The 72,089-nt window shown below is 49.5% G+C and overlaps 1 long non-coding RNA gene across 1 annotated transcript; it reads left to right on the top strand.

Annotated features, from left to right (window-relative positions):
• The first annotated feature begins 26,287 nt into the window (after positions 1–26,287).
• On the top strand, positions 26,288–35,837 carry LOC140599649 (uncharacterized). Its single transcript, XR_012002534.1, has 2 exons — positions 26,288–32,143; positions 35,611–35,837. It is a non-coding gene; the product is annotated as an uncharacterized lncRNA (long non-coding RNA).
• Positions 35,838–72,089: the final 36,252 nt, after the last annotated feature.

The following is a 72,089-nucleotide window of genomic DNA, read 5'->3' as shown; positions in this document are numbered from 1 at the left end:
GAAACCAAGAAAGGAAAAAGAACTAAAAATTCCAAAAAAAAAAAAAAATAATAATAATAATAATAATCTAGAAGGGCTGGAAATATAGCAAAAAGAGATGATATATACCACAGAAATGTGAAGCTGATGGAAGCCAGAGGAGCAATTTTAAATTTTCATAAAGTATAACTTAATGGGAATTGTAAAAAAAGCACAAAGATGGATGTACTCATAAAAGTCACTTGGCCTTCGCCGGGCCGCAGTGAAGGGCAGGGCGAGACAAAGAGTGTGCTTTGAAGGGTCGGTCCTTAGTCACGGGCACAGAAGGCATGGAGAAAAGACGGTTTTGTCACCAAACACCAAAGGACGGTGTGGGGGAGACGAGGGGTAGGTCCAGCCATAGGCGTCAGATTGCAGGGCGGCCTCTCAGACATAGCTGCATCCAGGAAAGGGGCACAGGGTCATTCAGCCCAACACCTCTGCTGGGAACAAGGGCAGGTCCACACACACCCACATGTCCACCATGTGTACAGACACCACAGACACATACTTGTCTTGGAGCAGTGGGACAGTTCACACATGGGTCCTGGATGGGGACTGAGGGGTGCCTGACAGGTGGTCCCCAAGATGGATGGTTGCTGTCATAGGTGTGCACATGTGTGCTGGGAGCCAGGCTGGCCCGGGAGACCCTAGGACCCACCCCCTGTCTGGGCTCTGGGGAGCCTGCACCTTGGCTGCAATCTAGCAACGACGAATTTATTTCAACTTAATTGTTGGGTATTGGGTGAGGCAAGGTTTGAAGTTTGTTATGATCTTTTTGCACATGATACCTGGCCCTACTTGTTGAAAAGACAATTCTTGCCTCCACTGAGTTATCTTGGAAATTTTGTGTGAAACCAGTGGGCCACGTACGTGTGGGCTAATTTCTGACTCTATGCAGTTCCATTGCTTTATGTGCCTATTCTTAAGCCTGAACTACACTGTGTTGTTCACTGTGATGAGTAGTCTTGGGATCAGCTGGTTAAGTCTCTCACCTTAGTTGTTTTTCAAAATTATTTTGGCTCTTCTAAGTCCTCTGCAGTGCCACACAAATTTTAAAATCAACATGTCAACATGCTGTGTAAAAGCTTGCAGGGATTGTTATTGGGATCCCATTAAATCTATAGATCAGTTTGGGGAGAATGGACATCTCAACAGTTTTGAGTCTTTGGCACAGAAAATGATGTGTCTCCCCATTATTTAGGCTTTAAAAAAATTTCAGCAATATTTTGTACTTCCTAGGGTCCATGTCTTGTATGTACATATGTGTGCACATGTATATCCCTCAGTATTTCATATTTGTAAGCCATTAGAATGGTTTTAAATTTCAATTTCCAGTTGTTCACTAAGTGGGTGATTGTATCTTCATATCATGAAAACTTGCTTAACTCACTTATTCATTTCAGAATCTTTTTTGGGAGGAATGTAAATTCCTCAGGATGTTTTATGTAGACAATCCTGTCATCTTCAGATAGATAGTTTTTCCTATTCTTTTCCAAATTCTATGCCTTTTATTTCTTGCCCTCTTGCTATTGTAAGGTATTCAAACACAATGTTGACTAAAAGCAGCAAAAAATTTTATTTTTACAGGTTTCTAGTCACAGGGGAAAGATTTTCATCTTTTACTAGTAAGATTGATAGTAGCTCTGGGAGTGTTTAATGCTATGCACTTTCCTGAAATTTTTGCTTTAATTTCATCCCACAGATTTTGATATGTTGTGCCTTCATTTTTCAGTTCAAACTATTTCCTAATTTTCCCTGCTAATTCTTTTTTGGCACATACATCATTTAGAATTATGTTGTTTAATTTCCAAATATTTCAGTATACACCCAAATCTTTCTGTTAATATCCTTTTTTTCTGTTAATATTCTAAGTTTAATTCTGTTATAGTCAGAAGAGTTATTCTATTGTAATCCTATTCAATTTGATGAGGTTTGTTTTATGTCCCAGGACCTGTTCTATTCAGTAAATATGCCATGTGCGCTGGAAAAGAATGTTATTATGCTGTTGTTGAGGGGAGCATCCTATAAATGTCAGTTGAGTCAAGATGGTTGGCAAGGCTATTTAAATCTTCTTTATCTAAGTACCATGACATGGGGGTTAGGATTTCAACATACAGATTTATGGGGGATGTAAATATTCAGTCAACTGCGAACTTCAATTAAAAAGCAAAGGTTGAGTAATATTCCATTGTATACATAAACCACATTTTCTTTATCCATTCATCTTTTGATGGACACCGAGGCTCCTTCCACAGTTTGGCTATTGTGGACATTGCTGCTATATTACTCAGCCATTAGAAATGACAAATACCCACCATTTGCTTCAACGTGGATGGAACTGGAGGGTATTATGCTGAGTGAAATAAGTCAATCGGAGAAGGACAAACATTATATGGTCTCATTCATTTGGGGAATATAAATAATAGTGAAAGGGAATATAAGGGAAGGGAGAAGAAATGTGTGGGAAATATCAGAAAAGGAGACAGAACATAAAGACTCCTAACTCTGGGAAACAAACTATGGGTGGTGCAAGGGGAGGAGGGTGGGGGGTGGGGGTGATTGGGTGACGGGCACTAAGGGGGGCACTTGACGGGATGAGCACTGGGTGTTATTCTGTATGTTGGCAAATTGAACACCAATAAAAAATAAATTTATTATTAATAAAATAAAATAAAAAGCAAAGGTTGTCTGAAGGGATTAAAAAATAAAATAACAGCCAACTACATGTTGCTTTCTAGTGACATATTCATACATAAGGAGGAAGAAAGGTTTGAAAGTACAATGATGGAAATGATCTATTTTGCAAGTAGCAACCCTACAATTTCCAAGAGGTGCACTGAGGTAGCCTATAAGTAGGGCAAGCATAGAGGATTGACATGGGCCATTTTAAATTTTTTGAAGAAACAGAGGAAGTCTGTTGGGCCTGCACAAATTACCAGCACAAAGTAGTCTTGGGCTCTGCATTCGATCTGTGTGTTCCTTGTGATGAGGCTGATGGTCTCTACTTACTTGTGATGATGCTGATGGTCTCTACTTACCTGTGATGATGCTGATGGTCTCTACTTACCTGTGATGATGCTGATGGTCTCTACTTACCTGTGATGATGCTGATGGTCTCTATCTTACTTGTGATGTGGCTGATGGTCTCTACTCACCTGTGATGTGGCTGATGGTCTCTACTTACTTGTGATGTGGCTGATGGTTTCTACTTACTTCTGATGTGGCTGATGGTCTCTACCTTATTTGTGATCATGCTGATGTTCTCTGTGTTCCTTATTATGATGCTGATATGATCTACAGTCCCTGATCACATGTCCTGAGTTCTGTGGTGCCAGACAGGTACCAAGTTCCTAGGACATAAATCCTCAACAATTTGTTTGGACCTAACTATTCAATCAGTGGAACAATTGTGTCTTTTTTTTGTCTAAGGGCCATCCTGACACAGTTCCTCAGGGTCTCTGGGGACCATAAGCAGAGAAGTTTGGGAATTTAAACAAAACAAAGTATAGCTATATTATTAATATAAAAGTAAGTATTACTAGAGATACACAGGTTGCTTCATAATAATAAAAAGTTCAAATCATCTGGAAGATATAAACATTTTGACATAGCCCCAATTATATAGTAAGCATGAACTGACAGAATGAAGTCAAAATCTCAACCATTTTGGGATTAAAAAAAATCTTTACTATTACCTGATAAAACAACTCACTAATTATGAAAAATATTTATTTAAGTTGTAATATCAGTGATGATTAAAACATCTAAGTGGCTCGCAAACCTGATCCTATGGATATATCTTAAACACTACACCCTGAAGAGCACATATTATTTTCAGACACATGTGAAAAGAAGAGCTCACCATATCCTGGCCATAAAGCCAGCACGTCTCAACATATTTCAATGAATTAAAATTGCACAGAGTGTATATTTTGATCATAATTAAACCAAAAAACCAGCAATAGCAGATAATAAAAAACACTCCACAAATTCATTTGAAACTTCAGAAATAAAAATTATATAATCTGTGGGTCCAAAGAAAAGTCGTGGTGCAAATGAGAAAATACTCTGAGAGGAATGATAACAAAGATGTAATATGTTAACACCTGTGGGGCTCAGACAATGCCTTGCTTGCAGGGAAAGTTATGGTTTTATAGGTGTTTTTAACAGGAAAAAAAGACTTGAAATCTATCAGTTGAATATCTCTCTTGGGCACTTGGAACATGACAGCAGCTTAAACTCAGAGGAAGTGGAGGGTGGATGAAATTAAAAGTATACATTGATAAACTTTGAGATGTGCAATGGAGATGACCAAAAAGATCACAAGCTGGATCTTTGTAAAGACAAGAAAATCAGTAAACCTCTAGTGAGTTTAGTCAGAGAAGAAAGAGGAAGAATAATTAATGATGTCTAGAATGAAGAATTCTAGAACACATTCCTACATTTGTCCTACATCAAGTACAAAACACCTTTTCCTATTCTATATCGTCCACTTTAGGTGCCAGCTTCCGTGTCTGCAGAGTGATCGGTTATGGAGTGCCACCATCATTCTTCATGGGGAAGCTTCTGGTGTCCAAGTTAATATTCTGTTTCCCTACAAACTGTATATCCTAGAGATATAGATGACAGGCTTGAATGAAAATAGGTCAACAGTACTTAAGATAAGTAATACTTTAATCAATTTTAAGATAATTTCCGATGGCTAGTGCATAATGGTAATATACTACTCCTTAAATTTCCCTTTAAAGCAGTGTAGACATTTAAAAACCCTATTGTATAAATTGCTTTTGAAAGACACAATTACCCATTTTATCTCCCCTCAATAGATATATCTATTAAAATGGGCCATAGTAGAGTTTTTATATTTACTATAATCATTGTTGCTCTGCAGAGGCCTTGTGAATTCATGCATCCTGGGGAATTATAGGTGACTTAGACGGTCTTCATGGATCTCGTGCTACAGAAGTAGACTGGTTTCACGACTGACAGTTCTGAAATTGCCAATTCACTTCTGCCCAGCAAATAGTCTATTTAAATTCACCAACTTTCCAAACAACACCAGCTTTCCTTAAGTTCACATTGTACCATCCCAAAAGGAGGAAGAGGCATGGAACCAAAAAGAAGTAAGTGAAATGAGTCACAGGACTCCAGAGCTGATCTCGAGAGTTAGTTGTGCAGTTGGGCAGCCTGGGGTGCCCAGGTGAGGGCGACAGCCCTGCTGCTCTGGCGCTGAGGCCTGCAGAGAGCTAATGTTCTGGAAGAGCTTCTGCAGAATCATGGGGACCCTGGGGATGTGTGGCCCTGGCCTGGAAAACAGGTTTCATCTCCATGTCACTCGGTGTGGAGTGTGCTGTGGAACTAGGTGCAAGGGCTCAGTTAGCACCTGTCCCCTGCTCCAGGCAAGCCATGGTGCCTCAGAGCAGACACCTCAGTCGAATGCGCACTGTCCATAGAAGAGGAGACAGACCCCAGTGGGTGACTCACTCCAGGCCACGCTGGCTCTTCGTTCAGGCTTCTCCACTGTCGTCATGTGTGTTTCTCCTCATACACTTCTTCTGGAACCCGTGCTCATCATTTTCGTCTGCCATTGCGGGTCGTCTTCCCAAGGAGCTCACCTCCCACTCCCCCTGTCCAAGCCCGCCCTCCTGGCTCTGCCTTCCCAGGCACCTCTCCAACAAGAGAACTGTATCTCTACCAACTCTGCCGCTCTTTTCCCTGAATGTCAAAGACAGTAGTTGGATACCTATCATAAACTGCATGGTATTGCTTTTAAATTTGCGTATCTGTTCTCTCTCATTGGGTCATGGGTTTCCAAAAGTTGTGCATTATTTCTTTTTATTTTTTGTTTCCTGAGAAGCTCCTTGCTTTGCATCATTTACGCACTCGAAAATAAACGAATAAGTGGAAATAAAATTTTATGAATGTGAAAAAACTTCTCGTTTCAATAGCTATAAATGATCATATCAAAACCCTGTCAGTGTTGCTTCCAGGATGTATTTCCTTTTATTGCAATAATGTTTGATAATATTATCAAAGGGAAGGAAATGGAGCCTGCATTCTGGTTATACTTAAGAAGTAGGCTTAGAAATGAATTGGTTAAGTTATTAAAAGCAGATGTGAATGTGACGATCACACTATTGAAACTGAAATACTCATCAAATTGGTTCCTCCTCATGCTGCCTTCAAACACGGAAACCACCGAGTCCTTTCAGGGACTCTGTAGACATGTATGGGCCTGTGTGGCATGTGGAAATGTGTGCATGTTGTACATGTGATGTGTGTGCATGTGTGTGTTTTGTGGTATGTGGACATGTGTGATGTGTGTGCATGTAGATGTGTGTGCCTGCAGATGCATGTGCATGTGTGTGTGTGTTGCATTGGACATGTGTGATGTGTGTGCATGCATGTGCCTGTGTGCCTGTGTGGCATGTGGACATGTGTGCGTGTGATGTGTGTGCATGTATGTATGTGCCTGCGTGGTGTGTGGATATGTGTGCATGTGTGATGTGTGTATGCATGTGTGTGCATGTAGATGTGTGTGCACACAGATTCACGTGCACACATGTGTCTGTTTGGCATGTGGACATGTGGACATGCATTTGTCTGTGTGCCTGTGTGGCATATGGACATGTATGCGTGTGGTGTGTGTGCATGTGTGTCTGTGTGCCTGTGTGGTGTGTGGATATGTGTGCATGTGTGATGTGTATGCATTTATGTGTGTGTGCACAGAGGCATGTGCATGTGTGTGGTGTGTGTGCATGGGTATATATGTGATGTGTGTGCATGCACGTGCCTGTGTGGTGTGTGGACATGTGTGTGTGTGATGTGTGTGCATGTATGTGTGTGTGCACACAGATGCATGTGCATGCACGTGTTTGTGTGGCATGTGGATGTGTATGCATGTATGATGTGTGTGCATGCATGTCTGTGTGTCCATGTGAGCGTGAGTGTGGTAATCTTGTACATTCATTTTGATTGCCATGTAACCTCAGTACAATGAATTAGTCTATAATAATCGTAAAGAATTTGTGACCGACAAAGCTGTCGAGTATGAAACTAAAGATATCCTGGGAGCAGCATTAGTTTGAATGTGGTCGACACAGTATCCGTGGTGGATTTCATATTAACTGTGATGATTGAAGACTTAAATTGAGTATCAAGACAGAATAACCTAAAAGATCATGATCTTCACGTTTCCTAATACGTAGATTAATTACAGTTTTCATTCAAGTGTTCAAGTTCTGATAATGGAAGGCAGATTATTTCCCAGTGAATGAGGGTGCATTATATGATGCCAGCAGATTTGGTCAGTGTTTCCAACACGTAGCCCCACCAGATCAAACGGCTTTAGGGACAGTCACGTGACCCGCTGTTTGTGTGTGTCTCTGTGTGTTTTTCAGTTGAGTGTGAATGTGGCTGAAGGACAACGCAGGGTCTTAGAGAATCTTTAATTTCATATTCTAACTAGTTAGCCCCATTTGTTTGCTTTGAATCCCTCGTTTCAATAAGGTGAAAACTTGTGTTAATCCTCCATTGAGCAGTTGCCTGGATGCGTGTGAAATGGATCATGTGGACAAAATAAAGCCCCACCAGACGCAATCTGCATTGTCTCCTAAGCTTCTTCGAGGGGACTCTTCACAGGTACCAAGAAACCACTCTAGCCACTTCACATAGTTCTGAAGACCCTCTCCTTTTCTTGTACACAGTGTAGTGCTCAGCACAGAAGAAAGGCCACAACCAGGCATCAGATGAAGGGAAAAGCTGAAGGCGCCGAGCCCGCTCTCCGCACACACAGAGATAATTGGCACGGCAGTAATTTTGGACAGCTGAATGAAATGAATAAATTGTGGCATGGGAAAACTGAAAAGGACAACAGTTTCCTGGCTCACACGGGATCATTACCTTAGGCTGGCATTTTTCTTGAAGACCAATTGATAAAATGGGACAAAAATGTTTTTCCCCATTAATTGCTTTCAAACACTGTCCCGTTAAACACCCAATTAAAAGGTAGAAGTGTGGTCCTCTGTTTGCCTCTAACAACCATATCGGGGGGAGGGAGGGCGGATGGCGAGAAGAGACGAGGGAGGGACGGCAGGAAGAATGGAGGAGTCTGGACTTTCTTTCATGGCTTGTAGAATAAAGACATCAATGGAGAAGGTTCATCACGTCCTTGGCCTACAGCAGCTTTGCTGAAAGGCCGGAGCCTCGGGAGCACCGCACAGGCCGCAGAAGCCTCTGAAAGGGGGTTCTTCCCTGGGCCTCGGGCAGAACCGGCCCCACAGCCTGGCAGCGGTGCCTGGGCCGCTCGGAACCTCGTCGACCCGCCGCTTATGTCAAACGTGATATAGGAAGCACAGCTGCTTGTGCTGTGAGCACAGTGGGGGGACCGGTGCTTCCCTGCGGTTGCTGTGGCTCGTCGGGGGGCACAGGAGTGAGGGAGGGGAGTCGGGAGGCCCCATGTTGAGAGCACTGACTCTGCTCTCTCTCTCTCTCTCTCTCTCTCTCTCTCTCTCTCTCTCTCGCCCATTTCTCACTTTCTCCTCTTCTCGCCCCCCCTCCCCGGGCCCGATTCCCACCCCACCTTCTAGCCTGTGGAGGTTAGTGAGTGAAGGCAGTAAAAAGCTTTGTGCGGCGTCAGGCACATGGGGGCAGGAAACACAGAGACGACTCTTAGAACACATCAGCCTCTGTTGATGAGGATGCCTTTCGGTCCGCATTCAAAAGTTTGATCAGAGCACAAGTTATACCGTCTGGGGCATCTAGGGGGCTCAGCTGGGGAAGCGTCCATCGCTTAGTTTCGGCTCAGGTCGTGATCTCAGGGTTGTGGGACTGAGCCCTGCATTGCTCGTGATTCTCTCCTCCCCACCCCCTGCCCTGCTCTCTCTCTAATATCAATCAATCAATCAATCTTTTAAAGAAACAAAGTTACCGTTTGCAGCTCGCACACAGCGTCCTGGTGAGGCAAGTCCCTGAGTCGGCGGGAACTGGCTGGGCCCGAGTGCCAGGGGCCTACTAGGTTCTTTTGACGTTGTCGCCGTTGGAATGCAGTACTGCCCGGAGGCTTTGTATCTTCATTTAGCCGGTAAATAACAACTACAATAACCAACATTTCCGGAGCACCTACTACGAGCGAGGATTCATCGATAAGCGCATTGATCTATGAGAAATTCGGGTGCAAATATTATTCTGGAACCTGAGAAACCAGAATGCAGAGCATGCTCACGTATGTGCAGGTGAGAGCACTGGGTCAGAAGATGAGCACATTCGCTTCTATTTCCTTTGGAAACCCTCACCCCCTGCCAAGAGTTCCTGTGAGGCAATTACCAGCTCAGCAGTTTACTCCTTGGGGAACTGACCCACGAGGCTGCCCGCCAAAATGATGTTACAAGGGAGCACAGAGGGCCAGTCAGTTTGGGGTTTCGCGGTGCTGGACGTACAGGGGTGACCCCCTCCCCTTACAGGTAGGATGGCTTTTCCTCAACAAAAGCCCTGAGCCCCTTATGAGTTCTTGCAGCCTAGGTGAGGCTGGTTGTACTTCCTGCTCAGATTCACCTAATTCAGGGTGTCGTAGTAGTAATCGGACAGTTGACAGCAGCATCCGTAGAATGGGACGAACTGGCACTGGTCTTGGTTGTACCCACTGATTTTCCCAAGAACAAGATCCGTGAGCCAGGGCCATGTAGTCAGCTGTGAGTGAAGTTTAATCACGAGGGCACAACTTCCCGCTCATGCCCTAGATCCTCGGCCAGAACCTACCTGCAGAAATACACCTCGAAGTACTGAGGTGAGCATGATCCACCCCCAGCCTTGGGAAGAGAATGTGGCCCAGGGAGCTGCTCTCCTACGGACCGCTTCCTGCTGTGGGGCCCCCTCCTGTCCCGCCACCTTGGCTTCCTTTGGAGTTCCCTTCCAAGTGTGCTTTTAAGGTCCCCCCTTTTGCCTTTTCTTTTACAAAATGGGATGACAAGATAAGCAAAATTCTGCTCAGAAGACAGATGTGCAGGTGGCCTCTGTGCCAGCCATGGTGGGGAGACAGGTGGCCCATGTGTAAGGATGCAGGAAGGGCAGGGAAGGCAGCATTCAGGTTTCTACATGCTCACCTGTCGGTCTGGGGTGAGGGTGGCTGAGTCTCTGGGATGTTGGTAAGCGAGGTGGGAAGGGGAGCAAGCGGCTCTGGCTGCCACCCGCCCCCAGCCGGTCAGCACTTGTGGAAATCTGCTGTGTTGGGTTGCTGAGGTCGGAGCTGAGGTTGCCACAAGGGCTCCCCCAGGAGAACCCTGCCTGCCAAGACTTCCCAGGAGGGCGGTTCAGGGGGCTGGGAAGCCCGCTGGACCCTCCTGTCCCCTCTCAGCTGTAACCCTAGCAGAGGCCATGTGACTGATGGTTGCTACCTGCTGATGACATTTTGGTACCCCTGGCTGCTCCCATCTCACCCAACATTTTCATCGCGGGCCCCTGGAAGTTCCCGGTGCACCTCGGATGAAAGTCACCTCACTCTTTAAGGTTATGACTGGGGGCAAAGTCAGGATTCATCCCTCTGGACAGATAATTTAGTTTCTAACAAAGAGTGGTAAAAACGTGCTGGCTCTGGATTTACTATTGAAACTGGGACAGTCCTCAAAAGACAAGTGTGCCGTCGAAGGACAAGTGTGAAATGAGGCACCCATGGAAGCAAGTCTGTGGCTGTAAATAAGACGTGGGCTCCCAGGGGAGGGTGACACTTCCTGGAATGTGGCGGGCACTGCATTTCCCCTCTTTGTGCAAAGCGCCATGGCTGATTCCTGTGGTCAGCAAGGCCCCACGGAGTCTGAGAAGTGAGAAGAACATGAGTCGGCATGAAAGCCTACAGCCCATGGATCCGCGGCTCCCCTGGGTGGGGTGGGGCAAGGAAGGAAGGCTGTGCCGGGGGCCCCTAGCTGCAGAGATATTCTCCATCTTGACAGAACATGAGAGACTCCTAACTCTGGGAAACGAACTGGGGGGGGTGGTGGTGGAAGGGGAGGTGTGCAGGGGGTGGGGGTGACTGGGTGACGGGCACTGAGGGGGGCACTTGATGGGATGACCACTGGGTGTTATTCTATATGTTGTCAAATTGAACACCAATAAAAAAATAAATTTATATATAAAAAAAGTTAAATCACACACACTCACACACACACACACACACATACACACACACACACAAAGAAATATTCTCCATCTCGACCTGGATGGCAGGGGCTGGGGTGTTGACAGAGGGAGGATCCACTGAGCTGGACACATCAGATGTATCCCGGCATGCAGCATGGAGCTGACGTCCAGAGAGGGGATGGCCTGCTGACGATTCCACCGAGGGCTAGGGCCCTGGGCCCTTCATGTGGGCTTGCTCCTTCCAGAGGGATGAGGGGCTCTCTTCCCAAGGAGGGGGACATGGTAGACGTAACCTAGAAGGGTTGAGGGAATGCGGTGACATTCTGCACGGGATGCTGGACATGCAGACGGAGCCTAAAGGCAAAGCAGCCATCGGATTGGCTGATGGACTTGGTCAGCAAGGGGCACATCCTTGAGCCTCTCAACCTGCATGACAGGGAGAGAGATGGGTGCTAGCCAGCATGCTCCGTCGTCGGCTCCGAGTATACATCAGACATCGAGATGTGTTTTCAATGTTTGATTTCTTCTGGGAAATGGAAATTACAGATTCAAAATAGTGTCCCCCTTGGGGCTCCTGGGGGGCTCAGTGGTTGAGCTCTTGGGCTCAGGGTGTGAACCCCGGGATCCCGGGATCGAGTCCCACATCAGACTCCCCACAAGGAGCCTGCTTCTCCCTCTGCTTGTGTCTCTGCCTCTCTCTGTGTCTCTCATGAATAAATAAATAAAATCTTTACAAAAGAACAAAAAAGACCCCCAAAACCCCAAAATAGTGTCCCCTTATTTCTTCTAAATTAAGATGTCCTTCTGTTTTGTTCTATATATAAACACACACACATCCTGGTCTATAGAATCCTGTGGAAACTCCTGCCGGGGGACAAGAGCCATTTGAGTTGTGGGCTGATGGTGCTCTGGTGTGAGCGAGGGTGAGGTCCTCTCCTGGGGCGCAGTGTGGCCAGAGGGGGATGTGAGACCAGGATGCCGAGTCCCTGGAGAAGGTCTGTGTGCTTCAGGGGCAGCACCACCACAGAATGAAGTTCCCTGACGTCCCTAACTGGTCTTGGGGTCATTCCTGTCCTGTGCTGAGCTCAGGACAATGTGCATTTCAGACTCATAAAGCAGGGGTGCCTGGGCAGCTCTGTGGATTCAGCGTCCCACTCTTGGTTTTGGCTCAGGTTGTGATCTCGGGGTCGTGGGGTCCAGCCCCATGTTGGGCTCTGCGTGCATGTGGGTCTGCTTCAGATTCCCCTTCCCTCTCAACCACACTCTTGCTGTGTCTCTGCCAAATAAATAAATAAGATCTCATTTTTTAAAAAGATTTTATTTATTCATGAGAGACGTACAGAGAGAGGCAGAGACACAGGCAGAGGGAAAAGCAGGCTCCATGCGGGGACCCCAATGTGGGACTCGATCCTAGTACCCTGGGATCACACCCTAGCCAAAGGCAGACACTCAAACCCTGAGCACCCAGGTGTCCCAACAAATACGATCTTAAAAAAAAAAAAAAAAGCTCTCACAAGGCATTTGGATCATAGCTGGGGGATCAGACTCAGGGCAAGACCGAAATCAAATCAGGTAAGATCACAGTGGTGGAGAAACCAGTATGTAGAGGAAATTTGCTGAGGTGTGGATGGCTTCTAAACTACGCACACCAGTTCCATTTCTTCCACAATTATTGACCAAGAAATGCGGGCATTCCTTTAAATCACCTTTAAATTACCTGAAATCTATGTCACGTTCGAAATGAATCTTGAGAGCAAGCTTATCAACAACACATGCATTTTTAAAGACCTCATTAAAATAACTATCTATTAAAGTCCATAGTTCAGAAATAAATTTAGGAACTAAATTAACAGGAAAAGCAGACAGAGGGGATGGGAGATAATTATCATGACGTGTCACAGAGAGTGTTATTTAATTAACCATAATAATAAGAATTATGTGCTGTTCCACATTTGCAATTTCTTAGCTATTTAGTTTGCTGCCAAAACACTAAAAAGGAAATAGAAGAGTAACAAAAAGAATAACAGAGCATAGAGCTTTCTAACAAATGAATGTGTTGGTGCTTTATCCCCACAACCAGGCCAGTTGATCCTGGAGTTTATCGTTCTGGTGGTTGCTTTATGTGCCGTGACAGTGTCCTAGTGCTCTTGGCTTGGAAATCTCGGAAGACTGCCTGCTGGGGGGGCACGGGGGCCTGCACGCCCTGGCCAGTTGGGTCCCCACCACTCCCTGTGTCCACTCGTAGGTACGACATGGTAAGTGGCAGACACATGGACGTGAGTTCCCGGTCCTTCCTGCCTCATAGACTGGCTGGTGGGGCTGAGCTGGACCCCTCTGTCGGCCCCGCAGCTCCCAGGGACTGGTCCCCGACTATCCGATGGAATATTTACATGTCAGTGTCATTTAGAAGCCACTGGCCAAAAAGTCTCCAAATGCTCTTTATTGAACAAGAAGGTGCTCAAATAAACATGAAATCCCTGAGAATGGTTTTTGTCTTCACACTTTCTGTGTAATTCGATTGCTTTAATTTATGTGCACCTTTCCCAACAGCATCACAGGTGGTGCAGAGGCCCCTAGACAAGCCCACGAGGCCGTAATCAGACACCCCAGTCACTGGGACGAATCCAGAAATTGGGGCAAGAGAATCACCATTACTTTTTCAAAGTCCCCTGAAAGTTGAGACTCAGACACTCACTGTTTCTTCTACCACGGCCTAGAAAGAGATGCGTTCCTGGAAGGAGGGGGAGGCTGAGGACTCAAGGTACAGAATTTCTGAAACCCAAGTTCCTTTAGAGATGAGAAGCTCTCCACGTTTGCTCCCTACAACATCCTTAAAATGTGTGGCTCCCTTTCGCCTCCATCTGGTTGCATGACCATGCGCGGGGAGCTCTGTGCGGCAAGAATCTCCCATCAGTCCCCCGCTCTCTGCCCTGCAGATGGGTCCCCTCGGGTACAGCACCTGCTCCCACCCTTTCTGTCGGGCTCTGCTCTGCCCAGCACGTGTCATGTGCCCTCGAGTGGCCTGGCTTCGGCCACCTTCCCGAGGATGCCTCCTTGCCCCAGATCTGCCTCGACCAGAGCACCCCGCCAGCGTCTGGCGCCAGGCTCCCCGGACCCACCCACCCACCCAGCCAGGACCCCGGAACCTTCCATGGAGATTTTTGTTCGTTTGTCGAATCATATTTCTAATTCGTCACATATTTGCTAAGTGGTTTTTCCTATCAGCCGCCCTATTTGTATGCGCGGAGCGTCCTCTGCAATCCCTCTGAATGTGTTCGCTGTCCGTGTTTTGTTTCACTTTCTTCCATTTCTCATAAAAGCACTTTTTCCTTAAAGAGATATTTCTGTTTCCGTATTGAACTTGGCACCTTCCCTCCTTCCCACTGTTGGTTTTCCCAGACACAGCGTGGTCCTGCCCTTGAGGCGAGGAGGCTCTCTGCACTAGGGTGCAGATCCAGAGGATGGAGAGTGGGGGTGCGTTTCTGCAACAGGGCAGGGATCCGTGTTCCTGCGGAGAGTGAGGGGCTCTGGCCTTTCAGGGAGCAGCAGTGGGACTGAGCATTGTCCCACGGAGAGTGGATTCCTCTCGGACTCCCGTCCCCACCATGGCTGTGGCTTTCCCCCAGGCACAGCTCACTTCTCTGGGCCCAGCACCTGCTGGATGGGGGTCCTGGCTGTCAGAGCACCTGCTGAGTGGGGGTCCTGGCTGCCCAAGCACCTGCTGGGTAGGAGTCCTGGCTGCTGGAGCACCTGCTAGGTGGGGGTCTTGGCTGTTAGAGCACCAGCTGGGTGGGGGGCCTGGCTGCTGGAGTGCCTGCTGGGGATCCTGGCTGCTGGAACACCTGCTGGGTGGGGCTCCTGGCTGCCAGAGCCCACCCTCTGCACACTGTGTGTCACATGGTGCTCCCCGCTTTTCCATGGCTCACCCCGTCTTCTCCCAGCCTCCAGGTCTGTGGCTTTTCTGAGCCCTGCTAGGAATCCTACCTTTCAAACCATCCTCTCTTTCCCTGCACGGGATCACTGATTCTAGCTGATTTACTTTTTTTTTTTTTTTATTGAAGTTCGATTTGCCAACATATAGCATAACACCCAGTGCTCATCCCATCAAGTGCCCCCCTCAGTGCCCGTCACCCAGTCACCCCATCCCCCTGCCCACCTCCCCTTCCACTACCCTTTGTTCCTTTCCCAGAGTACGTGTCTCTCATATTTTGTCACCCTCACTGATATTTCCCACTCATTTTCTCTCCTTTCCCCTATAATCCCTTTCACTATTTCTTATATTCCACATATGAGTGAAACCATATAATGTTTGTCCTTCCCTGATTGACTTATTTCACTCAGCATAATAACCTCCAGTTCCATCCACGTTGAAGCAAGTGGTTTCTAATGGCTGAGTAATATTCCATTGTATACATAAACCACATCTTCTTTATCCATCATCTTCTGATGGACACCGAGGCTCCTTCCACAGTTTGGCTATTGTGGACATTGCTGCTAGAAACATCGGGGTGCGGGTGTCCTGGCATTTCACTGCATCTGTGTCTTTGGGGTAAATCCCCAGCAGTGCAATTGCTGGGTCGTAGGGCAGGTCTACTTTTAACTCTTTGAGGAACCTCCACACAGTTTTCCAGAGTGGCTGCACCAGTTCACATTCCCACCAACAGTGTAAGAGGGTTCCCTTTTCTCCACATCCTCTCCAACATTTGTTGTTTCCTGCCTTGTTAATTTTCCCCATTCTCACTGGTGTGAGGTGGTATCTCATTGTGGTTTTGATGTGTATTTCCCTGATGGCAAGTGATGCGGAGCATTTTCTCATGTGCATGTTGGCCATGTCTATGTCTTCCTCTGTGAAATTTCTGTTCATGTCTTTTGCCCATTTCATGATTGGATTGTTTGGTTTTTTTGCTGTTGAGTTTAATAAGTTCTTTATAGAACTTTATAGAACTTGGATATTAGCTAGCCCTTTATCTGATACGTCATTTGCAAATATCCTCTCCCATTCTGTAGGTTGTCTTTGAGTTTTGTTGACTCCTTCTTTTGCTGTGCAGAAGCTTTTTATCTTGAAGTCCCAATAGTTCATTTTTGCTTTTATTTCCCTTGCCTTCATAGATGTAATTTGCAAGAAGTTGCTATGGCCAAATTCAAAAAGGGTGTTGCCTGTGTTCTCCTCTAGGATTTTGATGGAATCTTGTCTCACAATTAGATCTTTCATCCATTTTGAATTTATCTTTGTGTATAATTTTCATCCTCAATCTGGTTCCATCTGCTAGAAACCCCCTAGTTGCTGCCGACTGCTCAGGTCTCCTGGCAGAAACCCTCCTACCCTCTATTTTGTATTTCTGTTGTTGCAGTGGTGCTGGAGGAAGCAGGCAAAGAGCACATGTGCTAAAGCACCCACTTCTAAAAGGGTTTCTCTTTTATTTTCCTTCATATCAACTTGTCTCAGGCCAAATTTGGCTTTAAGACCAACTCCTGGAAAAACATGTCATGTCATACCTGGGGTCATTGCCGCCACCTCCAGCTGGGGCCTGTGTGCGAAGGAGGCTCCCCGCTTGGCTCAAAGAGCCTTTAAACTAACCGCCCACCTCACACACCCTGTGTCTCTGAGGAGTCTGGGCCTGTCCTTGTTTGCTGACATCTGTCGGGAGGGACGGTCTAATGGTTTTCCTTTGCTGGCTTGTGGTCCTCACAGAGGGGGTGAGCGCCATGTGCTGGGACAGGTGTCCCTAAGTTCAGAGAGGCTGTGGGGCCACTCCGGGGGGTGAGTGTAAGAGCCAAGGGTCACCAGCAAGGCCAGGAGCAGAGAGAGGTGAGGAGGGACCCCTCCAGTCTTCAGAGGGAGCCCAGCCCTGTGGACGCCTCGATCTCAGGCTTCCCGCTGCCAGACGGTGAGATGAAGCATTTCTGTTGCATGAGCCCCCATTTGCACCATTTCCAGTTCTGCGTCATGGCAGCCTCCATGCACTGCACTTGTCAAGGCCTCAATCCCAGCTCAGGTGACATATTGTCTACAGGAAGGGGTGTGTGTGCAGAAGTCACCCGGCGCTGGGCTTCCTTCCATCCATGGCTCTGCCGTGTCGAGGGCCCCACTCCCTTTGCTGCTCAGACAGCAGAGAGGAAAGGGGAAAGGGCAGAGGGAGTCTTAGAAGATTTTGGGAGCCAGGCCTGGAACTGGAAGCCATGGCATTCATCCCTCTCTAAGGAAAAGCACATATACAGGAAGTCCATGTGTGGTAGGACACTTGTGGTCTCCAGTCGTCTTTCTGCCCTTCCTGCTCCATGTGTGTAAGGACAGGCTTCCATCCTCATGGAGCAAAGGTGGCTGCCACGTTCCAGCCATCACAGTTGCACTGCAAGCCACAGAGAGGAGCAAAAGCAGAACACCAAACAGGCTGTTCCGCCTGCTGGGTCAGCTCCCTGCATTCATCTTTCTAGAAGTTTCTCTCCACATTTATACTCACCTCCCACTGGACTTACCCAGAGAGCTACCCCGGCGCCAGAGGGGGCTGGGAAAGGTGCTTACCCCAGGTGGCTGCCGGTCTTGGTGAAGTTAGCAGCAGTGGGAAGCAGGGGAGAGGCAACCAGCAACCTGAGCTTCTGCGGCAAGCAGTTCTCACTTTTGTGGGAAATGAGGTGAGTTATTTTTTTGGATATACCAGCGTCTCTTCACTGATTCATTCTGAGGCAGCACATACCTCGGAGTCGGTAGGAGTAACTCATGTGATGATCTTTTAATAAGCTGAAACGACCAGAATGCTCCTGTTATTAGTCAAGGTCGTCAATCAGCCTTGAACCTGTGTGAATTCTTCTCTCAGGGAGCAGATGGTATAGTGTCCAACAGCCACCGATTGCTCCTCTACACCCTGAGCTCACAGAAAAGCCTCAGTTATCAAAAAGGGATTTTTAAAATTCTTTCAAAGTTTATTAAATAAAGTCAATTAATTATAAACATAAAAAAGAAGAAAAACCCAGCATTTGGGGGTTCAAGGTCTAATTTGATTTTATTCCTTTTTCATGTTGCCCTTTACTAGAACTTTTCCAAAATGTCACTAAAGGTTTAGCGCGTGTGGATTTTTTTATGAGTTCTTTTAATACGTAAGTGAATGAATTTTATCTACATAAAAGTAGAAGAATAAGTAAGAACTTAAGGTCCACAGGGCAAGTCCTGGCTTTCTCCCAGCCCTCCTGCTCCTGTTGGCGCGTCTCCGACTGCGTCCTGGGCGTTGTGTGGAGCTAGCCCGTGCCACACTTGCTGTCTTTTCCCCGGGGGTAAGGGCTCCTCTGAAGATTGCTTCCTCTGGTTCGTGAGGCACAACCGCACACAGGTTGCCATCCCTGTCAGATGGGCACAGGACGTGGTGATGCCGGGTGACATCTCGTGGAATGTTCCAACCCTGTGGAGGGAAGACAGGCACTTCCCATATCCGGTGGTGGCGCGGGGCCTCGGCAGCCAGCGTCCCACATGTCTTTGCCTGCTTGCCCGAGTGTATCTGTAGGCTGAATTCTTGGTGATGGAAGTGTTGGGTCAAGTGCTGTGCGCATTTCAGATGTTTAAAAATAATGTGGACATTCCCGCCGGATGCTCTCTGCATATAAACGATTCCTTTCCGCCACAGTGAGTGGGAGTCTACCCCACAGTCTTATCAGGGCTGCGTATGACCAATTTTTAACCTTGGCCTGCCTGACAGGGAGAAATTTTTGGTTTTGTTGAAAGAATATACTTAACTAACTTTAGAAAAATAGACAAAATGGACGTGGATAAACAGCTTTCAAAAAAAAAAATAAATAAACGCAAAAAGCCATGCACCAAAATTCTTAAGGTCAAAAATGGGCTTTAACATGCATCTGGTGCAATTTCTTGTTGCATCAAGTCGTGCCGATAAGTCCCCAACATGGCCCATCCCCTGACACATATGTACAGTCAGGTATGTGTGCCTGCATCTGCAGAGACGAAGAGGTCTCCATCACCAACTAACTCTGACAGTGAATCAAGTTGTTGCTTATATTTTTTACAGCAGAACAAAACAGGGCATCGATATTACACAACATAGAACTATTCCATGGATGTCTTTTAATTTTAAAAGTGGTTTGGCTGACCCTGGGTTCTTCCAGCGAAACGAACACATGTCCCCTGGGAAGAGAAAGCTTTGTTCCTGTTTCTCCTTCAGCTGAGCACCGACCCTGCAGAAGAACTGGGTACCTGGAACCACCCGGGGGTGCCGGCAGGAGTGGCAGTGGGACAGGGAGGGCCCTGGGACTGTGGGCCGGCCGAGGACAGCCCTGCCTCCTCTCCTGTCACCTGCTCTGCCATCGAAGCCACTGCTATCTGGGCATTCCATCGTGGGCAGCCAAGACTATTCCTAGTGGACTCCCAGGGCTTCCTTCGCTGTTATCTTCCAAGTCGGGGTGGGGGCGTGGGGAGGTTGGACCCCTGGGCGCTGGAAACAAGGGCTCTTTGCTTGCTCTCCCGACACAACCTCACAGATAACATCCCTCTGTTGTAGACTGTCGTCCGCAACTGAAAAGTTCTACTTTTAAGAGCAATTTTAGGTCTCCTACGAGGACAGGGAGGCTTCAGTAGCCAAGGTCAATGTCTCCTAAGGCCTGGCAAGGTATCTGTCTTATTCTCCAGGGTGTATGTGAGCACGTGTGGGCGAATGACCCTGCAGCTGAGTTGAAGGCACCTGTCCCCATGCCCACGGGGTACTCACGGAGGCGCCCGCTTTCTTCCTGCCCCAGCCTGTGCGTGAGCTCCCTTCCCTGGGCTTCTCCTGCTGGCCCGCCTAGTTCTCACTGTGGTCGCTGAAGCCACGCTGGAGGGACCCTGTGGCTACCTGAGGCCACACAGCTTCCAGGGGGGAGGGGAGTTATGGGACACACACATGTGCCTTGGTGACTTGCCTATCTCCTATCTGCCCCCATGTCACCCATCCTCGCCAGCGCAGGTCTCTCCATTGGGACATGTGTCCCACATGGTTCATTGGGCGGTGTGTCCCAGTCGCTCTGACTGAGGCAGGGCGGCCTCAGCTCTCAGGGAGTCTGGTTGACAGGCCTGCCCCGTGAAGACCCCCCTGGGATCTCGACCCCTGCGCTCTGGTGGGTGACCACCAGTTCATGGCCCCGGGCGCTCCAGCCTCCCTGAGCGGCTAGATGCACACCGTGGGGGTGGATGGCTCCAGGATGGGCCTCTGGTCAGTGCACTTGTGCCTCTGCGCCCAGAGAGCATGAGCACCTCTGTGGGGTGGCACCAATCCATCAGGGCAGCTGTCTTCCTCTGTCAGCGACGGAGGGTGGGGGGCCTCAATTACTCCGTGGCCGCGGCCCACATGGGGACCCAGCGTGGTGTCTGGGGAGGATTCCTGCTCCACCTCCGCCCTGCCTGCATACGTGGTGAACCGGGCTGCCTGCCCAGCATCTTTACGCTCTGAGCTTATTTCCGGTTTGCAGATAACCTACCTCTTATGGAGACTGCCCAGGAATCCCCCGTCCTGCATCCCCGGTCCTGATACAGACGCACTCGTAATTTCTACATGAATAGAAGCCTAAGTGCTGGTTAGCTTTCACGGAACGCAACGGGAGTGAGACAGAAATTCGCCTGGCAGCACATGAATATCAATCACTTCTATTATGATCCCTGCACTTGTGAAGAATGTCTTGACAAATCAACAAAAGCTGGCTCCTCCGCTCACGGAACTGGCATGGAGCTGGAAACCAGAGCAAGTGGCAAATGCATTTCGTAGCGCACTGAGCACAGAATAGCTTTGTTACCGTGGTTCTAATTTCTGGTGGTTTCTTTTTTTTCAAGTTGTCATGATATGTGTCTTCTTCAGATAAAAAAAAATCACGGTCTTGAAGGAGGTGCCGTGTGTGCTGGGTCCGTTGCTGTCTGGAGGCGCATGGCACTTCTCCGGAGAAGCCCTTCCTCGGTTCCGGTGGCCCTGGGCACCACTGTTTCTACCTCAAGTGGTGGGTTCCCTTTCTTTATCTCGATCGCCAAAATCTCCCTACCCCTTGCTCACAGCCACCGAGGACCCTTCCTGGAGGCTGGGGACCCGCCAATGACTATCAGGCACTTATCACAAACCCATGCCTTACTGGAAGACACGGACTGACAGTCAGACGTGCTTGAGTCAGTCCCTCTTTGGCACTTTCCTAGGGACCGTGGTGGGTAAGTAGCAGAAAGGTCAGATGGCAAGGGCTTTACCAGTTTGGATTTCGGGGGGCAGAGGGAGACAGAGCTGAAAGCAACAGCCACATAGGCAGGCTCTGCTTTCCCGCTTTGGACATTCATGCAACCTCTTGCACTGTATTTGTGATTAGTGGGGCTGCAGTGACGACCTCAGGATGGGCCCCACCCCAGGCTGGTGTCCTTGTCGAGGGGCGTGTGTGAGGACAGGCATGGGTACCAGGAGTGGGAGGAAGGGCGGAGCCTGTCTCTGCGATCAGGGGTCATCAGAGATGCAGTACCTGCAGTCAGGGGACAGGCAGGAGGGAAAGGGCCGCAGATTAACTCCTGGCCCCTCTGCACCTGGGACGGTGGCTGCTGTCGCTTTAAGCCATGCAGGCCATAAGGCTTTGTCACAGCTCCCCTGGGAGACCACGTGGCCCATGTGCTGGGTCATGGATGGTGGGTGCTGGAGTCTTCAGTGGGAGCTGAGTTTCGCCCAGATACCTGCTGCCCAGGCCCCCTCCCCGCCCCCCTGGGCCGTGCTCCAGGGACAGCCCATGACACACAGAGCCCTGAGCAGGACAACCATCGGCTCTGCCACGGTGCCTCCACCCCTGCTCTGACCTAACATGACCGTGTCTGCTACTGAAATGCCCACATTTAGGGCACTTTCCTGCAAATCCTTCACGGCTCTAGCCAAGAGCTCCTACCTCCTTTCCTCATGAGCACGCTGGTCCCTGCTCCAGCAGCTGCAGCACTTGCTCAACTTCCCCTCAGAGCTTCCTCCCTAGGCCTCGTCTCCTCACCAGCGTGTGTCTTTGGGGAGATGGGACCCTTGTGTGCACATCACCATGCTTCCTGGTTGTTGCATTTGCAGGATCCACGCGGCACCTCCTGGCATGCCCAGCACCCCCCCTCTTTGGGGAAATGGTCTGATTCCAGGCTAAGAACATCCCCATTCTTGGGGTGTCTGGGAGGCTCCATCGGTGAAGAATCTGCCCTCAGCTCAGGTCGTGACCCCAGGGTCCTGGGATCGAGCCCCCATGTCGGGCTCCCTGCTCAGTGGGGAACCTGCTTTTCCCTCTCCCACTCCTGTTCCCCCTGCTTGTCCGTGCTCACTTTCTCCCTCTCTCAAAAAAATAAATAAAATTTCAAAAAAAAAAAAAAAATAGAACCATCCCTGCTCTCTGCATCTGGGATGAAGCTGATCTTTGAGGTTGGTGTAAGAGGCCTGGTTGACTCAATCCCCCATGTGTTCAGGGACAGCAGCATTGAGCCAATGACATCCTGCGTCCTCTGCCACAGTGGTGCCGGAATCGGATCTGGGACGCAGCCCCTCAGAGTCCCACACACCCAGACACTAGATACAACAGAGGGGGCGCAGGCCGATGATGAACGAGTGGTACCCAGGGCTTCCCTCCTGGGAGCTGGGGTGGGCAGGTGGCTTGCTGCAGGGGTGGGTGGTCCTGCTGGGCTGGGTGGCTGCAGCAGGGGAGGACGTGGGAGGTCCCTGAGGGCTGTGTGACCCCTCTCCCCCTGACACCACTGACTCACACCCTCGAATGGACGACTCTTTTTTTCAAGGCCCCTCTGGGTGTCCTCTCTATTCAAATATCTGTGTGTTCAAGCTTGGGGCGATGCCAGGTCTCCTCAATTCCAAACTCGAGCTTTTCTTCTGCTGCAGGTGTCAGTGTGAATGACCCACGGCCTCTACAGCGAAGCCTCACTAAGCCTGAATTCGCTGTCCTCTCCCAAATCTCATGGGACCTCCTGGGTCCTTGGCACAGCCAAGGGTGGTGTGTGAAGCACCCAGCAGCCCGTCCTGTCCTGTCCCCCCACGCTCTGGGTCCGAAACTGTTGACTCAGGTGGAGTCCCACTTTGCCCACAACGCTGGTAACAGAGCTGACCCCCAACAGTGAATCAGGTTACGCCACCGTTACACTGGAACCCCCAGGGACCCAGGCGGCCCCCTGCAGGCAGCACCCTCCCGCTCCTGGCCTTTCCCACACTGCCCCTTATTCCCCAAATGCCTCCATTCTTCAACACCCTAAGATCTGCCCTTCTCTGGGTCTCATTCAGGTCCTCCAGCCTCGATGCCAGCCTCTTCTGCTTATCTGAAATCCTCTGGAAAAGACTGGCGTGTGCCCACCTCCTGGAGAAACCAAGGCAGCACCCATCGCACAGAGCACATGGCTAAGGGTCCACAGCAAGTCTTGACCCGCGGAGCCCAGGTGCCATGTTCTTCATGCGCGTCCGCGGAAATGGGCACAGGCCATGCGCTCCGAGGGAGGCCGGTTCGCCAAGCGTGGAATCTTCCCGAGCTCTCCGTGTTCTGAGCATTTAAATCTGCTTCCAGGACCCGTTTCTCATCTCTTCCTGTTAGCCTGTCAGCAGATGATCTGTTATGCGCTCTGCCCGCCGCAGGCACGCCGCCGTCTTTTCGGACTCCCTGTGACCTGTCGCACCGGGGAAATGAGAGAGTAGGACGGGTAACATTTCTCAGTAAAAGGAAGTTACGGAGAAGCTGAATAAAGGCCCAGGGAAACTTCTCTTGACGGCCAAGGGTGGACGCAGAAGGCGCGGCCTCCCGACCTCAGCTCTGCCGCCCCGAAGCCGTCCTCCCTCCCCCGGCGCCCTCCTCCCTGGTGGTAGATAGTCGAGGCTTCTGGCTAACGGTCCTCTCCGTCCATGGGGTGCTAGGACCGAGCGCCTCCTTCAAGCCTCCAAATTAGCACTGGGACCATGCTTGAGTTCCAAGGGAGCCCCGGATGTCCCCAATCTTGGCGAGTGCGAGAAGGTAAATAAAAAGTATTCATCAACCTTCGAGTCAGCAGATCGACGGAAGTGACTGTGAGTGGAAGTCATGGAGTGATTGGCAAAGAATGTTTGGAATCAAATTTAAAGTGCTGCCAGGGAAGTCTAGTCAGTGCATTAATGATTTTAATTAATTTCTTGAATTCGTTTTATTTATTTATTTTTTCAGCAGCGTGGTTCCCCAGGCAGCCACGCCCTCCTCGTGCTGGAGGGGTTTGTATCTCCTGGAGACCTGCAGAGCCCTTCTGCGGGCAGGCCAAAGGCCTCTGCCCCGCTGGGCCCATGGCAGGTGGGTGGGGTTTGCCGGCTTTGGGCTGTCCCGCTCGTGCCCCCGGGGCCTGAGCACCACATGTCCTCAGGGGAGCTCTCCTTCACATCGGATCGCAGAAAGAAAAGACATAGACACAAGGCGCAGCAGCCAACCCAGAAGCCCATGTGACAGATACGTGTTGGGACAAGCCGCTGAGATCTGGGATTGCTTGTTAGTGTGGCAAAGCTGACCAATACAAGAAGTGAAGAATATTTATTTAGCTACTGATCTCACTAGCTTTGGGTTTGGCTTGGCTTCTCAGCTTTGGGATAACTTCTGGTGCATGAATATTACAGGAAGAGTGAGAGCCATACATTTATTTTGAGCTACTCAAGTGAATAAATTATCATCATAACACGCGGCTTGAAAGTATCATAAAACCCGAATTAACCACGACCCTGGAGGTGATGGAGCCCTCCCACTCCCGGGTGGTCCCTCGGCCTGTCTTGACTGTCTTCAGTGACGGGGAGCAGGTCACATGATACTGCAGATAGTTTCACCGATTTGCGGACAGTTCCACCGCGAGGGCAGTTTGTTCTTGGACCTGGGACTTCAGACAGACCACTCTCATCTCCTATGGCAGCACAACTGATTTCCACAAGCACAGTGCATGTCTCTCCTTCTCCAGGGCTCAGGAGGCCACACCCAAGGGTTTGGGGTCCTAGCCCCACCTCACCTAGTTGTTAGCAGAACTCCCTCCCTCCCAGCTGTGGAACTCATGGCAGTTTGCTTCTGGGAGGCCAGTAGGAGAGTCCTTGACTTCTTCAAGCTTTGTCTTTCAGGGAAGGTCTGGCTTCCCCTGCTTAGGTCAGGCCCACCCAGGCTCTCTGGCTTCACAGGAACTCAAGTCAACTGGATAAGGACATTGATTATTCCTGCGAGGTCCCACCACCTTCGCTGCAGAATATAACCCAGCCTTGGGAGTGATACCCTTCAGCTCACAGGCCCTCCCCCCATGTTGGAGGCAAGGGGATCATGGGGGCGTACACCCCAAGGGCAGGGATCTCAAGCCGTCTTACAATTCTCCCTGCACACCTGGGTTTAGGACTAGCTTCTGGACACTCTCTTGTCGCATCAAGTTCGGGTGGTCGGTCTGCCCACCTGCTTCTCTGTGCCCTCACCTCCGAGGTCGTGGGGCTGTCCTGAGGGTGACAGAGCAGCAAAGCCTGTGTGGCTTTGCCAGTGACAAACACGGGGCAGGGTGCAGGGCTGCTCCTGGGAACCCAAGTGGGCATCTGCCTGGGAAGTCCAGGGGTGCCGCCCCGGCTGGGCCTCAGGAACTGCATACCGAGGCCTGCCCTTCCCTCACCGCCTGCCATGTGCCTGATGCCAACCTTCTGTTCTGGGGTCTGCGGGCCCCACACCCAGAGCCTACGGGTGCCCTGGGGACCCCCACAGTGAACCCACTCCACACCCGCTAGGTTGAGTGAGAGATTTGGGCTGGACGCACTCCAGTCACAAGGAGCGGGTCTGGCCCTGCCGGGTGTGGGTTGATGTACGGCCCACCAGGCTCTGCACTTGGCTGTTGTCCACGGGGGCTCAGCCTCTAGGGATGTGTGACCGGGAAGGCATCTCCGCAGTCAGCTCACTGCTAGGCCCCGGGTGCACTGCTAGCCCTGGAAGAGGGCTTCCCAGACAGCGGCTGTGACCTTCCCTGCAGGCTGGATACTCCCGCACCAGCAGCTGGAGACGGGGTCCTGCCTGGCTGGGGTGGGACCCCCAGGGTGAAGGTGGGGGTGAGCGTCCCTCCCCTGGGTTTCCCTCGGCGACCTCCGTGTACCTCAGGGTGGGGCGAGACACGTGTTCCGGGCCTGGATGATCTTACGTTAGTCTGGTTTTCCTCAGACCCGGCACAACACTGATTCTATCGAGTTCCAGAAGCCCTCCAGGAGAGCCAGGGCAGTGGGCAGGTTGGTTCCTGGGAGAAGGAGGTGGGTCTACCGCCAAACGACATAGTGTTGACTTTTCTTCTCTGGGGGCCGCGGAGTGCCAGGTGCCAGGGCTCAGGGTCGGTGGGTCTCCTCCCCGGGATCCTGGGTTTTCCTTTACCTTAAGGAATAGTGCGACACGTCCTCGTGCAAAGGCAGAAGCTCTGGTTGCTATGGCAATAGCCAATCTGAGGAAGCTGTGACCTAAATCATGACTGAGAACGATCTCCCTTGTCAGGATCGTCACGGTTACCACTTCCCCGGATTCGGCTGCGCAGCCGGGTTACCTAACATGAACCCTTTTACCTCAGGAAGAGTGAGGCCGACTTCTCCGACAGCCAGAGCTGTTAGGGAGCGTGTGCTCCATGCCGGCGGCTACGGGGAGGCCGCCCTGAGCTTAAGGCAGGCCGCCTCTGAGGGTGCTGTGGCGCGGCGCACCGACAGCCAATAGCAGACGCTGGGGCCTCAGCCGGAGTGTGCCTGGGCACCGCATGGCGCTTGCACACCCACGCACACCCCACCATGCCACACTCACATGCCATGCAGAACGTGAGACTCCCTGACACACCACACACACTGTGCACAAGTGCACACCCCAGACACACCACACACTGTGCACAAGTGCACACCCCAGACACACCACACATACATTGTGCATGAGTGCATACCCCAGACACACATGACACACACTGTGCACAAGTGCACATCCCCCTGACACACCACACACACACACTGTGCACAAGTGCACACTCCCAACACACCACACACACGCTGTGCACAAGTGCACATCTCATACACACTACACACACTATGCACAAGTGCACACCCCAGACACACCACACACAACCTGTGCACAAGTGCACACCCCCAGACACACCACACACACTGGCACAAGTGCATATCTCCCCAACACATCACACACAACCTGTGCACAAGTGCACACCCCAGACACACCACACACACACTATGCACAAGTGCACCCCCAGACACACCACACACACACTGTGCAGAAGTGCACACCCCAGACATACCACACATACACTGTGCACAAGTGCATACCCCCAGACACACCACACACATACACTGTGCATAAGTGCACACCCCCAGACACACCACACACACTGTGTACACCCCAGACACACCACACACTGTGCACAAGTGCACACCCTAGACACACCACACATACATTGTGCACAAGTGCACACCCCAGACATGCCACACACACTGTGCACAAATGCACTCCCCAGACACACCACACACACACTGTGCACAAGTGCACATCCCCCCAACACACCACACACACACTGTGCACAAGTGCACACTCCAGACACACCACACACACACACACCACCCCCACACATGCTGTGCAGCACACACACCCCACAGTTTACACACCACATATACCTACACACACAGCACATGCACACCACCCACACACAAACGCACATGCGACGAGAGGAAGCTGGGCACTCCCCCGAGGACTTCCAGGTGTTGGTGACAGGAGCTGTCTGCCTCAGTTCTGGGGGTCAGTGGAGGGGCTGAGGGGTGGGCAGCCCGCCTGAGCATCTGTCAGGGGAGCCACGCTTCCTGGGAACAGTGGGCGGCGTGTCCCTCCCTTGCACCTGGCAGAGCACTGCAGCCAGTGGTACAGGGTTCCCTTGTAGGGTTGTTGCTGTAAACAAAATCACATCCTCCAACTGGCAAAGGGAAGCAATGGGAAGTCGGGCCCAGGCTGAACAGCAGCCTGATGAGTCACCCGCACCCAGAGTCTGTCCTCTCTCTCTTTACCCCGGAGGCACAGGCCTGCAGATGGTCAAGCCCACATTCCTGCTTCTCGGCAGGTGAAGGCTGACGGCTGTGTGGCTGGCAGGTGTGGGAGGGGCTGGGACTTGGGGGCCGCCACTGGCATCACCTGCCCAGGTGCGTGGGCCACCTGGGCTCCCCAACTCCAGCCAGAACCCCGAGGGAGGCACCGCAGGCCTTGTGCCGGTCACTAGGCTTGTAGGATGGCGTCCCATGCCCAGGAGTCGTTTTCTCAGAAGGCATTGCCAGTGGGCAAGGTGGTCAGACTCTGGGCTGTGCCTGGCTGGAGAGGGCAATGGGAGGGCTTCCAGCTGCTCTGTGGGTGCTGTTGCCGTGTCATCGTGCCCACGGCTCCACACAGCCGTCCCTCCCCAGACAGCAGGCCGAGGACTGTGGGATTTGTTATAAAGACAGGAGTGCCATCACCGCCTTCGTTTCTTCCTTACTCCCAAAGCAACACAAGCGTTTCCATTTTGCTGTTTCTAACCTGGCCAGTCCCTCCCAGCCCTGCCTCCATTTCAGTGCCCGGCCACCTTCCCCCACTGGATGAGCCTCCCCCGACTGGATGGGCCTCCCCTGACTGGATGGGCCTCCACCACTGGACGGGCCTCCCCTGACTGGATAGGCCTCTCCCACTGACTGGGCCTCCCCAACTGGATGGGCCTCCCCCCTGGACAGGCCTCCCCTGACTGGAAGGGCCTCCCCACACTGGGTGGGCCTTCCCCCCACTGGATAGGCTTCATGGACCCTGGATAGCCAGTAAGAAATTCCATAACGTGCACTTATTAACAGATGAGGAATCGCGGGGGGGGAGGCCTTTGCAGTCTGCTCCGTGACTTTCCTCCCATGCTCACCTGCCCTGGAGCATAGCAGTGAGTGATAATGGCCTCATTTAGGAAATAGACACCTGACCACAGCCCGGAGACCCTCATTGGGGAAGTAAACCTCTAACGGTAAGGGGTCAGGCACTACTCAGTGAAAGGTAAGGAGGGCATAGATTTGGGGATGGGGCACTGGGGTACGGGATGGGTGTGAATGTGAACTGGTCCTCATGATGCCCATTCCAAGTGGGGAGGGGCGCCCTGTCCCCACGGCTGCCATTCTCTGCCTGCCGTCCCGGAAGAGACCAGACTCACAGAGGCTTAGCAGCTAAGGCTGGTGCCAACACCCTATCCCTCTGTGACCAACCTGTCTGGTCTGTTCAAGTGTGAAGTTGTTAAGGGAAAGTGAGAGTATGTTGAAGTCAATGGAGAAAATAAGCCATTTGAATCATCTTCCCAAGCCGGCGATAGCGATTTTACTTCTGGTTTCTTCTCTCATTTTGCAATGTCAACTTGATGAAGTTGTAAATATAAGTTAATGCAAAATGTGTTAACTATGTGCAAAAAAAATTACGCAGAATGACCATTTCGGGTGGGTCCTGAGGAGGAACGTGTTGCTGGCCAGAGAGTCTCCGCTCAGAGGCCCCAGCAGAGGGTATGGGGGTCAGGGCAGAAGCTGAAATGTCACCATGATGGGCTCTGGGGGACACGGCTCCTCCCCCATGTGTAACCCCGGGTTTTATGCTGTGAGGAAGTCCAAGGAAAGACTTGGCCCCATCCATCATGAGATTCACACCACACAAGGAGAGGAGAGAGGCAGACGTGGCTCCAAGGAAGACAACCTGCTATGCTGCCACCCACTACCCTGCCTGGGAGCCCTTCGTGACCTGACAGTGCCCCCCCATGTGCCTGCAAGGGGCAGGGTGAGTTTCTGGGTCACACTGAGGGCTCTGGTCCCCACGAGGGATAGGGTCTGGGGCCACGAGTCCTGACTCATTTGGCCGCAAACGGGACATAGGACTCAAATTGACCCCTGCACACGGTGAAGTACTTCCCTCCTCGGGGGATTTTGGGTGTATTTGAGAGGGCAGGTCAAATACTCAATTTCCTGCAGCCATACTGCTTTGGCCGGTAGCCGCTGAGATTTGGGATAAGCCAGAGTCCATTTGGCAAATGTGCAGCTCAGAGCACTTGTGTATCCTCACCATACCTCCCCTTCCCCCTCTATAAAGTAGGTCGTAGTGGGGTACCCTGTTGGGCTGCCATGGGGATAACAGGTTTCCACACTTGTAAAGCTTGTAGGACAGTGCCCTGCACAGGACACATGAATAACTTCTAGCTATTGTTAACGCTGATATTCGTGTTGGTGTGAGCCCCAGCCTTAATGTCAGCCTTAGCATTAGTATTCATATTAGCACTAATACTAGCATCAGCTGTGGCTATTGGTACCAGTATTAGCTATTAATAATAGCACTAGCTATTTGCATTAACCTTAGTTTTAGCCTTAGCATTGGTATTAGTGTCAATATTAGCATTAACCATGTGCATTAGCATTAGTATTACCTATTAATATTAGTATTAGCTATTTGCATTAGTGGTAATACTAGCATTAGCTCTGGGAATTTCCACTAGTATTAGCTATTAATATGGGCATTATTTATTTGCATTAACATTAGTATTAGCCTTGGCATCAGTATTAGTATTAGCTATTAATATTAGCATTAACCATGTGCATTAGCATTAGTATTAGCTATTGATATTAGCATTAGCTATTTGCATTAGCATTGATACTGGCATTAGCTCTGGGCATTAGCATTAGTATTAGCTATTATCATTATTATAAATATTAGCATCAGCTATTTGCATTAACATTAATATTAGCATTAGCATTCGTATTAGCTGTCAACATCAGCTCTGACGTCAGCTCTAGTGTTAGTACTTGGGTCAGCTATGTGCATCAGTCTTGATGATCTGTACTAGTCTTACTGCGAGCGCTAACAGTAGCCTCCATGTTACCACTATTCCCCTTAGCGTTGGGCCAGCGTCGGCATTGGCGTTATATCATCAGCACCAGGTTATGTCAAGGTCAGCATCGGCCTGAGCGTTGGCAGGACAATCGGCACCAGTATCGGCGCCAGTATCGGTATCAGTGCGAGCGTTAGCGTTCCCGCCAGTGCGAGTGTCACCCTTGTATTAGTATTCCAGCCGCGTCGCAGGGAGGAGAGACCCGCCCCAGCGTGTCGGAGCTGCTGGAGGCACGTCTGTGCCTATTGTGTGTGCCGAATGCCGGAGCTGCTCAGGAGCTGGCTGCAGGGGATGGGCCACCTGCACAGGGCAGAGGGCCCGAGTGCCATTCCCCGCAGCGCCTCTCCCACAGGCTCACCTGCCGGGACACCTGCCTCTGTCCAGCTATCTCCTGGGTTCTCCCTGCCTCCTGCCCGGAATCTTCTCCAGGAGGGCCCTCCCAGCTTCCCCAGCTTCCCTCCCTGCATCATTCCACCCACAGCATCGCAAGGAGGGGACCCAGATGTTGTCTTGTGCCCTGGCAGGCCCACCGGCCCTGTTAGTGGTGGTTGTACCCCCTGAGCCCTTCTCCCTGGCAGGCCGGCGGTGTCCACTGTGGTCCTCAGGCTCCCTCCCTCCCTCCCTGTGTGGCAGTGGCCCTCGGGCAAGCCTCTCCCACAGTCTCTGGCCCGTTGCCATCTCGGTCAGTGGGGGACACATCCATCCCAAAAGGTCCAGGGGCTCAGGCACGGGATGCCCTGCCCTGATCCTGTTCCTTTCTCCACCACCCCCCCTCCGCCCCCAATTGGCGTCGTGGCTGAGGCACGCTGCTTGTGAGTGGCGTCCCTTTGTCGTTTACATTCTGATGCAGTCTGCAATCAGCGTGGGCTTCAGCTCCTCTGATTAGCGGCTCTTGAAGGGATTCTTCAGAGTCAGCAAGAACAGCCGCCTCGTCACCGTCCGGCATCTGCTGCTCCTGGCTCGGGGGACGCACATCTGCATTCAAGAACTCGGCCACCGTTGGGCTGTGTGGACTCTCCTCTCATCTGACCCCCAGTGGTACCTGTCTGGTTCCGGGCGTCATGGGATACCCGGGCTCCATGAGGGGCAGGGCACTACCACCCAGTCCCTGCCAGTCGCCCTGTAAGTAGGGGTTGTAATCAGAAACGGGGCTGGTATGCACTCTGGTGTGTCCTCGCGTAACCAAAACCCTGCTTTCCCCAAAAAGTATGCTAAGAAATGCGTGTCTGTGTGTCTTCGTGTGTATGTGTGCACATTCATGTGTGTGTCCCCAGACAAGGGTAAATGTGCAGAATTGTAAGGTGAGACCAGAATGCCAGGCAGAATCCAAAAATAGGTGCTGTAGGCCATGCAGAATTGTTGAGTCAGGGCCACAGAGTCCACTCTGAGTGAAGTGATAGCAAAGATGAAGAGGAGATGTGATGTTTCCCCAAGTGCATCCTAATGTCACCCTAGTTGCTCAGGTAAGAAAGGGTTATGAAGAACCTTTCCTGGGTGCCTGGAAAGGGGCCCCCAAGGATGGTGCCAAGGCAAGGTCTGTGGCACCCTGGAGGTCATCACACAATCGTCTCCTTGCCGAACCCTGAGGGACCCAGGGCACTCAGGGAAAGTGGGTCCCTGCGGGGAAAAGAAAGTAGAAAGAGCTGGTGTGTGGTATTTTGGCTTAATGGAGGGATAAGGGCAGAACTGTAGGAGAACACATGGGTCAAGCAGCATGTCCTGGTCAATCAGCTGGAATCAGAGACTGGCCCAGCCCCGGACTGCCTGACGGGGTGTCCTCGGAGCCTGCCATCCCCGCACCCTTCCAGCCTCTCCTATGTGCCTTTCTCAAACCCGCACACACCCCTGTCCCATTTCTTGGCTCTCCAAGTTTTCTATTCTATTCTATTCTATTCTATTCTATTCTATTCTATTCTATTCTATTCTATTCTATTCTATTCTTTCTATTCTTATTTTTGAGAGAGAGAGAGAGAGAGAACATGAGCAGAGGGAGGAGCAAAGGGTGAGGGAGAGAGAATCCCAAGTGAACTCTCCTCTGCCCCAAGCAGGACTCGATCCAATGACCTTGAGATCATGACCTGAGCTGAAACCAAGAGTCAGACTAGAGCCAACCAGGCGCCCCTCCAGGTTCACTGCAGAATGACGAGCTCAATCCCCTAATTACACTGAGCAGATTTCTGATTTTACACTTTCCCACTACAAACATTTAAGGCAGATGTAAAAGCTTTAATTTACCCATGTTTTTACTAGTTTTCTTAGCTATCAAGGAAACACCTACACCTTGTTTTGTTTTTGGCACGACTCTAGTTCGTCTGGGGCCTCTGCTGAGCCCGTGTGGGGACCCAAGACCCCAAGCATTCTCTCTGCAAACCTGGGGATGTGCAGGCCCGAGACGCAGGCATTGGGGAAGGCATGGGAAGGAAGGAAGGAAGGAAGGAAGGAAGGAAGGAAGGAAGGAAGGAAGGAAGGAAGGAAGGCAGGCCAGGAAGGGACCCTGGAAGTGGCATGAGTGAGACAGCAAGTGAGCCCTGGGCAGAGTGAGCAGCGCATGGACACACACACAGGAACAAACTGGCACCTCCCTCGCCCCCCCTCCAGGGGAATTTTGCCTCAGGTGCAGGGTCACTCAGAGGTCTGTGCTTAATTGGTAGAAAACCTAGGCCCCAAAAGGGTAGACGTGCCACCCAACCCCATGTGTCACCTGCTGGGTGTGAGCACTGTTGCTGCCTCTGGCCACTGTGTACCTACCACTGCCTCAAGGGGTGGGAGTGCCCAGCCAGCCCAGCCTGAAAACAGACCTAGGGCTGTATTCTCTGTGACTTTGTGATGTGATGAGACAGCAGGGCTCCAGAATCATCTGGTCGGTCATTCAACTGGACCTCAAAGCTTCCTCCTACCAGAAATTTTAAAGGATTCATTTCTCTAAAAAAATAAAAAACAATAATAATAGCTCAATTTATATTTTGAAGGGTTTTTAAAGTAACAATGCATGTGTACAAAATTCAAAAATTATGAAAAATATAGGACGAAAATAATTTTTCCCACTCCTGACCCCTGCCACCTATCCCCTTCGCCCCGTGGAACCTGTTAGCCTTTTCCAGAAACACGTCACACACACACACACACACACACACACACACACTTTTTTCCCCTTCTGTTCACTTCTCTACCACTGTGTCCTACAGATTTTCTTGGATGGAAGCATTAACAATTAGCAGTCATAGTGGAATCTTGTTTCAGATAAGGCACCCCAAGCTGGCTCGTTCTTCTCAGCTTCTGCATCGCTAGGTCACAACTCATTGAACCTGTTTCCTGTGATGCTGTCTGGCTTTTACAACTAAAACCAGTTCTGCTTTTTTTTTTTTTTTTAAGATTTTATTTATTTATTCATGAGAGACAGAGCGAGGGAGAAGAGACACAGGCAGAGGGAGAAGCAGGCTCCCTGTGGGCCTCAATCCCAGGACCCCGGGGGTCATGCCCTGAGCTGAAGGCAGACACTCACCCACTGAGCCACCCAGGCATCACATCAGCTCTGCTTTGAGTGCGCTCATATATATGCCATTCTCATGTGCGGGATACAGTCCTAGAAGTGGAACGGCTGGAAGGTGTATATGAGATTTTCATTTCTGTAGACCTTACCGAATTTTGTCCCCTGGAAGCCGTATCTATTTATACCATCACGAAATCATGATGATGGAGACTGCAGATCCTGGTTCCCTGCCTCCCACCAACCCTACCACGTGATCAAGTGCTTTGATCTTTGCCAAACTAACAGGCTTTAAAAATTATTTCTTTATATTCTTAGTTTATATTTCTCTTATTGTGAGTGTCACCAAGTTTCTTTTTACATGCATAAGAGCTATTTGGCTTTTCTTTTATGCATACTTATAAAAATCGGCCATTTTTTTCTATTGTTGGGTTTTTTTCTTATTGATCTGAAAAAAAAAGTATGGATAAGGACTTTGTCTTTTTCTCTGATACGTTGGGCAAATATTTTCTATTTTCCTGTTTTGCATTGCCTTTTGATTATACTCCATTTTTCCTTGTGAAGATCATTTTTTGGTGTGTTTGTTGAGTATAATTCATCAGTGTCATGGGTAAGTGGCATACTTAGAGCCATTCCACCTTCTCAGATTAAAAAAAAAAAATCACTCAGGGTTTTCTTACAGTGGTTTTACAGTTTGGGTTTAAAATGCAGACGTTTATCATCCTAGAGTTTGCATTTGTGCGAGGAGAGAGCTGTGCTTTGTTTGCGGATGGCAGCACCATTGTCGGAACATGATACGGGCTCGCGCGTGTTTCCTGGTATGGGTGTGAACTTCCACCTTTGTTCTGCACTAACTTCTACATGTGTTTGGTTCTACTAATGTATGTTCTTTTCTGTCACACTGATCTATTTATTCATGCTTCAGTATAAAATAGTTTTAATAATTGTAGTTTCACAGTGGGTGAGAGTGCCTGAAAGGGTCAGTGCTCCTTCCATCTCTTCCCCAGAAAGGTCCAGTAAGTTTCCTTTCCTGTGTCTTTAAAAAATGTTTATAATATGAACCGTATCTGATGACAGTTTTTGCCCATCCTTCTCCTTTCAGAATTTCTGCGTCAGGTGTGCTGCTGTACACAGGGCTCCATCCCAGGACTTGGGATCATGACCTGAGCCCAAGGCAGATGCTTCACCGACTGAGCGCCCCCAGGCGCCCCTTTGCTCATCTTTTATAAGACACCATTGCTTGCTGTCCTTGGTATGCCCTTCAAGACTGTAGATGTAAGAATTATTCTATTTCTGGAAAATTTTTAAAAATTGCATCCTTCAATACCATTCTGTTCTATTATTTTGCTTCTCTTTGGGGAGACCAATGTGTGTGTGCGTGTCCACTAGCCTCCTAGATCTGCCCTTCCAAATCTGACATGTCGTCTTGCCTCTGTTTTAGGTCTTTTGTTTGTTTTTCATTCGTCTCCCCAACCCCTGACTGAGACCCCAAGTGTCGCCTTGCTCCGTGCTGTTCCCAGGGTGGCTTCCCATCTGAGACAGTTCTGTGATAGTTCTGTTTTCTGCTTATTCTTCAAGCCCCTCTAGCTCCTGACTCATGCCAGACTGGGATCTTATTCTGCATTTATGACCACTGAACTCAAGTGTCATCTGGCAATTTTGTTCTGTTTCCCTAGTCATTCCACTTTCCCACTCCCTTAGATTCTCTTCAAACCCCTGTACCCATTCCCTCCCGGCCCCAACTCCCAACACCAAACCTGTGTACACATACGGCCACCTTCTCCTGAGATGGGGTGAAATGTCCGAGGTCCCATCTGAGGTCAGCCCTCCGTCCCCTGGATACTTTCCCCTGCTCAAAGACAGCACCCCACCCCCATCTCTCTTGTCCTCTCTCAGGATCATTTCTGTCAGCATCCAGCTATGCTGCAACCCATCCTAGCTGGAAAGTTACCCTTGATGTCAGTATCTCCCATCCCACATGTATCCGTCTGTGGTTCTGGTCAGCTATACATGTGAGCATATGCAGAACCCAGGCACCTGTGAGGTTCGCACGCCCACTGGCTGGCCCACCATCCTTTCCTACAAAGGGGAACAATTGTGTCTGGTGCTCCCAGTAACTGCAGTCTGTACAGATTTAATCATCTATGAACCCTTACTGTTGTCTCTTGTTCGTGGTGACTCATCTCATGCGCACTTTTGTTTTTGACTGTGAGCTCATATTTTATTTGGGATTTTATTTGTGGGGATTTTTCTGAGGCCTGCTTTGAAGTTAGGTCTTTCCAGAGAGGATTTTCACTTGCTTCTTCAAATGCCTGAGTGTCCTCCCAAGCTCAGATCACCATAAAACTAGTATAGCACTGTATGTTAACTGTGCTGGAATTAGAATAAAATTAGAAAAAAAAGAAAGAGACAAAATCTTGGCTTGAGATTTCATGGGCCACCAGGTGGTCTATGTGAATTTGAAATACAAGAATGTATGAGGATGGCGTTTGGTTTTGAAAACTCAGAGGAGCTATTTTTGCCCCTTTTTGCTCAAGATAGAAAACTAGCATGCTCTTAGGAGCTGTTTTTCCTAATTCATCTGAAGTGATTTGGTAAGGACAATAAAAGGGAGGGAGGGAATTCCTCTTAAATTCCCTGGCTAAGACTAGCCTTGAGCTCTGTCCCCATCCTCCATGCCCCCAGGGATCATGGGAGCCAAAGGTCAAGTTCACCTGGTTTATCAAATCCCCTCAAAGCAAAATTGGCTTCTGTCTTGTTCTTACTTCTTTGTCAGCCCTGAAAAACCAAGACTTCAGTGTCCCCTGTCCCTATCACTGAACCCCTCTGAGCTGCCTAGGATGGAACCCCTCCTACCCTGGCTCCTCTGCTGGCTCAGCGGAGTCATTCAGGGTTGCACGTGAGTCCCCTGGACATTGAGCTAGCCATGTCCTGCAACCTGCCTGCTCTCTTATGTCTTCTTCTACCTTAGTCCAATCTCTGGAGGTAGATCTTGCATCTTGACCTTTCCAGTTTCTGTCTGTTGCCACTCATGAGCAGAACATCATACTTCACAAGTAAATCTCGAGTTATAGCGTAAAAAGATTTGAACTTCAGCTCTCAGAAACAGAAGCTGGCATAAGCCAAACTCTGTGAGAATGAGCTGGGCCCATGAGTGTGGAAGGTTAGGCTTCGTATCTCAAATGGAGCTTCAGCGAAGGCCTGTTGGAAGTCTTTCGTGGAGATTTATCTACACACACTGAGTGTCAGAAGACACAGTGAGTCCTGGAGAAATACCGCACATAAACTTGCAGAAAGAGTGGACCCTCTGCCTGGCAGTCCTTGCAAATGGAAACCAACGTGGAAAAGAATTGTGAGCAATCATATGTGACCTCTTCAGGGGTTCCATCCAGTGCTTACAACTCCCGCCTCCCGCCTTTCCCATGGCTTTGGAGGATAGCTGGAGAAAGAAAAGATATTGGTCATCATTTTAAAAAGAGATAAAGCAAAACATGAAAGAAAAAGAGAACAGTATTGAAAAATCAGGGCGTATTGTGAAAGGCGTGCCTATATCCTGGGGAGGGGGGGTTGCCTTGTATAAAGTACACTAGGCACAATGGGTTTCTGCCCTTGGTGGGCCTCTAGGAGCTCTCTGTTTAGACAACCATACATGTGTTACTAGAGTCCCTTTGATACGGACACCTGCAAATGAGGAAGCAAAAGCTTTGTGACGATTGTTATGTTTGCATTTTTTTCAATATTTTATTTATTTATTCATGAGAGACAGAAAGAGAGGCAGAGACACAGGCAGAGGGAGAAGCAGTCTCCCTTCAAGGAGCCCAATGCAAGACTCCATCCCAGGATCCTGGGGTCTCACTCTGAGCCAAAGGCAGATGCTCAACTGCTGAGCCACCCAGGCTTCCCATGTTTGCATTTGTTTAAAGCCAATTTCTTAGACATAATTCATAGGGGGCCTGAAGTTTCAGGTCTGTTGATGAGGAAATAAGTGGCCATGTTGAACTGATGGCATTACTGTCCCAGCTCCTCTCCCCAGCTGGTGCATACTTGTGCTGTGGACAGAGGAGCCCCAGCCCTTGCCTTACAAGGGCAGGATCAGCCCCAGCAGGTTCACAAGGTGGGCTGATCTTCCTTTCTCTTCATCTGCTCTCCCTTCATCTTGTGCCACCCTCTTGATCCATCTCCTGCCTTCTGAAGGATGCCCCTTCATTACTGTCTCACTGATCAATGTGTTCCTCAAATTCTACGTGAACATCCAAGCCCTTGTCAGAACCCCTGATGGACATGAGGTCTGAGCTGAACTTCTCTTGTCTTTGCTCTGGTAGTGTAAATAAAAGACAGAGTTGTCTATTTTCAAATACCAGGTGAAACAGGGGGTTCTGAGAAATCAGACGGCTCACAGACTCTACTCAGCACTATTCTAGTAGTATACAAGATTGGGTAGCCGTTCACAAGTGTGAATGGAAGATACACGTCATGGGTTCAATATAGACATGCTCCTCTGTGTCAACATGTGAAAACTGGAATTCAACATGTACTAACGAACATATGACTCTTATGCCTGGAAGCCCCTCCCTCTGAAGAATAGCTGTGTTGAAAAATGAAAAGGTTCATGACAGTCATCAGCTTTTGTTAGTTTGAGAGGCTCAGCAATCTATTACTGTGTAACAGATGACCCCAAACTTAGTGGCTTGAAAGAACAACCTTGTTATCTGAGGGTCTCTGTGGGTCCGAAATCTAGGCACAGCTTAGCTGGGCTCTGAGAGACCCATTTGTTTCAGGGCCTCTCAGTCAGGGTGTTGTCCGGGGCTGTGTCTCATCTGAAGGCTTGACTGGGGAAGGGTACACTTCTGAGCCCATTTCTGTGGTTGTTGGTGGGATTCAGTTCCTCGAGGGTCAGCTGATGGCAGCTATCAGTTCTTCTCTAAGATGGCAGCTTATTTCCTCAAGCATGCTAGCCTGGAAGTCCACTGAGAGAGAATTGTACAAGTGACTTCCCATCCCTTTCACTTTGTTTGTTAAAAGCCAGTCACAGGTACAGCCCCTACTCCTAGAGCATGAGCAGGAAGCTATGGCCATTGAAGAGCATGTTTGAAAGCTGCTACCCCAGCAAGGCCTGCCTGCATTCCAGCCCTCAGAGAAAGAAGGCATACACTGCCATGCTTCCTCACTGTTTGGCTGTCTTCACCTGGTCTTGGCAAGGGAGGTGTTGCCCACTGCTCATACTCACATTGGAACTGTTGCATGAGAACAGAGAGCTCAAGGACTCAGTCCAGAAGTGGCTGGAAGTCTGCGAGTATGAGTCCAGCCTCAGCAGAGGCCTGGGAATGCTTCATCATGATCAGAGACAGATTCTAAAGGTCTTGAGACATATGCTATCAGCACTGGCACATGGCTGGGGATTTTATGTACTGCAGTAATCCCCATAAAATCCTATATCTTTAATTATCCAACCCGCAGAAACTCTTAAAATGGATGATTAAGTGGGAGATAATGAATGACTTTCCATGCAAACCTGCACATTTGCCAGTGGAAATCATTGGCTAGCAAGTTGCCCGAGTGCTCATGCTGGCTGGAGAGTCTGTCTCCTAATCTTCCGGAGGCTTGGGAACCTCTCGTTTCTGACATACCCAGGTGCCCTCCATCTACAGCGTGCCAGTCCTGGGCACCACCATTTGGCTACTTCAGTGGGCCTCTCCAGGAAAGGCAGGGATGGGATGCTCGCTGTAGCTTGAACCAACAGCAAGTGATCACCTGGCAGCTGGGTGGGGGACCTGTTACTGTGCACACCAGGGAGCAAAGGCCAGGAGAGTGTCTTGCTCCCCCCAACCCAGAAAACTCCAGAAAGCAATTATTCCACTTCTAATGACTTAGCTTTAGACTTTGAGAGTGTTTCCCTGTGAGAAGCTTAGCCTGTTTCTCTGCTTCTTGTCTGATGGAAACGTGTGTGTATGTGTGTGTGTGTGTGTGTGTGTGTGTGTGTGTGGAAGAGAGAGACAGAGAGACAGAGAGAAGAAAATGTGAGACTACAAAAGAAGATGTTTTTTGTTAAGCTGTGCTGTCTGTCCCAGAATTAGCACCCCGACAATAAGTGATGATAATACCAGTTTTCCCACACCAGCAGCATTGTTCACAGAGCAGGAACAATCCTGAAATTTGTATGGAACCACAAAAGACCCCAAATAGCCAAAGCAACCTTGAAAAAAAAAACCTACAGCTGGGGGCATCACAATTCTGGACTTCAAGGTCCATTTCAAAGCTTTACTCATGAAGATAGGTCCTGGCACAAGACAGACACACAGATCAGTGGAACAGAATAGAGACCCCAGAAATGGACCCTCAGCTCTATGGTCAACTCATCTTGGACAAAGCAGGAAAGAACGTCTAATGGAAAAAAGACAGTCTTTTCAACAAATGGTGTTGGGAAAACTAGGCAGCCACATGCAGAAGAATGAACCTGGACCATCTCCTCATACCCTACACAAAGAAAAAACAGATCTAAATGTGAGACCTGAAGAAAACCTGCAGTGTTCCTGACAAATAGGATTGGAGCACCTTCCGTGATTAGCCAACTCTGAACACGGTAGCCACAACACAACCAAACCTATCACTGCTATAATTGAAGGCAGATGTGCCAATAATCAGAAATGTGGGGTGTCTGTGCATCTACCTTCAGGAGAGCACTTCATGTATTTCTTAATTCATAGATCTTGTCCTGAGGCCTCTCACTACATAGAAGGCAAGAAAAGGTGAGGATTTCACAGAAGTGAACAAATCACATTGGGCTTTGATAAATAGTCACCCTGGTGAAGTGTTAGGGAAAGTGATCACTGGCTCAGTCATGGAACTTTCTGGCGAGTTCCTCTTCATTACTTTGTTGGTAATCAACAGACAATCATGAACTCACAGACGTCAGTTGGGTTGACATTTTTAACGTGGCCTGAGTTGGGTTTTGCTCAAAATGGACCTGCTGGTGTAGAAGGTCACCTTGCAGTTGGTTGGACTGCCTTCCCCTGCAGTTGAAGCTGGTAGCACGCCTTGCCATGTGGTTTCCTCGGTTAGTGCTGCTCTTGAATTGATGAGGGTCTGATGGTCTTGTTGCCCTACCTCTACATCCACCTGTCAGTTGGCCAGAAGGGCCCTGCCCCTCCTCTCACCCTGAAGCCCTCCCCCCATCACTTAGCCCACCTTGCAGGCAGGAGTAAAGCATCTGTGCACTAAGGCTCTGGCCTGCACGAGGAGCACAGCAGGGCCGGGACTCCCTGGGTCTCCTTCCCGCTCACACCTCATAGCTCACCAGCTGCTGATGAGGCCTGAGCCAAAGCAGTAAGTGTAGGGACAACCAGGTAGCTGCTAGGTGATGTCCATTGTGTGGATCTGGGGCAGTGGGGGCAATGCTGGTCTTCAGAAGGAAGGAAAGGTTGAGCCCTTGCACCCCCAGTCACCTGGTTAGCACTGAGCATCTGTTACCAACAGGCACTAGGCTTTGTGGCCACAGAGGAGACAAGATAAGTGTGTCCTGGAGGAGTCTAGCCTACAAGGAAGCTGACATGGGCATGCCATCCCCAGTGGGGGTAAAAGGCATGTTTGGGAAACTTGGTGAGCCCTGAGCAGCCCATCTCTGGGATGGCATCCTATGGAAAGTGTCATGTGGCCAGGTGAATTCACTTCTGAGAGCTGCCGTAATCAAGTGCCACACACCAGGTTGGCAGGGATGTATTTTCTTTCAGTGTCGGAGGCTGGGGGTCTGAGATCAAGCTGCTGGCAGGCTTGTTTCCTCCTGGGCCTCCCTCCCCAGTGTGTGGCTGGCCAGTTCTCCCCGAATCCTCACACAGCTGTCCCTCTGTGCATGTCTGTGTCTAATCTCCTCTTCTTATGGGGACACCAATTGCACTGGTTCGGACCCACCCTAACAGCCTTACCTCTATCACATCTATAAGGGCCCAGCTCCAAATACAACCACATCCTGAATCCTTGAGGTCAGGGGCCAACATGCCAATGGGGGCAGGGGTCACAATTCAGTCCATACTACCAGGGTTTTTAAAGAATGATGCATTTTTTAGGCAGGGAAGAGAAAGTAATTTTTCCAGAGCTCGGGCCACAGGAGCAAAGTGAGCTGGGTAGCACATTGCAGGATGAGTTTGGGGTGCTGGTGAGCGGGCCTGATCCTCTCAGTCCCCAAACCCCAACCCCAAACCCTGGTTCCCAGCTCGGTCTTCAGCTGAGGAGGAGCCTCTGATAAGGAGAAAAGGTTTTCTTTTGCAACCATGGCATCTTTCAGAGGGAAGTTTTAATAAATAGGTTCAACACGGTTTGATACCCATTTATAAGAAGATACTAAAACAAAAATTAGAGGTAAAACATCTATTATATCAACATATAATCTGTTTGCAACTTAGGCTAATGACAGTCTTTGAACCTGTCATTTTTAGGCCAAAGGCAACAGCAATGTTGGAAAGGGGAGAATGATCAATCCAGGTGTTTCCTCAACCAGGACCGTCCCACCATTTCAAAGCTGTGGAGAGGCGCATCCACCGTGAGATCCGGGCCCGCTCAACAGACCCGGGTCACACGGACAGCATAGGGATGCCCTTCGATTTATGCTGCCATCCCTTTCATGTCATCCCTCTGAGCACGAAGTGCCTTTGAGTTGTAGAACACGGTGTGGAGCCAACTCCCAGCCTCAAAGGCTCCCGCTCCCCTGGAAAGGATAACATGCAGGTGTCTCAGGGGCCACGGACTGGCCCGCTGGTGGGGAGAAGGTGTCAATGCCTCAGGGCCTGTTCTCTAAGACCCTCCCCTTGAGGGCGGTGACGGTGGTGACACACACCATGCATGTGTGCAAGGTCACCTGGGTCACATGTGTCTGTGAGCTGCAGGTTAGCTGGGCCTCTGTCTCTCGCACTTGAGCCACCGGAGATCACCGTGTCAGATCCCCCCTCCAATGAGCCCTCCGGGTGCTTGTCACTCACCTGGGTGGACAGTCTTCAAATGTCAGTGGTGATTAACGAAATCCTGGCAGAAATGCTAGTGCCTCGATGTTTGCAGGGAGAAGCCCCAGCTAAGACAGTTCTACCATTTGGCTCTTAGGGGAGTGTGGCCGATCCCAACATTGTTCATGTGACACAGTCAAGTCTATGACATGGTGCTCAGGGTGAGGAGTGCCCTGCAGACTTCGGGGTTTGGGAGCGAAGGGGGTACAGGAGAAGGGGAGATGTTCCCTGAGGGCAACAGGACACGCCTGAAGCCAGAAAGTGACTCCAGGGCTGTCGGCTCTGAACAGAAGCCAAGTCCCGAACCTCAGTGAGATTGCAACTCAGGAGCAGCCCATCGTGCCCTGGGGACGTGTATGCCATCCCTTCATGCCTCTCGTGGAACTCCCAGCACCCCTCCCCAGGGCTGGGACCATCTCCACAACACCCACAAGAGCCACTTACCCTCTCCGGGTCTAGTACGTGGGTTCACACCCCAGGGAACTGCATGCAGTGTCTGGGATGGGTCTGCTGGCACAGTCCCCCAACCCGATGTCCCTCAGTCCTCTCTCCTGTGTGCCGACCACACAAACTAGGACAGGAAAAACCCCTAGATATACGTGGAGACCGCGCATGCTTTCCCGACTCTTCCTTGGTGTCCAGGAGCATTAGATGCTGCAGCTCAACCCAGTGGCCACCCCGGTGAGGAGGGTCAGTCAGGGGCCTCGCAGGCCCAGGGCAGGTTCACGGCTCCAGCCTGAGCACCTCAGATACAGGGTATGTGGACCCCGCCAGTGCACCCCAGTTCTGCTGTGCTGGAGGACGAAGGGGCCTGAGAGCGCGTCCCATCCAGGCTCCTGCAGCTGGTGCCACTGTGGTTGCTATCGGGGATCTCCCGGGTGCATGGTCCGGGTGCTTAAAAGATGTGAGAGCTTCCAGAACACACTGTGCTCTGTCCATGGGAAGGGGACAGAATGGCCTCAGTAGGTGAGGCTGTTAGAACGACCTCCAAGACTCCAAGAAGAAGCAACACCAGCATCAGATGGGCACCCAGACCTATGAAACCAGGGATGGTAGGGGAGCCAGCCATCCTGGGCCCTTTGGCCATGACAGTGGGGCAGTGCTCCTGCAGGGCCTTTGCCTGGGGTGGGTCAGAGCACCCCCACCCCCACCATGCAGGATGACACGGCACCACTGGAAGGAACCTGAGCTCCACCCTGTCCCCCGCAGTCCTGGGTGGACTTCAGAACCTGGTGGTGCCTCAGGCACGTGAGTGGATGTGTTTGTGGGGGTCATGCAGTAAACCTGAGAGGCTCCATGTACAGGCCGTCCCCAGCCATTGCCAGCTGCGGCCTAGAGTGAGGTAGCTCTGCAACCCCGGTTTCCATGTTGGAGTTGGAGAGAATTACACCAGCTGCCTGAGGTGGCCCAAGGGTCCTCTGAGACGAAGCAGGAGAGATGGCAGGTAGAGGCTGATACACTGCACTTCTCAGCAGATCATCCCTGGAATTGGGGGATAAGCAAGTGAAATATCCAGATAAAGTTATAAAATCAGAAGTACTGATTTGCCACAAAATTATGCCTTTTGCTTACTTAGCTTAAGTTGGGGAATATTTATCAAATATGCAAATGATACAAAAATCAACATGTTGCATAGTTAATCTGGTCTTGAAAAGATTGCAAGAGTTTTAAAGATTTCCCTGTCTTTGTGCAGTAATTCCATTTTCAGCCATTTATATGAAGAAAATAATCAGAAATGCATAAAATGATTTATGCACAGGTTCACCTTGCAGATTAATTAGGACTGTGTAACTACTGAAGACCATTTAAATGTCCAGCCATAAGGCTTTCATTAAGTCAACTGTGATAGGTCTTTAAAACAAAATAGCACATATTTATGTAAACAAGAATAATGATATTTACTGTGTGTTATCCAGTAAATAGTAGATGGTATAATGTATCAGTTATATATTTTATGTGCCTGTGTTTCAAAGATAGAGGGAAAAGATGAGAGCAAGAAAGAGAGCAGTCTAGAGAAATGTGCCGTGGGACATCGTAGGCCCCCACTTATTTCCTTGTTTACACTTTTCTTCATTCTTCAAATTTCCTATTAGAAACAGGGGAGCTTCCAACTTCCCAGCAGCCTCTGACAGTGGCTAAAATATAACAAGAAATGGAACATGAGGCCATGTGAGATTCTGCAGTTGGGTCTAAAAACATTTAATTCTGTAAAAAAATAAGAAAAAAAATTAAGAAATTATTTTGCAAGGGACTTTATTTTCACCTTCTGTGACCCCAGTACAAGTTATCACTGAGACTTGAATTCTCCAAAAATATTTTTTTAAGTCTATTATCTGTTATTCATTTTGTACGATGAGGGCATTTCAGAGCACATCTGAAGAGTCTCAGCAATTCTGGTCACCTTGTCCGAGGAGGAACGTTGATAAACTAGGCCATGATGAAGAAGCCAAGGTGTAGATTCTAGAAGCAGTAGAAATGTGTGTAGAAGACCCATGGAGGATACGAAACATGCCTTTGGGTGTTTGAGGGCTGACGTGGCTCAGAGGGGAGACCCAGGGCCGGGCAGCACGGTGGAGGTGGCTATCCCAGCAGAGGACTGACCCCTGGGCATGGGCTGTGGGAACGGTGGGGCCAGCGGAGCTCTGAGGAGCACCTGGAACCACCTGGGATCCCCTGACGGTGTTTCTGGCTAAGTACCCCTTATTCCCTGTGTGGACCACATCAGCTTTGCCACCTCCAGGGGCTGCACTGTTTTGCCAGTGTACCTGTTTCCTGGGCTTCCTGGCTCCACTGGTGGTGGCTTAGATGTGTGGATACTGCGCAGGAGGAGAGGGACCGAAAGAGTCCGTGTGCCCCAGCATGCACACAGGACGCCCCTTGTATGGCTTTGTCAGCATTGGGGATGGGCACTTCAGGTGAATTCAGGTAAGATGGAAAACGAAATTCTGTGGTCAGTTGTCACAAAGGGGTTGATTGGAAATCTGTCCAGAAAAAAAAAAAAAGTGAAACTAATAGTAAGAAAATACATATCCTTTTCTTCTAGTTACTAAGACATGGCATGATTGTAACTATATGCTAATTTTTAAAACAATAGAGGAATCAGGTGTTGATTATGTCCAAGTTGTATGACAACATGCTAGAACATTCTCTGCTTCTCACTCGAATTTCACAACACCATCAAAAGAGAATCACTTTTTAATACACAAGAGAAATCTAACAGGGGCATTAATTTTCTAATGGATTTTAAAAAAATTTTGTATCCAAACCGTTCTCTTTGCCAGACACAATTTGTCCCCATGTTTTCAATTTTCTTGCCTCCAGTTGATGGGTTGAACTCTGCCATTTTCTCGCTCATGAGGTGTGGCAGTTTACTAACAGTGAGGATGGCTCTCCACATCCCCTTCATGACTCCACATTCACCTTTTGTGTCATATTTTTAGTGTCTCTTCAAACGGATTTGTGCTGGATTTGCCCGTATTCTTGGATGCTTGCGACAGCATACTGTCATGGACCAGCCGGACAAGGAGATTTGACCCCACAGGCAGAACAGTGGACGATGGTGAGCATGAACCACCTGGGTGGGTGTTTCAGGCTTGTGGTGATCCTTCCTTCTGTCTGAAACCCTACAGCTGAAGGAGCTTGGATGCAGAGCTTTGGGGGACGAGACGTCCGAGGACTTGGGGATCCATTCCGTCTCTGGGGCCGGCCAGCGCAGCCTCCGGTGGGGCTTCACGCTTGCATGTTTGGAACCCAGTGGCCAGCTGTGTTTCAGAACTCGGAGGGCGCAGGTTTTAGAAAGGTAATAGCAAGCCCACGGGAGTGGAGAAGTATCTCCGAATCAAGCACATGATTACTTGTGCAACAAAACATGAATATTCACAGTACATGGAATAAATAAACTAAAAATAGCCTCTTGTCAGTTCAGGACAGAATTTAACACTAAATGAACAAGAAAAATGTTTGGGGTTTGCAATTGGTTTTGGAGGAAAGGGACTGTGGCCGTACCAGGCCACACCTGGGGCCCAAAGGGGAGAGCATCCTGTGGCCTATTCATATTCATATGGCCATGATGGAGCCAGACCCCGTAGGTCTGAGTCCCTGGTGCGGTCCGCCCTGCTGAGCTCTGATCGCCATGTGGTCAGGGACCGGTGTTTAGCCCTGGGGGCTCATGGGAGCTCTGCAGAGCCCTCCAGAAGAACCCCGAACATCTATGCAGATTTGGGAAATGCAACTAGTGAAGAAGAAGCCCTTTGTGTGTGTATTTGAGCAAATCAACAAATTCTGAGCTCCTCCGATGTGGCAATGTTTCTCAATCTTCCCAAATTTCCACAGGGTTTAGCATAAGATGCTAAGCTATGTTGTGGGTTATCAATAAACCTTTCTGGAATGAATCATCAGCTGGGTCTTGCCAAGCTAGGAGAGAAAACCAAAGGGGAATAGTGACTACTGACCCCCACTGTGGCCAAGGATAAAAAAACCAGGAGTGAACTGAAATCAGAGGTGGTAAATCAAGAAGAATTCTCTGTCTGAAGGTTTAAAGGTGCAGGGGTCAGACTCTGGTGTCCTGCCCCCATAGGGCTTTCATGCAGTCAGGTCCTCAACAGAGAGAAGAAATGGGACAGCAGGTCACCCACCCGAGCAGCCTGTGTCTGCACCTGGAATGTCCTCAGGTGCCCTTCCTCCACCCGAGGAACGCACCGTGGGGTCTGGGGAGCTTTCCCAGGGGTGCGGGGCTGGGGAGGGCCCTTAGTTGTACCATTTGTCAATTCCCACGACGTAAATATACTCACCAACACTGATCTCAAGCTACTGAAGACTTAACAACCAACTCCTGAATATTAATAACTAGTTCTCCCAAGCCAACGTGAACCCACGTCAGTACCACTGGGATGTCCCCAGAAAGTTCTGAGCTGCAGGAGGTGTCAGATGGACCCAGAAAACACAGGTGAATGGTCTCTGAAGCCATTCACAGGTGAATGGTCTCTGCATGTTTCCTCTCTTTGACTCATCTGAACGAATATGCTGATTGAATTTGCTCTAGCCAGTCGTCCCCAGTTTTGATCTATGGGCAACACAGAATAATGTTTATTAAGCAAATGAATGAACTAACACCAACAATGATGATGATCGTGCATATCCCACCTTGCATGTTCATGGATCTTTATTCTCTAAGGCGTTTACATAATTAGATCACTTGACGTCTGAACAGCTCTATGGAACGGACAGAACGGTGATTTATGATAATCATCTGCAAATGAGGAAATGGAGATGGAAAGCTTGCACGACTTGCCTAGATGACCCAGTGAATGCACTCCAGTCAGGCGTGGGTCTCAGGGTCTGTTTCCCAGTCCTTCCCTCGACCAACGGACCAATCAGCCATTCTTAGACGTGCATTTCACCAGAATTTTAAGCAGAATTTAACCTTTTACTTCTAAAACAAGTGCTTTCTGACATCCTCCCGATCGAGGGAGTGGCATTGGGGAAGCTCTGCAGACAACTGGGGGTCTGTATTTCCTGTATTTCACAAGACATTTCAGATGCAAAATTCTTCTGTCCCCTCCCCGCTCAGTGACCCGACATCAAGAGCTGGGATGATGGGATGAGCACCTCACTCACATTCTCTGGGCCCTCATGTGATAACCTTCCAGCCACGCTAAGCGCTGCATGCCCTGGGAGGCTGTGGTTTAGCCAAACACAGCAACTGCCCCTTCCCGGCCCAATGGAACCACGTTCAGAGCACACTAGCCAGCTCCCGGCTTCCCTCAAACATTCTGTCGCTTGTTCACTGAATCCCAGCACCACAAAGCTGGGAGTGCAGAGGCAACCTAGCTTCAGAGTGTTGGGGAGCAAACAGGAAACTTGAAACATTTGCTTTCAGGGTAACTTTGGAAAGTTGCAAATTATTTTTTGGCTACTGAAAAATCGACCAAAATCCGTGCTAGGACAAGTTGTATAATCGAGTCTTCATCTTCTGCGATGCAGTCTTGACTCAGCAGGTATTCTGCAGGTACCTGTGCAGGAGACAGGCGATAATCATGCTGGGGTCACTCCAAAGTTGCTGCCAGCCAGCCCAGCAGCAGCAAAGCACACCAGGGGTGTGGTGACAGACAACCTCGTCCCAGGGGAGCGGCTCCAGGATGAAGGGGCAGCTGCCAGACTAGCTTGTCTTTAATGCTCTGGGTTCAGAGAGAGAAGTCAGTTGAACCTGAGAGCTCTTATCTGCCCTCCTGGGAGAGGCGGGCTATGGGCTGTGCAGCCAGTGGGTGAGCACTTGTTCCTGGGTCTGTGCCCACCTAGCTTCAAATCCTGGCTCTCCTTCCATCCACTTGGCAGCTTAGCCTCTCTCAGTCTGCTTTTTGTGCTAAGAATCATCTGCAGATGAGGAAATGGAGACGGAAAGCTTGTATGACTTGCCTAGATGACCTAGTGAACGCACTCCAGTCAGGCGCGGGTCTCAGGGTCTGTCTCCCAGTCCTTCCCTCAACCTCCCGCCAATGGACAATTCAGCCAGGCACCCCAACAAGAGGTTGTAAGGTTTGTATATTTTATGATTTCTTAAGGCAGGTCTTGATAGAACAACCGAATCCAGGCCAGCAGAAGGAATGGTGGAAAGCAACACGAAGTTACAGATCACTAAAGCACCAGGGAAGAAGAAATACAGCTGGGAAAAGTGCTGGGCCTGATTAGGGAGGGGTCCTTGCTGCCTGGTTATGGAGCTTTTTTTTCCTGTGAAAGAGTTTTGAACAGAGCATAAGAACCGTGATCGGGGCAGGTGACCCTGGCCTAACGCAGGCTCTGCAGTGTATTCAGGATCTGAGACCCATCTGGGCAGTGCTAGCATGCACCACAGCGCACGCTCATCGCTGGTTCCTTTTTATTAAGATGCATCATTCAGTGGTCCCACCCGTGCTGTGGCGTGGTAAGACGCGATAGAAGTTCTGTGTTTACTGTGGCTTCTCGTTTCTGTATAATGGGTGCTCACCCACGAAAATCTGGAAACCACTCGTTTGTGTGTTTTCTCTCCTGACCGTCGGTTACATCCCTGCTAATGAGGGATTCAGAGGCCATGATGTAGTGCTTAGGGGAGCAGGTTTCAGAAGCAAATGGCTGGGGCTCAAACTCCTCTCCTATCTCTTACCAGCTGTGGTAAGGGGTCAGCCTGGGCGAGACAGAGAACCGTTCTCAGCGTCCATGTCCTTATCTGTAAGGTGAGGGTCATGACACACCTGCTCAGGGCAGTTGTGTGGAGCAAAGCAGCTGACATGGGCCAGACCTACAGCCCTAGTTATTATTACCAGCTCATCATCAGAAGTTCAGCCGGTCGGCTAAGGGGATGGACTTCTCAGATGGTTAGTGTCCATCATGGAGCAGAAAAACACAGAACAAGCCAAGTTTGATCAGGCCTGAAAATGAATCATTTGGGATCATTAACAAATCATAAATGATTTTTTAATCATCATCTTAATACACTCAGGGCTAGTGTATGAATCCTGAATCAAGGAGAGGTTTTGGTGTGGTAGAGAGTCACACTAAAATCTGAAGACTCATGTGCAACATATTAGAAGCCTGAATCCTTCTGTATCTATTCTCATTTAATTAAAAGCTACTTCCCAAAAATAAAAATAAAAATAAAAATAAAAAAAAGCTACTTCCCCCCAGCTCACTCTTACAAGCTTTTCCCTGGGAAATAGAACGTCTTTCCAATAGATTATCAATAAAATGTTTGGTATGCATGACAAAGGGTGCATATGATGTAGATTTTAGACATATTGCCTCTGTGTCTTGTGTTTGTAGGTGGAGACTTGGGATGGAAACGTTTTGGTTGATGAAGGGACATGCACACATAGTACTGCCACTGTGCTCGCACAGAGGATATCTAAAGCAACAGGTCTGAAGTTCAAGCAGATGTGCAGTGTTAGACACCCAGCTGTGAAAATCACAAGCACACACCAAATCCAAGTGCCCGGAGCCCTGGGTCTGCCACAGCTGAGTGGCAGTGACAGGTGCGGTGGGTTCACACTGACTTCCATTCACCTTTCATGATTTGGTTATTTGTCAATGACTGGGAAGCGGGTAGTTCTTATTTATTAGAGATTTAGTTTGGTTATTAACAACCGCCCTACTAATTGAGGAATGGTCTCATCTTTGTTTTGTGAGTATAGTTAATCCTTAAGCTGAAATAAGAGCAAAACATGACATTATGATCATTTTTTTGGCATTCAAAAATTCCAATATTTTTGTGGGTCTGTTAAGATTTATTGATCTTATTTGGTGAAACACTACCTGTAGCTACATTAATGAGTCAGACCTAGTCCAGGCCCCTGTTTCCAGGGGTCCAGCCGTGGAGTCAGAATTCAAATTTCTGAGAGAGCACATCGGTTTTTTTACTGACATTTTGGATGTTAGAAATTTCCCGATGTTACAAGCTATTAATTCAGCAACCAACTGATAATTTTGTTTCTTGGTAAATGTTAGGTCATTGATGAAAAGGAGCTGAAGCATCCAAGATGTTAGATAAATACTGTAATTTATTCAATTTAATACTCTAAGTCCTGAGATGATCTTGTGGAAGTGGGTCATCTGGCCTGGGTGCTCCTCGCTTCTGTGTCTGGCAAAGTCACGGGAAGCCGGCACTTGACTTTCCTGAGATGCAGACGGCAGTATTTCCCAGAGGGAGGAGGAAGACTCCAGGCTCGGTGCCCTGGGACACACTCTGGTTATTCATGAGTTAACTGGCAGGCCCCATAAATAAATGATGGAGGCGTTTTCAGAGCACTTTGCAAAGAACAAGGATGGCGGAAAATATCACGAGGCTGTCAGATCACATTAAAGCCCAACGACTCGCCATACTCTGTGGGGAAAACTGACAAACGACACTTTTCATCGTGTATTAAAACATATTTTACTGACTGGCTGGTTGGAAAAGAAATTCACCCACAACTGTTTTCTTGCTCCGAAGCAGTGATCTCCCCAAGCTCATTCTTTGCACACTGTGTATATGGTTCGGGCAGGGACATATTTCACAGACATAAATATCATCCATTAGGGCCTTTAAAAGTGAAGATAATATCATTTTTAATGTGGATTCCATTATGGAGAAAGCTGTGCAGGATGGGGAGCTCTGTCTCAGCACCATCTGCCCGTCTTGGCGAGATCCTCCTCACCACTCGTAATGCGGACGCCCCCGCCCCCACCCCCCGGAGCCGTAACCTTCAGGTCCCTCGCCGTGGAAGCCAGGGTGTGTGTTTGGGCAATTGCACTAAGGAAGTGATTTAGGACATTACAGGCCAAGAAAAGGAGGAAAAAATCAATATCCATCACCATCAGATGGAAGTCTTGTCACCATGGCTGTGAACTAGAACCATCTTTCCCCTTGGCCTCCTATGTCTCTATTGTGAATCCCACAGGAAATAAACCTTCTCTTAAACCTACTGTGCATGATGGGCCTAAATCAACGGAGCCTCAGTGAAACCAGGGCCCCCAGAACAGCACCGTTCCACCAGCTTTGCACGGATTTCCTCCTCGTCTTTCCTGCCTGTGTCTGACTCATTTATTCACACACCATAGGGATGGATATTTACCAAGCACCGACTGCATGCCAGGCATTGTGCTCTGACCCATGCTTTATCGTCCCCTAAACCAACACCTGCAGGTAATAAGTTATTCTTTTTCCCAGCTATTTCCTGCTGCAGGTATGAGGCCGCATGTGGAAGGGTCCTGTTTTGTAATTTTCACTCTATCCGACAGAGTTGACAATCCATTCATTCCCCTGAAAACCATGGTCTCTGGCATATTGCAATGTCATATCAGGTCCTGGGTGGATACAGGAGGACACAGCCCTCATGAACAACGAAATGATTTAGACCAGCATGCTCTGAGGGACACGAAAGGTCTAGGCAAGAAGAGGTCGCAGCCAACAACTCAGTTCCCGGTGAGGACAAATGTGAATGCTGTAAGTAGGATCTGGAGGGTGGACGGGAGTACCAGAGTCCTTAAATGGGTTGGGTGCAGGCAGCTCAGCTACCTCCTGTCCCTCAGCTGGAACAGGAATGCCCTGGGGCATGGGATACAATAGCCGGAATCAAGATCCCAGATCAGGGATCCTAGGAAATTCCATCAGACCGAGAGTCTGAGTGAAACTAAAGAAAATTTTCCCAAACCTTAGGCAACAGGATCCAGAAACCCAGCACCAGAAGGGTCACATGGTGGCCATGATGGGGGTGGGGGTGGGGGTGGGGGCAGTGCTAAACCAGACCTTCAGATCTCTTTTATGTTCTTCCTCCTTCTGCTATTCTCTCCCTATCTTCAGCTATGGAAAACAAAAGTGTTGATTCAAAAAAAAAAAAAAAAAAAAAAAGGTCAAGATAGTAATCTGCATCAGAGACTTTGTTTTCACCTCTGATCTTGGCCTTTCTCCAGAGATAAGGAAGAGAAGTTGCCCAAAAACAATTCTCACTGAAGGACCAGCCAAGACCCAGAGAATCGTGTCTGGTAACTTTTGGTTCCAAGTGCACCCCCTGTGCCACTGCCACAGAGCCAGGAAAGCACCTGGGCCTGGGACAGGGGGTGAGCCTGAGGTCTGGGAGGCATCTGGGTACCGTTCTGGACCCTGGGAAGTTGTGGATGGTCCTCCTGGGGCTCTCTTCATAGTCCACGGACAGAGGGCTTTGCTCAAGGCAGATGAAACCTTCAGGGCCGACCTGCATTGCCTGCCCTCCTAGTGTCGCCTGCACACCCAAGAATTACAGCTGCTGTGAACCGGCTGCGTCAGCCAAGTTCCATTCCAGGACTGGAGGTGTTCTCAGGCGCTCGGCCTCCTGCCCCCTCTGAGGAATCCCGCAGCCCCCGCTTCCCTGTGTGCAGGGCAGTCACGTGTGTTCCATCAGGTTCTGTTCTGCAACGAGCCACCTGCTGAGAGTCCCACTGACTTTGCCTGGGCAGCCAGCACCCTGGAGCAGCGGGGGATCAGGGCACTTCTCTCTGGGTGCTGCCCTCAGGGGGTCAGAGCTGCCTCCTGTCCGCCTGCGCTAAATGCGGCTTCTCGAGAGAGAGAGAGGCCCACTGTGCAGTATTGTCCTGTGCTCACCCAGCACACAGAACATTTCCCCAGGATCTCAGATGTGGTGACATGCCACACGTCCCATGGCCAGGGCACCTCAGGGGCCAGGAAGCTGTTGACAGACAGTGGCAGCGGCCAGCGGTGAGGCCCCCCTGGAGGCCACATACTCATTCCCCTGTCTCCCTCTTGCTGACGCCATCCCCGGGCTGCAGCTCCCCTGCTCATGGCTGCAGGTGCACTCACTTCCTCTTGAGGAGGGAAAACCTGGACCCCAGACAGCTGTCTCGGCCCCGCCGGCGCCAGAGCTCCCAGGTCTCCAGGTCTAGGGTCTCTGGCTCAGGGCATCCTGTCATCATTCTAGCACAGTTCTGTCCTGATGGTTGGCAACCTGTGGAATAAACGGCAAACCTTCCTGCCATTGATACACATGATGCTGTTCAGTAGCACAGGGTCAAGGGGCGGGGGGTGGGGGAGAAAGTCATCTTTAAATCCTAGGAAATAGCAGGGAGGGTAAACCAGAACCAAGAAGCCAGCCGGCAGCCAGGCAGGAGCGGCACCTGCTGCATCCACCCTCTCTCCCGTCTCTCTATCTGCCGCCTGGGTTGGGCGCTGTGCCTGGCAGGGTGGCCCGTGCGTGCATGTGCGTCCCTGTGGGCTCCCGGTTTGGGTTCCTTCTGTGCAGGACCCTGGTGCTTTCCCACCGCCGCTCCCCGCAATTACGAGAACATGAGGGGGCGCCCCGGGGACTCCCGTATTCCCCCCACAGCCCTCACTTCCACCTTGAGGCAGAAGCACTACCTGCCCTCCTTGCTCAGGAATGAAAGCCCCCCAGGTCACCCTCGCCTACCTCAGGGGTCTAGTGGCAGACCGAGTTTCTGGTTTAGCGCAGGGGGATCCTGTATCCTGGAAAAAAGCTCCTCTCCCGAAGAGTAAACACCCTGGATATCAGGGTGTGTAATTACAGGGACAGGGAGCACATCTCTGAGGGTTTTCCAGTGGATTTGATCTTGAGACAGTCATTGCGTCTTCCGCCAATGCCACCGCTTGTATTTCCAGGAGAAGGCTGGTGGAAGGTGCTGGAAGGAAACGGCCTCTGTGGAAGAGCCTCCCTTGACAGGGATGCGTGGCTGCCACTGAATCACAGTCATCTTTCAAATTAATCCAGCTCATGGGGATCCCTGGGTGGCTCAGCGGTTTAGCATTTGTCTTCAGCCCAGGGCATGATCCTGGAGTCCCAAGATTGAGTCCCACATCAGGCTCCCTGCATGGAGCCTGCTTCTCCCTATGCCTGTGTCTTTGCCTCTCTCCCTCTCTGTCTCTCATGAATAAATAAATAAAATCTTAAAAAACATTGATCCAGCTCCTCAGCCTTTAGGAAGCCGCATTACCTAAGGAAAGGCCGGAGGAGCTGCCAGGCCCTGGACATGAATGGCTAACACTCTTGCCCACGGAAATCACAGGCAAGGATCTAAGGCAGCTTTGCTCCAGAGACAACTTTCCTCATGGAGGCCTCAGTGGGGCCTGGCCTCTGTCACCAGCCAGAGAGGTCTGGGCCAGCTGAGGGGCTGCGCGGAGACGAGGTTCCTCCACCACCTTGCAATGCAGAGGCTGAGTCGGGTGCAACCGTAGAAACCGAGTATCCATGGGGACCCTTGGCCTGTGGGGCACCCACAGAGGAGAGGGGGTTCTAGCCTTTGTGTGACTTTCTCGAGGAGCAAAACAAATGCCAAATGTGCTTGGCCCATACCCCAGGAGCCTGGCGGGCAGGCCGGAGACAAAACTATATTAAATGGTGGAGACTTGCAGTTGTGGTGTTCACAGTGTCTCCTGAGGGACCTCTCTGTGTCCTCTTCATGGGGGAAGCCACCTGGTGTCATCCATCTGTCCACCCTCACCTGGGGTGTTTGCTCAGTAGGCTTCTATCATGACGGAACACAGTATCCCTAGTTAAAGAAATTTCTAGTGTGACTGCCTGGTGGAAGCATCTAGAAGCAAAGGTGAATCCATTGGATCATATGGGCAGTCCCAAATTTTCCTGGGCCCTTCCACTTGTTTGGCTGTTACAATTGTGCCATCCCTGGGCTCAGGTGTGTCTGTGTGGTTGCCCACAGTAGGGGCTCATCTTGGGGGCCAGTGAGAGAGGCCCAGTCCTAAGGTGGTGATTAGGGGAAGTCTGCTCAACCCTTCCTCAAACAGGATAGCGAGTGTCTCCAGAAATAATCCTAATCCTGAACGCTGTGCATTCCAGCCCTACTGGACGTCCTTCATGCTCTCCACATTTGCCTTGATTCCAGGGACCTCGCTATTAGGAAATACGTGCAGAGAGAAAGACTGAGATTATCTACAAGATGCGCTGATGTCGTAAGCTCTCCTAAGAAGGAGAAAAGTCGACTTAGACCAGAATCACCTCAACAGTCGGACTCAGTCAGCAGACAGCGCCATCGGCAATGCCCCCTCTCCTTGTTGACGCAAAACTGACTCTTCCAACGGCACAGACGCCTGGACTGCTGCTCTGTACATTAGAGATCTCACTCGTTAGGAAGAAGTGGCATAATTACTGCCCCTTGGAAATTTTAAGTATGACTTAATTGTCCTTTGAGCTCAAATGCCGAACCAAACTGGCTCCACACTAGTTTTTATGCTCCCGAGCAATTTAAACCTTTTATTAGAGCCTCAGGAAATCACTTTTCAACTGCCCTCTTTATTCCTTCTAGGATTTATGCAGCTTTTTTTTTTTTTTATTAGTTTTAATTCGTGCAGTATTCTGAAACTTTGAAGCAACCTGAGACATGAGGCCTGTGGTCGCCCTGAGGACCAGAGGCTCGGTGGCCGGGGGACCTGCTGAGAAACCAGAAAGGCCATCCCAGGATCAGACGCCCCGCTCAGAAGTGCAAGGAAAAGATTCTTGGCAAGAGAAGAAGGTAATTTGAACGGACAGAGCAGGTGTTTCACATACATGACTCATTCCACTAGGAAGCCCACTCAGGATTAAATCCACATGGATCCCAGGCTATTGGCAAAGATTGGGGGCTGCCCTGGGGCTTTGAGGTGAGGACCTACCAGGCAGATGGGCCACTCAGCCCTCCCTTCCCAGCCTGTATCTCTTAGCTCTGCATGTGCACATTTATTTGTGGTTCTGTCCCCGGGAGTGCCATGGGACTCTTCCTTCCCTGCTGGGTCTGGGGTGTGGATGGGGGTGCAGTGGTGGTCAGCGCGGCCCTTGGGATGGGAGGGCATCACAGGCAGGCTTGTCTCAGCCAGCGTAGCAGGTTCCCTCTGTATCTTCTCTTTCCACCTGTGGAGATGTTTCTGTAGATGAAGAATTAAAATAAAACAAAACAAAACAAAAAAAACAATGCAAATAGCTGTCAGTTTGCTTCTGAAAAACCCATTATCTTGAGTTCTCAGGAGAGATCCATGCAGGAGTGGATCAGGACAGGCTCAGAGGTCAGAGGCAAGGCCCAGATGTCTGGCTGTCCTGCCCTGGGTGGGGAGTGGAGTCAGAAGCTTCTGAACTGATCAGGTCTATGCAATGTAGCGATGCCCCCCACCGCCATAGAGACCAGGTCAGGGTAGCAGACCCCACGTGCCCCCCCCCAAGGTGAACACATGTCTCTACAGGCTTCCCGACACTGCCTACAGGGCCCACGGGCAAGACCAGCCCCAGGGGCCAGGTGGTGGCTGAAGCTGAGGGATGCTGGCCACCCCTTCGACTGCCTACCTGACCCATAGATAAGACAAAGCACATCAGACAAATGGGGCAGCAGGTGCAACCCTCCCTCCTCTGCTTGCTTGGATCGTACTTCTCGCCTTGCTAGGTTTTGCCGCGTACAGGCTGGGTGCTTTCTTTACCATGCAGACGTGGCATGAGCAAGGAGAGTGCAGTCTCCCGAAGGATCCCTCACCCCCAGCCTCTCAGAACCCACCGTCCCAGGGCTCCCTCCTGCCCGTTTGGGAACTCAGACACATATCTGTATGCCTGGCCTCCAAATACCATGCTTCGGAAGGATAACTTCCCACAGTGCACGGTGTTGGTCCCGGGCATTAAGTGGAGCTTTCAATCCCCAGGGATCAACAAGTAGACAAACTAAGTAGCATCTTATGGCACGGGGTGAAGACACATCCCTATCCCCTTTCATCTCTGGAGGGGAACTGATGCCGTGCTTCCCCCTTCCTGAGAACCGGGCAACGGAGCCAGGGCGCTGTATGTTCACAGGGGAAAAGAGAAACAATTACAGACTGAAATAATCCCAGTAAACAATTATTTGATGAAATTATGAATATACACAGATTTTCAAGGCACATAGCCTGAGATTATTAAAGTGCAGGAATTTTGAATAGTAAAACAGACAATGGGAGATATTCAGAAGTTCAGATAAATAAAAACAATCATTTTCCTTTGCAGTGGCAAATAGTTCAGTAAATATATGGGAACAGTGAGACACTCCCATGAAAAACATTAATTAAGTAAATTCTGTTCCGCGGAGGGTGGTGGGGGGAGGGTGGCAGGCGGAAAATGTGGAGAAGCAAGCCCATGCGTCAGTAGCGCTTCCAGCTCTTTGAAGACAGATCCCATCGTCAGGCTGGATACATGCTCTGGCCGTGCCGGGCGTCCCCCCTGGGACGGGCGAGGGACCTCCAGACTGCAGGGATCCAACAAGAGAGAGGAAGTCAGGGAAATGCCCAGATGGGGGGTACTGTGACCAGGTGGGGCACCTGCTGAGTGCGTGAAGGCGGGCAGGTTGTGCCCCGATACTGTCAGAAAATACTCCCCTAACCTCCCCTAACCTTGTCTTGTTTATGAAGCTTCCTGCCCAGGTGGAAGGAAAAATGTAATTCCTTCTTCTTCCTGTAACAGTTTTTCTGACCCTTCTTTTTCCCACCTGGAACCTGTCTTCTCTCTTTCGCCAGCTCTGCCAAAGGGACGCTTCCCTGTCGAGCGCCTGACCCTGAGCTTGGAAGCCTCCTCTCGGACGTGGGTCTGGTTTGCTCTACTGGACTAAGGCAACCCGCTGACATGCTGCTGACAAAGTCAGGGCTGGGTCTTTTTTCTTGCGCTGAAGGAGACGCAGCATCTTCCTGGTGGCGTGCGTGCCAATGGGTCAGAAGGACAAGGGCATCTGGTCTCCCCGCACACAGTGTCATGTCTTGTCAGAGGCTGGGCCTGGCGGGTGTTTCTAAAGCATCCACAGTAGGCACAGTGGGCCTGTCACTGTCAGAGACAAGGGATCTATCCGTTACGAGGTGCCTCCCCAGCACCCCTCTGTAAGGCCCTGGGAAATCATACCCTCTACTACTCCAATGCTTGCCAGGAATAACCTAGGAACTCTGGTGTCGTCGGATGTGAATGACAAGGCTGGGGCTGATGAGTAGGTGCATGCGGCAAGTCACTAATGAGTATTTGTCGGCTGCCTGCACGACAAGATCACTTGGTTATCTATGAAGCATCCCGTGGTGTGCTGGAGCCGGCCTGGAAAGCTCAGGAGACCCCAGGGTTAAAAATCCAGGGGCATTTACACCACAGAAATGGGCAAATACTACAAATCAAGGTGCTCCTCCCCCCTCCATCCCCCCGCCTGCCCCGGGGTCCCGGCCAGAGAGAACTGGTTCACTCGCAAGGCCCTGCCTGCCCCACCGATGGAGTCATGCTGGGGCTTTGGAACTCAGCTCACACAAAATCTGTTACTCCAGACTCTGGCGGCGAGGGTTGTGAGGTTTTGAAGGGCATGATTTAATCTATGCAACATCCATGTAAAAACAAGTTGTGTAATAACAGGCCTCTAGTTTATTTCTTAAATATCAGCATCTCTTTAAGCCAGCTTCCTGAAGGTGTTAACTTCAGGATGAAAGGTGAGAAAAAAAAAGAATAGCCTTTCATCTTTGCATTTCAGAGGCCCTGAATTCCCACCGTGAATTAATATGCTCATGTTTATTTTTGCTCTTTGGCCTCAAATGGAGAATGAACGGCTTTCTAGAGACCATCCAGCAGGGAGGGACTGAGCGCACTGTTTGTTTTAGAATCAGGTGGCACTCGAGGACTCACGGATGCACAGTGTTGTAGGTTCTCTGAGAATTCTTGGCATTCATTAACGTCCTCTAATTTTGTTAATGAGATCAAGTTAATTACAGCCAAATAATTTGATCCTCCCCATATTATCTGGATATTTCAAACGGATGCATTTTTTTCCATCTAAAGTATATAGATTTGCTTCACTGGCCCACGTTATTTTTCTTAAGACCTGGTTTGGATCGTTTGTCCTTTTTTGCCTCTTCTATATAATTTTCTGGATTAACTTCCCACAAGACAAAAGCCGGGGTTGTTCTCAGTCCTTGGAGACTTGCTGTCTTGTTTCTGACTCCTCTGGAAAGTCTGAGGAAATCCTCCTTATAACAATTTTAGGTTGGTTAAAAGGAAAAACCACCATTTTCTATTTATAACTCTGTAGCTCACCAGCATATCAAGAGATGCCAAAGCAAATCCATGTCACCACGGGACCAGCCACAGTGCCTGACCAGGGGCCCCGCCCCCAGATGGCTCTCATTGGACTGCACATCCTCCCAGACCCACGGCCCACCATCCCGGGTTCTCAGACAAGTGTGCTGGGAGGGCAGGCGGGGGCTATAATTTACTTTGGCTTTAACATAACCTTTTGGTACATCACTGGTAGGAAAATTAATATGTGAGGTCACTGGACACACTGCAGGTCCCAAAGGAGGATCCCAAGGAGGCCCCTGTGAGCTGCAGCCGTCCGGGGCCAGGCTGCATGTCTGATCCCTGGTCAGAGAGATGGCAAGAAGTGCCCAGCTGCTCATTCACAGAACCCACTGCCAATACCGAGATGCAAAGGGCAGGAGTCCTGAAACCGAGGGTGACTCAGCCACCTGCAAACAAGCCTGAACAAGTGGCTTCCGAACAAAATGACACAAATGGTGCAGACGTGTTGTTTCCTCTTTCCTCCAACAAAGGAAGCTGCAGTGATGGGACAGCAGCTGCCTGCCCAAGGAGAATTGTTTGGGGCAGCAAGCATGAGGTATTGGGGGACTCGCATGACTGAGCTGTAGGAGAGGGGGCACCTGAAGTGGCCTGTCTGCGGCCATGCACGGACACTGTGGCGGAAGAGCATCACCACCCGCCAGGGATTGGCCGCATGACGTCACTCAGGTATATAATCACTTGACGTCACCGTAGGGTTCAGGGTGCCATATGCATGCCTCCAAGAGGGATTAAAGCAGGGGATTGACGGGGAGGAAGGAGGGTGACATCGCCCTGCAGAGCTCACCTGGGTGTGGAGGAAGCTGCAGGGCTCGCTCACCCACAGACTTGGCTTCAAACTAATGTTGCAGAATTTGTCAGTGACAAATAGAGGCCCTGACGTGACACGTCAGGCCTCTCTCATGAAATGGCATGAGCACTTTATAAAGTGCCTAGTCCCCTTTGTGGATGACTTAGTGAGACATTAAGCCCCCGAGACATTTCTCCTATGTGGCCCCATGCTTCCGGAAATGGTGGTGCTTGTGCAGCAAAGCTGCCCGTGGTCATGCTGAGATGGTGGCTCCTTTACGACACGTTATGGGAGCAGCAGGTGCACCAGCTGGCCCAGGACCTGCATTTCCACCAGGGCTCTCGGTGAGCCTCACGGAGGCGGCTTAGAGGCCACCCTTGGTGAAACAGCCCTGGAACCCAGGAGTCGGAGTGGATATGACATGTCACAGGTGGGGCAGCCCAGTGGCCAGGGTGTTTCAAAGGGCGTGTGCGTGTGCGGGGCGTGTGGGAGCAGGGTCAGACTGAGGAAGGCCGTGAGCCCTTGGGGGGCCCAGGGCACCAGGAGTTGTTGTCCAGGCTGAGCGAGGGGTGCGCCGTGCTGATCACTCTAGGGATGTAGCAGGTTCGGGAGGGAGGTGTGAGCTCGGGCAAGGTGGTCTCCTCATGGGGGTGATTACGATGAGCTGACAGCAAAGGGCTGAATTCAGGCAGCACCCCCAAAGCGGGGAGACCAACACCTCCCTCCTGGGCGGCACGTCGGCACCCCTCGAGCCCACTGGGGCCTCTTTCCTTCCCCTAGCTTCCTTTAGACTCCTATTTTCTTCATCTAAAATACAACCCTCTCTCTCTTTCTTCCAGGCTTCTCTGTCCCCTCTTCCTCTTCTGATCATCTGCAAGGCAACCTCCTTGTTTCTCCCATGACGTCCTCGAGGCATGAGTGATGTGTAAATTCCTAATTGCCGGCATCACGATTATGTGTTGCTTTGAGCACAGGGTGGTCCCGTCTTAAGCAGAGCTTTCGCTCGTGAGGGACTGGACCTGAGCTCCACACCAGGAAATGGCATCCGGCCCCTTTAAGATAGAACCCAGAGCAGAGGCTTCCAGAAAAGCTGTGGGACATGGGCTGACCGGGGCACATTCCCGCGGAGGTGAGCGGAAGGTGAAGTGGAGACCTTGTGAATGTGTCTCTGACTCGTTGAGGTCCCGGGACACTGCGTTGGCACCTCTGCTTGATGAGTCACCTTATGATAAGTCCAGCTTGAGTCACTGGCAGAAATAACGAAATGAAGCATATGTGGATTCAATTAAGCCCAGGGAACCCTGATGGGCATGTTCAGGAGACGCTGAGAACTAATAAATCAGGCATGCCAAAGAGGGAAACGGGAGCTGAGGGCAGATTAGAGGCAGGAATTTGTGTCGGGAATGAGCACTTCCCGTGGTGAGTGGTCCCGCAGCGCACATAAATGGGCCCCCTCGGGCACCCCCAGCTCCCCAGCACGTGTGGTGTGGGCCACACTCCTGGCCTGGAAACACCGGGAAGGAGAGGCGGGCCCCACTGGCAGCACCGTGAAGGCACAGTTACCACGCGGCATGTGTTCTGTGGATGGGGCAGCAGGGGTGCTTCTGTCACACCCTTCCCTCACAACAGGACCAGGACAGGTGTCGTGACCCTTGCAGGGTGCGAGCTGCCCGCCCCGTGGAAATGGGGAATTACAACCCTCTGCAGTCGACAGTGATACAGGCTGCTTTGTGGTCCAAGTCGAGGTCCCATGGGACAGAATACATAACTAACTTAGTTCTCACAACATGAGGCAGCACGTGGCATTTGCAGTCTTGTATTATTTTTCTTTTATAAACATGTCCTGAACCCTTGACCGTATCCTAAGGCCAAAGGGATGGAAGTGGCATGTTTGACTCTCATCTGGATCAGCTCTTGTAAGGAATGGGTGCCCAGCGAAGGTGTGAGTGGTGGTGTGATCATCACAGAACTAACATATCTTAATGATCAGTTTGCACACACCCTGTGACAAAGCGATGCTGCTTGAGGTGTGATCATAGCCACAGAGAAACGATCAGCCACCACCAGGGCTCAACAAGAGCACATCACTTGAAAGGCCAGAAGTCTCCACAGGTGACTGTGTGGCAATGCACAGATTTTCACCAGGTTTAAGATGAAAAGAAACAAGAAAAAAGAATGTGGGGTGTGTGTGTGGACATGTGTGTGCACACATGTATGTAGGTCCCTGTGTATAGATAGGCGTGTAAGCACCTGTGTGCAGGTGCTTGTGCATGAATGTGCATGCAGGTATATATGGGGCTGTACACAGGTATATCCAGGGGCATGCTTGTGTGTGCATGAATACTGGTGTGTGTATGAGAGTATGCACAATGTTTTCAGGGGCATACACGAGGGTGTGCATGTGTGTGTGTGCATGCATGCATGTGCACACTGTGCACAAGAGCATACACAGGTGTGTTCATGTGTGTGCCTGGGATGTGAACAGGTGTATATGGGAGTGTGTACAGGGGTATACATGGGTGTGTGCAGGGGTATACATGGTGTGTACAGGGGTATACATGGGTGTGTGCAGGTGTGTGCATGAGTGCATGTGCATGGGGTATATGTGCATGTGCACATGTGTGTGCAGGGGTATGCCTGCCTTTCCTGTGGCTTCCAAAATGCCCTTAAACACAAAGTTCACAAACTCACAGAAAGCTGTGGTCACACTCACAATGCTTTAAAAATCTTTTGTGATTTTCTCCATTTCCAACCCCATGTTGCATGTTGGCTATGAGATAACAGGAAAGGTTAAGTCTGCTGTGGCCCCTGAGTGTGGAGAGCCAAGGCTTCCATGCCAAAGTAACAAGATTAATACCTTTTTGACAGAATTTAATAATATGGTTTTATAATATTTAATTTTGTTCAGAAAATATCTCTCAGTAGGAAGCCTTTTTTCCTTTACTTACCTAAACATTATTACTTTAAAACAATTTCCTGGCACAAAGAATTTATTATGTAGACTTGTGATCTGATTCTTATAGACCTTTGGGGGAGGGATGGATTAACTTCAAGTTAATTTGGACATTCAACCAATTCTGACAAGCTGAGTCGTCAGCCTACTGCAAATAAGGGTAGTTACATCTGGATTTATCTTATTTTAAGGACAGTTGACAGAGAGAAACTTTGCTTTTGCCTCAGATAACAAGAGGTCTTTCTATTTCTTGAACTGAAGTTGGACACAATTAGTCACGTCAATTTGTCCTCCTGTGGGTTTCCAAATACGGTTGTCAGCAACAGTCTCACTACGTGACAGCCCTTCTACTAAATGACCTAATTACTCTCTTTAACGCCCCAAACAGTGATTTACCATCCATCAGGAAATTCCTAGTGGAGTCTTCCTGCTAATATCTTGGTGGTAAAACCAGTGAAAATAAATTGGTTCTGTTGCAAAGTATTCTGACGAGGCTGGGGTTGACTCTATGTACAAAGACAAAGGAGGGGAGGGATTCAACTTTCCCCAAATGGGGATGTTAGCAGATCAAACAGCCTTTCATCATTATTTAAAAGTGATTTCTTTAGAATTCTCTAGACGGACTCTCCTTGGGATCATTACACTGGCGAGAAAGAAGCCCCAGATTCTCAATGGCAAGTGCCCCCTCCCACTCGCCCCGCACAGTGCCTCCCAGCCCCCACAGTGGCTCTTGGCTCAGGAACCCCCATAGCCCCCTCTCCAGGGTGGACAGGGAACTGCAGGGGGAGCCCGGGGCTGAAGCTCTGGGCTGGTTTGCCAGCTGCTGGAGCCGATTCTCAGTAGGGCCCACATGTGACATTCCTTCCCCAGCTGTCTTTCCTCCCAAAGTGCTTGTCAAGTATATGGCCCCACTGCAGAGGCCCAGATGTGGGTGTTGGGAGCAGAGGCTCCTGTGAAGAGGTCGGAGCTGGGGAGAAAAGGTAAGAGAGAGGCCAGTCGGGTTCCAGGCAACAAGGCTTGCCACCACACTTTAGAAAAAGCTTTCTAGCCTGGGTAACTGTCCATTAAAGTTAGCTTACAGTGAACCGTTCTTCCTAGGGGCCCAGCACTGTGCTGAAAATTTGCCTGCATTTTCTTGTTGAACCTCAAAAGCCCTTTGAGGGAGGCTCCATGAATTAGGTCCTATTAGACACACATTTAACAGGAGGGGCCCTCGGGACCTATCACACTAGCAGTAAGTGACAGGACCAGGTCTCATCTCAAGAACAAAATAAATATGGAAAGCAAAAGAATAAATGCATGTAACGATCTCTGAATTGAATCTCCAGCCTTTTGAGGGGGTCCCTGCAATGTGGTGTAATGGACACAGTGATGCATTACCTGGAACCCCCTCTCCTGTGGGTGGCGGGAGGCTGGGCCCTGAAAGCTCACCTTCCACATGAAGTGTCCTCAGCTGGAGGAGCTGCCCCACCTGTGTTGGGGTAACTCTACAGCCCATTCCAATCCAGGGTTCTCTGAGGACTGGCTGAAGCCCATGCTGCAGTGATTCCACACATCACCTGCTCTTTGCTTGTTCTGTTCCCATAGACCTGCATACGGGTTTCTGTCTCACATTGTGTTGCTGGAGAACCTGGTATTAAAGGTGATATGAGGGGTGGATGTGAGAACAGACTCAAATGGGATTGATTTTTGGAGCTGGGTCACCCACTGGCCAGCCAGAGACGAGATCCATGCCTTGGTGCTGGGTGAAGTGCTGGAAGCCCCAGCCCGCTGTGGGGCACATAGGTCGAGCTTCTGGGGTGTGAAGAGAGAGGAGGTATAAGTGGAAGGGGGCCATCAGAGCGATAGCTCAGGCATCTGAGAAGTTCTGGAGAAGTGATTCCAAGGATCATAGAACTGAATGGATCCTGTTGGGCGTTACGGAGGAGAAAGATTGTTATATTGGGGACAGGGACCGTGAGCTTCTAGATGGACATATGGCAGTGAGCACAAAGTGTAAAGACCTTTGTTTCACATATTTACTCCCACCAAAAATTGCCTCTCATGGAAGAGGCACTTAAACCTAAAGTATACACTAAACTTCCACCACACGATATCAGCCAGCCTCTCTTGTTGGTCACCACACTGTTAGCCCAATGGCACATGAATGGGACAGTAATGGTGGCAGAGGTGGAAGCCACCCCTGTGCCCCTGGCTTGGGGCCTTCTCCCCAAGGCTGATATAGCTTCCAGCCAGCATGCCAGTGGCTGGACACCCAACTTATCAGCAACAGACATCAACCCTGTCCCCACCCAGCACCACGTCTTGTGGAGACTTGCCAGCCACTCCATGGACAATGGAAGGGGACAGCGATTCATCTGGACTAGAACTAACACATACTCCAAGTCTAGGAAGGCCTTCATGCCTGAAGGCTAACAAAAGATTTGATTCCCTGATACAGTACATGGCATAGCATGTCCTTGGATGAAAGCACCCACCTTTACCAAAGAAGTCATGGCAGTTAGCATAAGACTGTGGCAGACACTGGTCCTTTCCAGAAGTCATCAACTACGGGGAATCTGGAATGCAGGTGATTCACTGGAGCATCTCTTGGTACTCTGCCCAGCTTTGATGGTAAATGGATAAGTGTAGCAGCTACAGCCTAAGAGAAACATAATGACCAGAAATGAGGATCTGGTTTTCCTCCAATAGTGAGCAGGGGTGCTAGCCAAGGGCAGAGGGTAAGTGAGCAATGTCTGTAGCAGCCTCAAGATGGCTACAGGAGCAGGGCCTGTAGTCCCGTAACTTTTCTGGTCTCAGTTGGACCAAGAATAGAGAGACTCACTCAAAGACAGGGAGCTGTTCCCATGCACGGTAACCGGTATATGAAACAAGCATGTTTGAGACACACAAGCAGCACATTGCAGCGAGCACTGTGGGGCGCCACCCACACCCATATTCCCCTTCCCTGTGAGGCCTGGGCTTCCCTCCTGGCCGCTAGACCTACTGGCCCCTGGGGGCTCACAGCTGAGTGATTCCCAGGGAACTTCCATCAGCTGAATGAGATGCCCCACTAGGATCATGCCCCTCCAGTCTGGGCACAGCTCACATCCGGTGACTGTTTCAGCATGGATGCCCTCTTCTCTGGATTAAGGGCAACTCTGAAGGCCCATCTCAGACTCAGAACCCCCTATGGATTATGTAAAATCTCTGTTGCTTGTGCCCAATAACCCAACTTTCTGCCCATTTGTGCTTCTCTCTGCTCTTAAGAGTTCCTACTGAGAGAGCTCCCCTCCCTAAAACATTTGCAGACTAATCTCTATCTTGGGTTCTATTGCTTAGTGAACCTGTCTTGGCACAATGATTTGAACGGCATTCAAAAAATCAGAAACATCATTTCTACAATTGTACTTATTTTTTTCTTATTCACGTTAGGCAAACTTTAAAATTCTTCACCCCATCTTTGATCAGATAGCTAATTAGTAAATCTGAGCAGAGAAGTTCCTGGCCCCAAAGGCTCTTTCTTTCCAGGGGAACTCTCCATCTGCCCCCAAAACTCCACCAGACAGACTCTTGGACAGACTCTTGTCCTATTTCCTGTGATGCTGAGACTGGAAATAATCAATATTGACACAGTGTATATTCATTATTCATTCACCAAGTCAAGACAGTAAAGATGTTGACTATAGCTAAGGAATAACTGAGGGGAGGACTGGCATAGATTCTAGACAGGCAATTCCTTCCTCCTGGGAAGGCACAAACAGTAAGTCACCACCAATGACATCCATTTGCTTATTAACATAGTCACACCATGTTCTTATCACAATACAGCTATGTTGTCAATGGCAATGTCAGATAATACTACCAATAATATTACTAACGTGATTTAGAGCTTAGAAGACCCAATGTTGAGGAGCATTGTATTGTTAATGAAAGATTTTAAAATTATTATCTTCATGGTTTTCAAAGCATAACACTGAATGTCCTAGGAGTTTTGTGGCACTGTCCTGGGGCTTGGGGATAAGGGGTCCATATGGCAGGATTCTAAGAGTCCCACCCCGCTTCACCCTAAGTGGACCTGCTGCTGTCAGCTTTATGGGTTCCACTATCCTTATGAGACTTCCTCTGAGGAGTGTGGATTTCAACTCTGTGGCTCCAACTTCTTTGATTTGCTCAGAGGCTAAGGACAGAAATCACAACCTGCTGGTCTCGGCATAGCAGCCTTTTTGTCTGAAGTGCCTTCTGTCCCCCAAAAGGCTTCTTGACATTGTCCTTAAAGTAGTTTTCCAGTGAACTTAAGTGATGACCTTGCCAAAAATCTTTCAGGATATCATTGTACTGTGAGCTTTTATGTGACCATTATCTCCCTAATGGTGTTTTCTGAGCACGTGTGCCCTACATAGCTGAAAACAGAAGAAACAGCCAGCCGGGTGAGTGAGGACAATGCAGCAAAGTGTGACATTGATAAGTATTTTTAAGGCAGTATTAGCCTTATATAATGTCCTATTACTCAAATCAGACCATTTTTATTTTTAAATTTATTTATTTTAGATAGAGAGAGGGAGAACGGGTGTGCATGAGTTGGGGGAGGAGCAGAGGGAGACAGAAAATCTCAAGCAGGCTCCACACTGAGCACAGAGCCCAACTCAGGGCTTGATGTCACAACCTTGAGATTATGATTTGAGCTGAAACCAAGTGTCAGATGCTTAACTGACTAAGCCACCCAGGTGGCTTTTTTATTTTTAATGGGAAAGATCACATGCATCTAAGATAATTCCATCACTGGGTAGTTTTTATCAGTGATGATTGATTAGCAGTGGTTATGATCTCAGTAAGACCAGTCACCTTTGAGAACATAAATGCTATTTGTTTATGATATTAATAATAGTACTAAAGCATCAATCACTTATTTAGTGCTTACTATATGCCAGGCACTGTTCTAACTGCTTTGTTAAATAACTCATTTAATCCTCATGACAACTTTTTGAGATGAGTACTATTAACAACTCAACATTACAGGAGGCAAAATCATGGCCCAGAAGTAAAGCTGTTTGCCTACAGCCACGTTGGTAGGAAGTGTAGGAAGCCTGCCATCGATCCAGGTACATGACTAGACTCTTCTTGCCATCATAGTGCGGCAAATAGCTCTACTAATATTTAGTGGTCCATTTGTTTTTATTGGAAGAACAAGGAATTCCAGAATAAAAGAAAAGAATGGTTGTCTCTCTGGTTTAACTATTTGCGCATCTCTTTTGAGAGCAGAAGAATATGTTTTATAAAGATCAAGTTTCAGAACTTGCTTCTGTTGTGATGTTGAAGCCATGCGGTCTGTGTCTTTCCCATGGGCAGAGTGCCTGGCACAGGATGGATGCTTTATAATCCTGTATAAATGATTTAATTCAGTCGGAGAAGAAGTTCCTAGGATTCACAGGGAACAACTTCATGGATGAGTGATGTGAGCTCTTAAATAAATAAATATGATTGTATTGATCCAAGGCTTCCCTTAGGAAAGGCCTGAGTTCTTCATAAAGATTTATTCAGCCATCATGTACTACAAAGATTACCACCCCCTTTTGAAGTTTCCTACAGTAATTGTAAGCCTGCTGTAGGATATCCTAAGGGCAGTTCACCAAATGTGAATTGAAAGTTAACACAGCCTAGTGGGAGGGATGCCCCTCCTGGCTATGGTGTAATGGCTAGTTTTGGACCATCCTCTCACTAACGGCAACTACAAAATCTCTGGTCAGGCATCAGGAAGCTGTGGGGACAGCCAAGACTGGGGAACCAAGAACTTCAAAGAAGAAAAATGAACTGAGGTGTGCTCTACATCCCTATCACTATTTCTTCCCAGAAAATTTGCTAATTCTTGACAAGAAGTTAAGCATTGTGGCAGTTAGGTCCTTCAGGAAGCAGTCACTGAAACAAAATTAGAAGCATGAGGAATTTTTTGAGGATAATATCCATGAACTAGAAAAGAGAAAGGAAGCTGAATGGGGCCATGATGCATATCTGACTCCCATGAAGGAAAAAGGGAAAGGAGGAAGGATTGTCCTTAGCCAAGGACAACCAGGGGCCTGCAAACCTGACAAAGATTTGGAGAACCCAATAGGGAGCACCAGAGCCATGATTGGCCATTCGAGGAATCCCACACTAGACTTCCAAGGGAGAGAGTAAGGTGATATAAAATGTGAGGTGGTTCCTGATGACACTGAGCTAGCAGCTGCAGCTGAATGCACTCCTTCTAGGTGAATGGGAAGTTCTTTCCTGAAGGGCAGTCTGAGTAGCATACCTCAAAGCCTGCCACAGAGGCTGTGTAGAAACATTACAAATGTGTAACTGGAGTCCCAGAGGATGTGAAAGAGAGAACAAAAGCAGAAGCAGGACTTAGAGATACTGGCCAAGAATTTTCTGAAATTGATGAAAGACAACAAATCACAAATTCAAGCCCTGAAAAAATGTAGCAGGACAAAAATGAAGACAGCCACTCTAAACATATATGATAAATATATCATAGTCCAACTGCTAAAAAATTTGGGACAAAAAAAATCTTAATACAAGGCAGAGAAAATAAGCATAACTTTCAAATAAGCAACATTAATAATACTGATGACTTTTCAACAGAAATGATGGAACCTGGAAGGCGATGGAATGGCATCTTGAAAGTGGGATGTGGTAACACCCTATCTCTGGATTCAGGGGGTGATTACACAGATCTGGGAACTTGGTAAAATGTACTGAATGTATTTTATGTATGTGATACTTTAATCAAAGGGCTGCTCTGGCTCCTGTGTATAGACTGGCTTGTGAAAAAGAAAGCATAGAGGATGGGAATCATGTAGGAGGTTATTGTGAAAGTGTAGGTAGACTCCAGTGATTGTAGGAATAAAAAGGAGAGAAGTGAGAAAAGGAGGTTTGGCAGGACAGTTTCCAGCTAGCTGGATGTAGTGTGAGGGAAGAGTGAAATGAAGGACAACTCCTGGAGTTTGGGCTTCAGCCACTGGATGGAGGGTGGAGAAGTTTGTGTGGAAAATAAAAAGACACCATTTTTGACATGGTTTGTTTCAAATAGGCAACTCTTTGACACCCAGGTAGAGATGGGTTATCAGTTTAGGTATTATCATTGTTTTGATAACCTTTAATTTCTATTTAATTATACATATATGCAGATATATGTAGTATGTAATTTTTATAAATGAAAAAAGGGATGATCAGGGGCCCCTAGGTGGCTCAGTGGTTGAGCATCTGCCTTTGGCTCAGGGCATGATCCCGGAGTCCTGGGATCAAGTCCCACATCAGACTCCTTGCAGGAAGCCTGCT

The sequence above is a fragment of the Vulpes vulpes genome, chromosome 7 (assembly GCF_048418805.1).
Source record: "Vulpes vulpes isolate BD-2025 chromosome 7, VulVul3, whole genome shotgun sequence".
NCBI classification, from domain to species: domain Eukaryota; kingdom Metazoa; phylum Chordata; class Mammalia; order Carnivora; family Canidae; genus Vulpes; species Vulpes vulpes.
This window is presented reverse-complemented; position numbering and strand designations above follow the sequence as displayed.